General features: G+C 31.6%; 7 protein-coding genes and 2 pseudogenes across 10 annotated transcripts in view; 7 read left to right on the top strand and 2 right to left on the bottom strand.

Moving 5' to 3' along the window:
* LOC125857120 (NADH dehydrogenase [ubiquinone] 1 beta subcomplex subunit 7) overlaps window positions 1-1,585 on the bottom strand; it is a 5,284-nt gene extending 3,699 nt beyond the window's left edge. Inside the window, exon 1 of the mRNA XM_049536791.1 lies at window positions 1,178-1,585. Coding sequence (XP_049392748.1) covers window positions 1,195-1,497 — 303 coding nt within the window. The 5' untranslated portion in view covers window positions 1,498-1,585 and the 3' untranslated portion in view covers window positions 1,178-1,194. The remainder of the gene's footprint in view (window positions 1-1,177) is intronic.
* Window positions 1,586-9,891: 8,306 nt separating this feature from the next.
* Window positions 9,892-17,821, top strand: LOC125857116 (protein indeterminate-domain 5, chloroplastic-like). Of its 4 annotated transcripts, none has more exons than XM_049536788.1 (7): window positions 9,892-10,045; window positions 10,136-10,209; window positions 10,291-10,423; window positions 11,043-11,442; window positions 15,001-15,749; window positions 16,579-16,934; window positions 17,548-17,821. In XM_049536788.1, the coding sequence occupies exons 3-6, from the start codon at window positions 10,291-10,293 to the stop codon at window positions 16,866-16,868; spliced, it is 1,572 nt and encodes a 523-aa protein (XP_049392745.1). In that variant the 5' UTR covers window positions 9,892-10,045; window positions 10,136-10,209; the 3' UTR covers window positions 16,869-16,934; window positions 17,548-17,821. The 4 variants fall into 4 exon arrangements, with proteins under 4 accessions (XP_049392745.1, XP_049392742.1, XP_049392743.1 ...); XM_049536785.1 differs by having other exon boundaries at window positions 9,893-10,045; window positions 10,291-10,427; XM_049536787.1 differs by having other exon boundaries at window positions 9,896-10,045; window positions 10,291-10,427; window positions 16,582-16,934.
* Window positions 17,822-24,134: 6,313 nt separating this feature from the next.
* On the top strand, window positions 24,135-33,168 carry LOC125857117 (plant UBX domain-containing protein 7). The gene is made up of 10 exons (XM_049536789.1): window positions 24,135-24,382; window positions 25,829-25,953; window positions 26,059-26,172; window positions 27,932-28,127; window positions 29,433-29,510; window positions 29,633-29,701; window positions 31,207-31,350; window positions 31,474-31,609; window positions 32,088-32,353; window positions 32,727-33,168. The coding sequence occupies exons 1-10, from the start codon at window positions 24,281-24,283 to the stop codon at window positions 32,889-32,891; spliced, it is 1,395 nt and encodes a 464-aa protein (XP_049392746.1). The 5' UTR covers window positions 24,135-24,280; the 3' UTR covers window positions 32,892-33,168.
* A 555-nt stretch (window positions 33,169-33,723) lies between these two features.
* Window positions 33,724-39,720, bottom strand: LOC125857118 (outer envelope pore protein 37, chloroplastic). Its single transcript, XM_049536790.1, has 6 exons — window positions 39,146-39,720; window positions 37,160-37,249; window positions 36,557-36,739; window positions 35,639-35,733; window positions 35,002-35,122; window positions 33,724-34,103 (listed from the first exon to the last, which is right to left on the bottom strand). The coding sequence occupies exons 1-6, from the start codon at window positions 39,545-39,547 to the stop codon at window positions 33,972-33,974; spliced, it is 1,023 nt and encodes a 340-aa protein (XP_049392747.1). The 5' UTR covers window positions 39,548-39,720; the 3' UTR covers window positions 33,724-33,971.
* An 8,626-nt stretch (window positions 39,721-48,346) lies between these two features.
* Window positions 48,347-49,618, top strand: LOC125856241 (ubiquitin C-terminal hydrolase 12-like; annotated as a pseudogene).
* A 610-nt stretch (window positions 49,619-50,228) lies between these two features.
* On the top strand, window positions 50,229-52,212 carry LOC125856409 (uncharacterized). Its single transcript, XM_049535939.1, has 5 exons — window positions 50,229-50,353; window positions 50,816-50,973; window positions 51,078-51,354; window positions 51,465-51,631; window positions 52,052-52,212. The coding sequence occupies exons 1-5, from the start codon at window positions 50,229-50,231 to the stop codon at window positions 52,210-52,212; spliced, it is 888 nt and encodes a 295-aa protein (XP_049391896.1).
* A 5,616-nt stretch (window positions 52,213-57,828) lies between these two features.
* Window positions 57,829-60,101, top strand: LOC125856410 (uncharacterized; annotated as a pseudogene).
* A 5,550-nt stretch (window positions 60,102-65,651) lies between these two features.
* On the top strand, window positions 65,652-67,793 carry LOC125856240 (uncharacterized). The gene is made up of 5 exons (XM_049535776.1): window positions 65,652-65,779; window positions 66,303-66,457; window positions 66,549-66,822; window positions 66,965-67,131; window positions 67,633-67,793. Exons 1-5 carry the CDS (start codon window positions 65,652-65,654, stop codon window positions 67,791-67,793), a joined length of 885 nt encoding a protein of 294 aa, XP_049391733.1.
* Window positions 67,794-71,631: 3,838 nt separating this feature from the next.
* LOC125856239 (ubiquitin C-terminal hydrolase 13-like) overlaps window positions 71,632-72,089 on the top strand; it is a 2,150-nt gene continuing 1,692 nt past the window's right edge. Inside the window, exon 1 of the mRNA XM_049535775.1 lies at window positions 71,632-71,756. Coding sequence (XP_049391732.1) covers window positions 71,632-71,756 — 125 coding nt within the window. The remainder of the gene's footprint in view (window positions 71,757-72,089) is intronic.

The following is a 72,089-nucleotide window of genomic DNA, read 5'->3' as shown; positions in this document are numbered from 1 at the left end:
TCTCAGATATCATCATTTCGAATCTTATCACTCTTAGTATGCTCACAATCCCAAAGCAGTGTAGGTGGGCTATATGAATAATATGTGTCCATTACACTCAATTCAACAGCCTGGTTCATTCCAATACAAATAAATCTGTCCTAATACATTTTGGAGCCCGAAAAGTAATCCTTAGTATCTACTCTACTCTATTCAAACTTGGTTCATTTCAATACTAAATAATCCGTCTTTTATTACAAAACCAGGAATTCTCTATATATTGAAGTTTATTGAACTCACATTTCTGCTTAAAAGGATATACTAATCTCCAAGATATCTCTTGAAGTAGAGAAACGTAAAAAAATAAAAAATAAAAGCAACTTCTCCTTCCCAAGTTATATAACACACTCCATATTTTGGAACTACCAAAATGTTAACACGATTCTTCAAAAAAACAATTACTATATACTACTTTTTTAGAGGGGATTCCTATATAGAACTTTCAAACTAGCTTGTTAACTACTAATCCAATATTTTCACGTTTCTTCTATAATGGGGTGTCTAGGCTACTTTACTGCTTGTCAATTAAACTGCTTGGTACATGCTACCTTCCACCAACAAACAAAAAAGTACAAGATATCATTCCACCAAAACTCATACTTTTGTCTAGATATGACCCCTTGTTTCCTAGTGTCCATTGCAACTTTAGTGATGGTTGCATTCCAATACTAAAAACACTACCAGAGTGGAAACTTGAATTCTCTATCTACTTAACAATAACTTTTACTTTTTTCATTTCAATACAACATTATTGTCTTTTAGTAAAAACTAGTGAAATTCTTTAGATCTTTTGGTTCTCTAAATCCTACATGTATCCTTCCAAGAAATCTAAGTCAGTAAAATGCCAAACAAAAAAATAAAAGCTAAGATCTCCGTTCCAATTTGTATAACACTGTCTAAGTTATAAAAATGTTTGATACAATTCCACAAATAACACAAGTTTTGCAATATTTAAACAAACTTGACAAACTACTATTTAATTCCTTCATCAAGTTAACATCTTAAACTATACATTCAGTCAAACACCATCATTAAAAATAAAACTCAAAGCAATTTGGAGTAAAATTGAAGCTATGAATAAGGAGATCAATTCAAACAATCACTATGACAATAAAGAAATCAAGTAGCGGTAACTGACCTAGATGATGGAAAAAACTAGACATTAGCAGTCTTAGGAATGAGAGGAATGGATTGATGTCCCTTTTGCTTCATTCGTGCTTCCTCTTCACGGATTTTCTGCATCTGAAGCATCCGTTCCATAACAAGCTCATACGCACACTTTTCATATGTATGGCGTTCATCCTCGCACTTCCATGGAAGATAAAATTCCGATTGCCGACACTTGTTCAAAGGGATCAAAAGGTGTGCGCACTGATCCCTATATGCTAATGGCACTTTGTTTTCCACCATTTCTTCTTGTGTTGCGATCATCTTCTTCGATGAACCGGGAACCTCCATTGCCAAATTGACTTTCGTTGTTCGATTTTGGGATTTTTCTCGGCGAATTTTCTCCTCTTTTCGATCGCTCTAGAGATTTGCTGTTGTGGTTTGTGAGGTATTGTTGGGCTTTTGGGCTAATTTGTGGAGGTATTTGGGCTTTGGATGTTTGGGGTTGTAATGATTGGGCTAATCTTTAGGCCCAATAAAATTGTGTTTTACTAATAGCTTTTGGAAATTTTTTTCGGAAGGAAAAATTACAAAAATATACTATGTAAGACCATTATTTACATAATATTATTTTAATCTTTTTATTTACAACATTAACATTTTAATTACAAATATATACATAACAATATAATAAAATGTACTTTTTTTTTTACGTGTGATACAGTTTTATTTACTACTTTTTGGGGGTAGTGTGCTTATTTTATGGAATTGATAATTTACTATTTTACCTTTTGAATTTCCAAGCACAGTTATGTTGTGATACGTTTCTTTTTTTAAAAACATCTTTTAACTTCTCTTTCTTTTCTCTCTCTCTTAATTTTTATCATGAAATCACACCATTTAATTTTTTATTCTCTCACATATTAGTTTTTGGATAAAATCTCCATCTTTTCTTATTAAGAATTTTGGTTCTTCTTCATACTTGTTTTTTTTCTTCAAAATTATCTATAGTTTGAGATAAAATTGTGTGTTTTCTTTGATTTATACGATCATGAATAGGAAAATTTCATGAATTCGATTTGTAGAAATAATCTGGGTATTGACAATCGAATTGCAATATTAACAATCTTGATGTGTGTTCGAGATTAAATTTCGAGTTGAATGCATTTACTTTGTCTCACTAATCATGTTATCGGTAGTGAAAGGTCTATCTATGATTCCTGATTTGACAAAAAAGAAAGGTAAGGAGAAAGAGGTTTCAACTGTTGATTCGAAGGTGTACTCGTATGATAGTAATTTTATATAGAAGTTCATCTTAGAACAATTTTTTCCATCACTTTATCTTATTTTGAGAAATTACTTTGTCATACAATTAAATAAAATTTTATTGTTTTTTGATGATTTTTTGGTATTTCATTGTGCCTATTTAGTCTTTCTTGAAATTCTGAAAAATAATATTTCTCAAAATGTGGTATTGTTCATTCTAGTGTTGGACCTAAAAGGTAATATTTGATAGAAATTATGTTGGTGTTCGTTGTGGTATAAAAGGACTAGCTGAAAAAATATTTATAAAATTATTAACAAACGTGCATTATATGATATAAATTATGGTATAAAAGTTGGTATTCAAGCTATCAATTTAGCAAGAATAATTGTTTTTTGATGATTTTTTGGTATTTCGTTGTGCCTAATTTTTAGTCTTTCTTGAAATTCTGAAAAATAATATTTCGCAAATGTGGTATTGTTCATTCTAGTGTTGGACCTGAAAGGTAATATTTGATAGAAATTATGTTGGTGTTCGTTGTGGTATAAAATTACTAGCTGAATTTTTTTTATAAAATTATTAACAAACGTGCATTATATGATATAAATTATGGTATAAAAGTTGGTATTCAAGCTATCAATTTAGCAAGAATATTATACCATATTTTTTTTATGACAAGGGAAACCCGCAGCTGCTACCCTTTGGGTGCGCACAGGGTAAAACCCCCGCTCCTATGCAATAGCTCCTATGCAATAGCTCGCGACGAGCTCGACCCAGAAGGCACACCCCTTGCTTTCGCTGGCAAGGGGTTTCGAACTTGAGACCTCCAACATGGAAGTCCCAAGCCCAAACCACTGGGCCACCCCAAACCATATTTTAATCCAATAATATACCTCAATATAAACGTACAAATTTCTTGCAGTGTACAATAGATATAAGATTGAATTGGGGTGTCCAAATGACATATGCGGACAACTTCAAGAGGCTCTCGATGACTTAAGCCTATAATATACTAACTTATACCATATTTCATACCAACATTATATCATATAAAATACTAACCTTCATGACATAAATACTACCATATTGCCATATAAAATAGTAACTTATACCATATATCACACCAATATGGTATCATATAATATACTCCAACTTTCCTTGAAATCTATGCTACCATATAGTCATTATATAATATACTAACTTATACCATATATCATATCAACAAGATTTCGTTTAATATACCAATTTTTATTGAAATAAATACTACCAATTAGATATCATATAATATACTAACTTATACCATATTTCACCCCAATGTGAAATCATATAATATATTAATATTTATTGAAATAAATATTTTCTAATATATTAACATTATGTTAATTGATTTACATCTTTTTTGTTCGAAATTATTCATTTTTTAACCATAACAAAACCAACACCGTTGGAATTAATAAAAATAAAATTAACAATTGAAAAAATAACACCATTCTGAAAAATGCTTAAACATTGAATAATTATGCAATCATTTATAGCATAAAATACTATTCTGAAAAAAAAAATATTTATTCAAAATAATGAAAAACAACAATCAATTCTTAAATATTTTTCAGAATTAACTATGGAAAAAGGAATTATATTGAGGTTATGAAAGAGAAATATTAAATAACAATTGAGATATTTGTGAAAAGTAAATAACAACATGGAGTAAATTAAGGGATTAGAATTTTATTTACTATAGAATTGTGCGTGGGTTATTTTTCATTTAATATTTTTTTTATTTTGTTTTATTTTGTAATGATTCTATTGCTATTTTGGTGTAAAGTAAAAGTATTGTTATATACGTGTTATTTATGTTCTTAAATTGTATATTTAAGTTTTTTTTCCTTTTCGGAAACTTACATAAAACTCATTAGTTTAGGAGCTAATTACTGGGCCCGTTTGGCCATGCGATATGATATCATAATATAAAATCATGAGATGAAGTTAAAGTTGTGTTTGGACATGCGATATGAAATTCTTGTGTTGTATATTTTCTCATAAACATAAAAATCTCATAAGTTGTAAAACTATTAATTAAATAGACCAAGTTGTTTATTCAATCTTACCAAATAATCAAAAATTTTAAAAATCGTATAATAAATTATTATAAAGCTATTTGTTCTCAACTGAAGTAACTGTTTCATCTAACTTTAATTGATCAAAATTTAATTCAATAAAAAAAATTGAACATAAATTGTAGTGTACTAGTCTTTAATATAATTCTTCCACATAGTACGGACAATCTCCTCACGTTGAACTTGCATTTCAACCAACATTGTTACTTTGAGCCATTTCTTGGTCAATATCATTTGCAACTATATTTTCATGCTCATAGACCATAAATATTTCATCACTTTTTTGGTATTCTCGCAAATAATTATGTAACATTGTACGAGCTATGACAATTTTCACTTGTGTGTCAATATCATAATGGTTCATGCCTTGTTTCACTTGTGTGCAATTACACATTTTTAGTGCATTAATTTCGTGCTAAAATCAAATATATTGGAAGTAGTGATTAACAAACATATATCACCAACTTTGTCTTTTTACATATTAAATTGTTTTAAACATTTTCATATGTAGCCGTAAGAGAAGTTTTTTAATTATGAAAAACTAAAAATGTATTATTCTCTCCGTTCTATTTATATTCACCAAATCAATTCCCACTTTAACATTTATATTCACTAAATTTAAAGTAATAATAAATTTTATGTTGGTGAGAATAATAAATTTTAAAAAGTAATGATGTGATTATAAATTTTATTTACATATGAAATAAATGGTTAGTAGATATAAATGTGGAGTTGTTTTAACAAAATATAAACTTGTGGGTCAATTTTTATATTTAAAAAATCACAAATCATAATATGGAATCCCCAAATCACGATTTTTGGAGAATATGGAATTCCATCTCATGATATGGAATCATGAGATGTAATCAGCATGAAATCGCATGTTCAAACGATATCTCATGATTCCATATCGTAATATGGTATCATATGGCCAAATGCCTACTTAGATTCACTCTACTTTGCAATATTATGAATCTTACCAAATTTTTATGCATCGAGATACGTTTGGATACATCCAGATATATTATCTCGAGATATATGATGTCAAAATTAGGTGTAATTTGTTCGAAATACACTGTATCCAAGTGGATTTGCATGTATATGATATACATAACAAATCTCCCTCGCCTCCCTCCCATCTCGCTCGCCACTCTATATATACGGTATCTCATTTATATGTGAATCACACCAGATACATACATATACATGTATCTAGTGTGTATCTAGTATTATTCGCATGTATCTCAAATACATAATGAATCTTGCTTGCCTCTCTCACTATTTTAGTGTATCTAGTAACAAAAATACATGTATCTGGTTGTATCTTCCTCAATATATGACAAATAGTTCTTAATTAGTGGTAAGATAAGTAATATTTTGAAAGTATAGATAATAATAATAGTATATATAATAATGGAGTACATCCAATTATGTGGTTTCTCCAAAAAATATTATATCAAATAGCGATTTGTAGGATCGATAATTGGAATTCGAAAATGGCTATACCTCGAAATTAAAAGGCATAAATTAGTTTTAAAAATAGAAACAAATTCTAGGACGATTTTAAATCTATGCTGGTGAAATTCAAAGATCATGTCTTAAAGTACAACATTATGCAAAGTAAAACTCAAGAATCATATGTAGGAATTCATAACAATGCAAGTGAAACTCAAGGATGGCGTCCTAGAGTTTGAAGTATTGCAAGCGGGCATGATATGATCACAAGAATTAATTATGTACTCCATCTATATTGAATTAAACCACTTGCTTCACCGTTTGTGCGGATCCCCATCAATTTCTTTGACTTTCATTCTTATGAATTTACTTTCTATACATTATACTTAACGTGTTAGCTATAGCATTGCACGAATTGATATGCGTGCACACAACGCCTACGTCTAGTATCCATCATTTATGACTAGAATTACTGGGGTATTTAATCCGATTCGATCCCCTAACTTTCGTCCCTCAGTATCAGTGTCGACCCAACAAAATATTTCTGTATGTTATCAACGTTGGATAACTTAATTCTATGGTATAAATAACTTGTTTTTACTTATACATCATATACATTTATACACACACAAAATTAAAAACCTACTCATTTTCTTAAAATATTATTATAAAAAATATTTTTCATCGTATCAACCAGTACACCTTGTTGTTGTCATGTACTAATAGTCTCTCTTGTCTCAACTCAATAACTCATCATTCTCACACCTATATTGTACTTCTTGACAGTCGTCATCATCCCTTCCCAACAAGAGCCACCGCCAAAAAACCAAAAACAAAACTATGTTATTTTTTTCTTTCTAAGTCTTGACAAATTACTAGTCATAAGTTATATATTGTTCATCACCAAATTAAAGAATATTGTGATAGGATGTAAAATATTATCTTATTTATAATCTACAAATTCAAACTAGAGCTATTTATCAGTTGGTTCAATTTGATTTTGTTAAATCGGTAATTGAATCATTAAGTTATCAAAATATCTATAAATCTAGATAAGGAAAAAGGATAAATATATCTCCGAACTATCGTAAATGACATGCAGATACCCTTCGTCATACTTTTGGACATTGGTGCCTCTGCCATAAAAAAACTAGAGCATATATGCCCTTCACTCTAACGGAAGACTAAATAGGGACACGTAGCGTATTTTATCCGTCGATCCGATATTTAATAAATATGTCGGGTCGGTAAATAAAATTATGACACATGTATGTCCGTTAGTATAAAGGGTATATATGCTCTAGTTTTTGGACGGCATGGGCACCAATGTCACAAAAGTATGATGCAGAGTATCTGCATACCATTTACGATATAGTTTGGTGGTATATTTGTCCTTTACCCCATCTAGATATGAGGAAGATGGGAAAAGGATACTAAAGTTAACAAGTTGAATTACTAATTAAACTGTTAAAGAAATTCGATCATATCTGTATTGAAACTTGAATACACTCGCATGGATAATAATTGCATTCACATATGTTCCCAAATCAAAAGAAGTGTAATTAACGGCACTAAAAAGCAAATTAAATTATTTTCAAAGTCTAACTATAGACTAATTTAATAAACAAAGTTGAAAATAAAATTTAATAGATAAAATAATAATAATAACTAAAACTGACATTATGCTTGATCTTTAGCAAACAGGCTCCACAAGAACATACCTAATAAACGCAATGACACAAAATGGCAAATCAAAACTGGACAAAAACTTCAATAATTTTATATACATTTGGAATATTTATTTTGACTACTACCTAAGTTATAATCTATAATATTTAATATTATATATACTAAATGCAAGAGGCCTAATAAAGCATACTAAAAATGATCTTATATACTCTCTCCGTCCCATTTTATGTAGCATTTTTTGGATTTCGAGATTCAAACAAGTATATCTTTGACTGTAAGTTTTTCATAGATCTTTTAAACAATTTGAATTGTCAATTATTGCGACTTATAGTATTTTGGACGTAGTTTACAAATATATAAATTTCATTCCAAAAAAATTGAAGATTTCATGCGTAAATTTCTGATCAAACTTAAATGCTTTGACTCTTGAAAAACAAAAAGTTTCACATAAATTAGGACAAAGGCGAATTATGTCTCAATGTATATTGCACATTTCTCTTTTTAATTAGTCACAAGAAAAAGACACATTTCATCATTCACAAATGTTGTGATAATGCATAAGTATCTCCTAAACTATTACCGAAATTTCAGCGACACACCTTAACTTAACTAGGGTCTTATTATCCTCCCTAAACTATTTTAAATGGAATAAATACACCATAAATACTGACGTGGTATAGTTTAAAGGGGATAATAAGACTCTAGTTAATGACATGAAATCGCAAACTTTCAGCGAAAAAACATTAGTAAAGCACATTCAAAGGCCAAAACATTGACATTAAATTCTAAAAATACCCCCGACATGAAACATATACGTCGATAAAGAAATTTAAAATTTTAAAAATATCCTCGACATGAAGCAAACACGTCGATAAAGAGATTTTGAAATTTTAAAAATACCCTTGATATGAAGCAGACACGTGAATGAAGAGGTGTTTGCTTCTTCTTCTATATATATATAATTGCTGTTATTATTATTATTATTATTATCTTTTTGTAATATTAAAGTTGACAGCCAAGAAGAAGGTGATGAATGAGCAATTTGTCTGAGAGTGAGTAGAAGATATGAAATGAGAGAAAGGGAGGCAACGTTTGCTGGTCGGTGGACCCAAATGTTACACTACACTGTATTATCATCACATCATCCTAGGCTAATTATTTCAAAAATATTTATTCGCGCTTGATATTTATATATTATTTTAGATTATGATACTTTTCGTTATTAGTTAATGAATTGATGAAGTTAAAATATATATTAGTTAATCATATGATTAAACGGGAGAGATGTAAATTGGTTGTGAAAATTTTGTCCTTCAAAAAAATTGAAGTTCTAAAAACTAATTTCACTTATAATTTTTTTAAAAAAATTTAAGTAAAATGTCCAAACATAACATTAAAAGTTCAAGTTTTCAAATTTTAACTTTAAAATATGGTCAAATATGAGTGAAAAAATAGAAATTCTTACCTAAACTTTTTTGTATAGAGTACTAACTAAACTGCAAAACTCGTCATTAATGTTATTTAGCTATAATTTCACAATGGATTATTATAAAATTATGTAAAGTAAGAATTACTTAGTGACAGATTTACGAGGAATTTCATAACTAATTATATCCAATCTTTTGTTTGCCTTTTTTCCAATCATTTTTTGCATTTTAAGTAGTGATAAGAAAGTTTAAAATAGAGAAAAATGAATAGGATAATTTGGTGCACTAATTAAGCTTTCGTTATGAGTATAATATGAAGAAAGATCAGATCAAAATGATTTATTGTATATAATTTTATTTTATATTTTTATAAGAGGATGTTTTCATAATTCGAACTTGTAATTACCTCTTAAAAATCTCTATGTTTTTAGTGTAATTGCTATTTTTATAGATATTTTGATTGAAAGACGAGAAAAAAAATAGTAGTAATGTTTTTATATGAAAAAAATTAAGAAGTTACACATTATTTCAATGAGAATCTGCTTCTCATCATGCATTTTCTTAGCAAATCGATTCAGTAATCATATTTTATAACATACATTTCTCACTAATTCACGGAGAGAAAAAAAACCCTTATTTCTAATAATACATAAATAAAATTGAAAAAAAATGATAGAGATGAGAAATAGGATAGGGGTGGGGGGGTGGGGGGGGGTGGAGGGTATTATGGATATGTGTTTGTCTATGCATGACACCTAAAACACATATAGAGGAACCTCACATAGCATCTTTTCTTCAAAAAAATTCATTTTATAGCAAAGAGTTAAAGGAGAGAAAGAGAGAGAAAAAAACACACAAAATAGTTCATAGATATCATGGGATGAATATTCTCTTTAATTCCTCTTACTCAAGTCTCACTCACTTAATTATTTTAAGTTCTTGATAAGGTTTGTAAACTTCTTATTTTGGTTAATTAATTTTCCTTCATCTTTGTTATTAATTGAGTTAATTTTCTTTCTTTAATTTCTAACAAACAGCTCAAGGATTAAGAACACCAAAAAAGTAGATCAAGATCAAGAGGAAATTAATTCTATATCAAACAAAACAAAAGGTTTGTAAATGAAGCTTTATTGAATTAAGTTCTTTTTTCCTTAATTTTTTTGGTTAATTTTTATTTATTTATTTTTAATAGATGGCTGGAGGTTCATCAACATCATCTATGTTTTTTGGAATGAGAGAAGAAGAATTAAGTCAAAATCAACAAGAAAATCTCCTTCAAGCTCAAGCACCATCAAAGAAGAGAAGAAATCAACCAGGCACACCAAGCAAGTATCTAATTAAATAATTAATTAGACTAATTTTATGAAAAAGATTTTTTCAATTATTTTAAAAAAAACATAAGAACAAGAGAGAACACTAATTTATTTCTTCTTTAATTTATTATATTAATCTATCTATAGTATGAATAAAAGTTGAAAATAATAGTTTATAACTCAAGTTCAAGTTTTACCTTAAAGAAATTTGAGGAAAACCCTAATTTGTTAGGTTCTTCAATTTTTTGTGAATAAAATCACTCTTCCCAGTAATGGACTATGAAAAATCAGGGAAGACGAAAAAGAAACCGATTAAAAATTTGAACCGCTTGACTAACCCCTTCATATATAATTCATTCATTAATGTTGGAATATATAGTTGAAACCAATTAAAAGTGCAAATCGCGATAACAAAAAATGATGAATTTTCTTTCACATATATATGATGAACTATGAGGGTATAGTCAAACAAAAATTGAAAAAAATCCATTTATTTAACTGACCCTTTCATAGTTCATTCATTCTAGAATTTCGTATGTTTAATTTTCACCATATATAAATCATAAATATAACTTTGTTACTAATAATTCGTTTTTTTTTTTGTTTTGTTTTATTGTGATGGGATGAATAGGTCCAGACGCAAAAGTGATAGCGTTATCACCAAAGACTCTAATGGCAACAAATAGATTCTTATGTGAGGTATGCAACAAAGGTTTTCAAAGAGAACAAAACTTACAACTCCATAGAAGAGGACACAATTTGCCATGGAAATTAAAGCAAAAAAATACAAAAGAAGTTGCAAAAAGAAAGGTGTATCTTTGTCCAGAACCAACATGTGTTCATCATGAACCAAGTAGAGCACTTGGTGATCTTACTGGGATTAAAAAACATTATTTTAGAAAACATGGTGAGAAAAAATTCAAATGTGAAAAATGTTCAAAGAAATATGCTGTTAAGTCTGATTGGAAAGCACATACCAAAACTTGTGGCACTAGGGAGTATAGATGTGATTGTGGCACTCTTTTCTCCAGGTACGAAATTTTGTTTGTCGCTAATCTGTCACTAAATTGCTCGTAACTATAACATGATAATGTGACTATAGTGATAGAAGTTGTTTTATTTGTTTATTGCTAATTCCTGAATTTCATTGCTAAATTATTCGTGGCTGTATAACATGATTATGTGACTATATATAGTGATAGAAGTTGTTAATCTGTCGTTAAATTATTCATAGCTATGACAGGATTATGTGATTGTATAGTGATAGAAGTTGTTTTATTTGTCTGTTGCTAATTCCTGTTTTTTTTTTCTAGTGAACTCGTCTATTTACCTTTCTTTTCCTTTTCTTTTTGTCTTGGTCACCTTAAGAAAAAAAAACGAATTTGTTATGGAATTCGTCACTTAATAGATTGTAGCTAATAATTTTTTTTTGATGATTTAATGTTAATTTGTCATTAAATAGAATTAGCTATTATTTTTTTTATTGTATTGTCGCGTCTATGTTTTATTTTTTTAAAGTAGGGAACTCGTCTATCTATCTTTTATAACGACTAAATTCTCTGAGTGTTATCGACTTTTAGACACAAAAATTAGAATTTAGAAACCGTTTTTTTCTTAAATGTTGTAATCAGTCAAACTACGTCATATAAATAACGTAAGAAGGAACACTTTTCGTGAAGTGCTCAATATTGTTTTTTTCTTGGATTTTCGATCGTGTCTTAATTAGTTTGGTAGTGTGACTGATCATCCTTTCGAACCAACTATTTATTATTTGAAATTTGAATTTTGGATTTTATTATTTTTATTTTATTTTATTCATGATGATGAGTCTTTTGAATTAAGTTTGGCATCTTTTTTAGTAGTATTTGTTTTTTTCCCAGGTGATGAAAAAGGGGAGAAATGAAAGGAAAAAGTTTTTTCCATTTTTTCTTGCAGTTACAAGATTCTTTTTTTTTTTTTAAAATAAAATAAAAGAATAATAATATTTTTTTCTCTCTTTATCTTCTTTCTTTTTGTTTTTTTCTCTCTGGTAGTTTTTTGTTTTTGTCTTTGGATCTTTTACTATTAGACAATGTGTACACGTGAAATTATTATTACATTGGTTGTATTTTATTTTGTCTTTTTTCTTTACCACGGGTAGTATATAAGTTTTTTCAAAAAAAAAAAATTGATTTATTTTATCCATTTATATTATTTTTTCTTTCAAGGCCCTCATCGCTTGATAAATAAGGTATTTCAAGATTATAATAATAAGATATAGATAGTGGTATCAAGATTAAATATGAATATATTTTTATTGTAATGTTTGATTTATTAGATTAAAAATGGATTATAAGATGAATAAATTTTTATTATTTTTATTTTAAGTTTGTTCTTATTTTTTTAAAAAAATAACTTTAACGACGAGCAAAGCAATATGTTATTTTGTTGTTTTACATAGAAATAGAGTATTATTCTTTCTGTAATTCTTTACTTGTTGCATTTTGTTTTATAACAAAGTCGATTTGAGTAAGATAGTTGATATCTAAAATTATATATGAAAAGTATATCGAACTATAAATTGTACTGTAATTTTTTTATATTAATATAAAGAAAAAATCATTTTAAAATATTTATAAAAAAATATTTGACTATTAAAAAACGCTTAAATAATTTCGAAATTACTAATCTTTATATTTTAAAATTATAATTTCTTATCCCACGAATCAAACCAACGTAACATCGAGAGATACTCTCTCCTAGGGAGTATCGTCCTTTTTTCCGTTACATTTACCTTTTCAAGTTATTCACGTGTTGCTATGTCCATGCATAAATAGTGGTAATACTTTGTCAGATTTTGTTCTTTTCTTAATTGGTTGCTATATTATTCCTTTTTCATGATAATTTTTTTTTCTACTTTATCGTAATATGTAATATATTAATCGAGAAACGAATTCAGAATTATATACTGACTAATTTTGTATAAAATTAAATTTTCTCGCGTTTTTATGATAGTAATTGTTTTTAAATATTTGGTCTAGTTAGTTTTGAGTTTCGAAATGTAATATGTAAATAAAGATAACTGAATAGTTAGAATGTAAGATTTAAAATTAATGAGGGTATGAGTTTAGTTATGTTGAGTTGTTTATGTGTTTTAAATTAATAATTTATAGATATAATTTTATTTTTTTAACTGGGAGTTTCATTATTGAAAATCATATCCCAGGCGTTTCATTTATTTGATTTTGACCATTAATTTCCCAATTTCTTTTGTTGCATTTATTTGTTTATTTATTGTGGAAAAGTTCACATCATTCATTTTACAATTTTGGCAAATTATTCTTTGACAATTCTTGATTATGTTTCTGTCAATTTTGACCACATTATATTTTCATTAATATAAGAAATTTTTATAACAACTTATCTTTACTTTTTATAATATGTAATTTATTTTATTTTTATAATTACAAATCATATATTTTAATGTTACTTAAAGTATCTTCCTTATATATAGAAATTTATTGTATATTTTGTTATTTTCCCTACAACATTAATTTGATAATGACATGGCCGCAAAAAAACTAATTTTAATTTATTGAATATTGTAAATGCATTTTAACTTTTTATATCCAAGTTTTCTCTTCTAGAATGGGACCATTTGAGTCATTTTCAAGTCAATTTCTTTTTCTTATTTAAGTAAATTTAATTTTCGAATAATTATATAGTATGTAACAGGTTTTTACTTAGACTAGCTAAAGACAATATTCTTGTATAATTGTTGTTACAACAGTCTATAATTTGTTAATTTTAGTCCTAAATATATACTATTGTCATTGTCATAGTAGTGTAAGACAATTTTGAATTGGATGTAACTTAGTACTATATTTTAACTTATCTTATTTTTCAAGTTATTAATCTCACTTATTATGAACCATTTTGTGTAATTATCTTTATTTGGATTGAACATGAGGGTCTTAATTGGATTCTTATTTATTTATTGATCAATGCAATTTCAACTACTTACTTCATCTAAATTATGTCTATTATTTTTTTTCTTATTTCTTTTTACCCTTTTTAAAAATCATTCATTGGGAAGAGGAAGGGTGAATGGGAGGGGAAAGTCAGAAGCGGAACTAGAATTTCTAAAATATGGGTGCATTACAAAAAAATGTATTTAGTGGGAATAGATCGTTACATTTTTGGATAAATAACTTAGTGTTCTATCATGTGCATCATTCAATCCTTCTGAAGTACGAGTGTCAGTTGATAATATTAACTCAATTTTACAAACTATGTACACGTTTAGTAGATATACAGATCATAGGTTCACGTGCACCATAATTTCTATACTAAATTCACCTGTGGAGAAAGAGGATTACTAGGTAGGAATCAAACCCCCACCCAGAGAATGTTCAAGAGTAACCAACTAACCGAACAACTAAAATTCTCCTTTCTTTTTTTTTAGCTTGAGTTTGTGTATTATTTTTGGAATTTAATTTATACACATAAACACCTTACACTTTCCTTCTTTTCTTACATCATATGTACACATATTTCTTATATTGTCAGTGCACATAACCGTATATATTCTTTTTGTCGTGTTTACACAGGCGCGACAGCTTCATCACACATAGAGCCTTTTGTGATGCCTTGGTTCAAGAAAATGCAAGAAATATCCTTTCACCAAACTCCTTGATGAACACCCTTGGCATGAACAACAACCAATATTTATATGGAAGTAGTAGCAACATAAACTTAGGCACCTTCTCCAAATTGGGCAATAACAACAACAACATCACAAAGACTACTACTACTACTACTACTACTACTAGTGGTGTTCAATTTGATCATCATCATGACAACAACCTCATTGGATCAAGTACTACTACTACTACTAACAATCCTTTTTTCCTTCAAGAAACAAATCAAGATTACAATCCTAACAACAATATCAAACCATTAATGGTCCATGGCCTAATGCAACTTCCTAATCTTGATCAAAACAATGATAACAACAATAGTAGTAGTACTATGTTTAACCTCAACTTTTTTCAAAACAATTTGTCTACCAATAGTGGAATTTTGGGTGATCATCATCATGATAACAATAATATAAGTTGTTCAATTCCATCACTTTATGGGGTACAAGTACTTGAGAGTAGTAATACAACTTGTTCATCTGGACCAATAATGTCAGCCACAGCATTACTACAAAAGGCAGCACAAATGGGATCTTCTAGTACAAGTAATATTAGTGCAACTGCCTCATTGTTCAAAGCCTTTGGAAGTACTAGTGGTTCATCATCTAGTGGCACAAAATCTGATCATCAAGCTTTCAACTTTGGTAGTGACATTACAGGTATGGTTTAATTAATTCTTAGACTTTGATATTTTAAAAAGAATCGATTTCATTCAACGTTTGATTCAAAGAACTACGCTTACCCCCCCCCCCCCTCTTCCAACTCTCCTAGCTCATAAAACGGCTTTGTTGCAATGGGTGGTAGAGAGTTCATAGTACTGAAGCACTGAAGTGATCCAGTAGTCGGTAAAGGGGCCTAGAAGTGCCTACTAATACACCACACTACACTCGGATTTTCACACTTACAGAGCTAGGCGATCAATATCCTTGCTCTTCATCTCCATCTCTTTAATTATTTAGTCTTTGTCTCATTTTATATGACAAAATCCTTTTTAGTATTGTCCAAGAGAAGAGTAGTACATTTCTTTATTTGTTTAGAAAAAAGTTTACTTCGAACTTCTTGTTCTAAACTTAGTGACATGATTTTACGATTAAAAAAATGTATATGACATATTTTGTTAAAAAAATTATCTTCACCCTCTATTTAACAAATGATAAATAGTTGCATGACATGTGTTTGCGCATAAACTTCTACCAACACTTCACCATGGCTAATTAATATATGCATTCTCAACTCATTGTTGTACTTAGCATTACATATATAGTATATGTTAAGAGGGTTTTATATTATAAACACAAGGTGCGGGTAAGTAATTATTTATCTTATAGATCATGGATTTCAAAAGTCAATCTTTATTTTTTAAACTTCTTCACACCCCTTTATAAATTATTGTCACATAAATTAAAACGAAAGAAATGTCATGTTTGTCTCTATCTATTATAATTTCTAGCTCCGCCACTGACTAAGAAAACCACTTTGCATGTCTAGTAGATGGTGGTATCATCAATGCTTATGGAGGTGGATCACATGAAGGCATGTACAATACATCAACAAAGTTGAACTTTGAGCAACATCAAGGTCCACCTCAAAAGAAACAATTAACTAGAGACTTTCTTGGAGTTGGGGAAATAGTAAGAAGTATGAATGGGAGATTTAGTACCCAAAGAGAACAACAACAACAACAGAATAATGGATTGAACAATATGATGAGCTCATTATTGGATCCAGAGAGAAACCAAACCCAACAGAGTTTTGGAAGTGCTACCAATTTTCAATGACTAGCTTGTTCAAGAAAAAAAAATGTGAAAGTTAAATGAAGAAAAGGAGAGCACAAAAAAAAACAGGTATAAGTTTAAATTTAGCTCATTAATTGCACAATTGATTCTGAGTAGCTTTATCGAAATTAGAAGCAGATTATGCAAAGACTTCCAATAGTCTGTTTGACCAAGATTTCGAAAAGTCAGAAGTGTTTATTTTTAAAAAGTGAGTCAAAATCTTATTAGTGTTTGTCGAGACTTTTTAAAAGTGCTTCTTAGTGTATTTTATCATAAAATTCTTTTAGAAAAAAAAAAGAATACTTCTTTTTAGCTTCGAAAAACAACTTCTACTATATAAGTTCAGCCAATCAACTCACTTTTTAAAAATAAACACTTTTGTATCTCCGATTATTCAATAAATTCCACAAACAAAAATTCTTTATATTGTTATAATAATGGTATATATATGTATTGAGATTATTATTTTTCAACTTGAATTTCCAACTCAACAAAAATTCTATTTTGTGTTAATACATTTTTTATGAGGAGTTTGTTAGTATATTTGATCCACTTGGTTACCGTTTACCGTATTTTTATGCCACAAAAGGTATATTTGCTCTATTTTCAATAGTTCAGAATCGTAAAGATTTCTTAAAAGCACATACACCCTTATTGATTATTTTATGATTATATTTTGCAGGGTATGTATCTATGTTTGGAAGGAGGACAACTTCTAAGGATGAAAAAACTTTGTTTGTTGTTTAATTTTCCTTTAAATTATTAAGACTTTTTTTTTACCCCTTTTTGTAGTTATAAGTTCTATAGTCTTGACTCTATTTCTTTAGTCCTTTCTTTTTAGTTTTTTTATTTGAAGTACTGTTCAGAAAAATAGGTCAAGACACAAACAATATATAGTTTGATGAAAAAACTCTTAGATCTAAATGTAAATATATAATATGTTTGAATTTTCTTAATTTCTAGTGTACTTATTATAACAAAAAAATAATTTGCACCAAGAAAAAACAATCAAAACTTAAAATTTTTGTGATTATCATAGTTTTTTTAAAAAATAAAAATTTCACTGCGATAAGTGTTATAGTCTCTATGAATTCTTTGATAGTTTGATTATTATTATTTTAAAAAAATGATCTTGAATTAGACGGATTTGATCTTGAATGTGAATTTAACTATTCGTAATAGGCGGCACGAGTAAATATCTCACGAACAAATAAGTTTGATCTTGAATGTTTTGATATTTGATATGCCTTCATTAAATTTGATATTGAACACCTTGTATATTTAATTTGCCTTTCTCTAGTTGAAGCTTGTAGAGAAAATTGTAGCTTATGATCCACAAATTTTCTCGACATCTTGTTAGAATTTAGTGTTAAGATATTTATTTATGATTGTAGGATATAAGGGTTGTGATGAGGATAAACTCTTTTCAACGTTAAAATAAAATGACATGTCAACATTTGATTAGTCGGAAACATGACATTTATATACATGACACATATTTTTGTTTTTTTATTTGACTAGATATGCCATGTCATTAATTTTAACATGTAATATGATTCTATTAATTTTATTTTATTTTGTTTTGTTTTACCTGTCATATTACATCATTTGACTTATAACACTAGACGGAGCCTCTATAATAGGGTGACTTTGTAGCACAATTAAATGAATCAATCCAACAAAATCAAATCATTAACTAAATTCATGTACATTTGTTGGACTTTAAGAAGTTAAATCAATTATATTAGCCCATAGTATTTTATTTAAAATAATATATTGTAAATTTAAAAATATAGTCTGAATAATTTAATCGGCGTATTAGTTAAAATATATCTCTAGAACAATCTAAGGGTATTCAAATCAAATGAAAAACAATGAGAATGGTAGGATCATAGGTATAAAATACTAGTATATTATGTATAAAAGCATATATTATTTGTCATTTGATCAGGATATCAATTACTAAATATTCTTGAGAAATTTATTTATAAATACCTAATTATATATAACTTAATTGTGTAAATACACTTTTTGTTAGTTAGATGTATCATTTTGGATTTGGACTAAAAAATTAATTTGGTGTATGATATGATGTATAACTAAATATTGCACAAATTAAATATTAATTTATGGGAAATTTTTTAAAATGTCAATATTTTAGCATTTAATATGATCTCTTAGCTACATTTTCAATATTTATTAAAAGTGTCAATATTTTTGTTTGTTATATATTTGATTTATGTATTTTTTAAATTTATTTATTTTGAAAGAATACAACTATTTAATAACAGAAAGGAGAAAATCAAGGGATAAAATATTTCAGAAAAAGGTAAGTATCACTTAATTTTCTCATCAGTTATATTTTCAAAGAAAAATCAAACGTGTGCCTTTCTCACAATGTATTTTTATTTTTTTTTTCCAGAATTTTGCAACATTTTTAAAATTGTATCATTTCAATATGTATACTATTTGTATTCATTCTAGTTTTCATGTTGTATTTTGTATAATGAAATTTGTACTTTTTTTTATTAGTTTGTATTCATTTCAATAGGTATACCAAATGAATCTGTAGTTATTTAAAAAACATATTTGTATTCATGTATTTTTTTCACTGTGTATTTATTTTTTTTCTTCAGAATCTTGTATCCTTTCTTAAGTTGTATTCATTCCAATATGTATTTTATTTGTATTTGTATTCATTCTAGTTTTTATGTAGTATTTTGTATAATAATAGATAAAATACAAAAAACAATATAATGAAAAAGTGAGAATGAAAAATAAAACTGAAAAGGAATAAGTGAATATTTGTTGCAATCATTCTTAAATAAAGTAGGGAAAATTGTATGACATAGCAAATTATTAATTCAAATTAAATGCTATAGCTATAGTTTCTTTTATTTGTAATTCACAGCAAACATTTCATGTTTTTTGTCATTCCATAAATAGACCAAAATATACAAATGCAGGATCCATTTGTATACCGAAATATACAAATAAATCCAAATACATATTTTTTATGTCTATGTATACTGAAATATACATATTAATAGTCATAGCAAACATAAAGTTTGTTATGGAGCGCAATTATACAAACTATAGCTATAGCATACAAATATGATTTTTATGTTTGCTAAACCTAAAATTTACTTAATAAAATACATAACAAGTTGACATACCTTTAGAATGAATACAAATTAGGAACAAATACCATATTCATAAGCAATGCAACATGACTTTTGAATGAATAGAAATATTAATAGCATACATACGATTTTAAATATAAATTGAGAAAGGATACAAAATTCTGAATTTTTTTATAAAAAAACAAAACAAACTAATAGGAAGTTGTTCTTCCTATAATTAAAATACATATCTAGTTCACATACCTTTTGGATGAATTCAAACTAGGAACAAATACAAGATTCATAAACTACGCAACGTAAGATTTTGAATGAATACAAAAATTAATAGCATACATACTGATTTGAATATTAATTGAGAAAGGATACAAAAACTATAAATTCAAAACAAACTAATAGGAAATTGTTCTTCCTCAACTTGGTCTTCAACAAGTTTTTCGAAATCTTCCGCATCCAATTAATAGTGTATTTACATAATAGAGGGAAATCTCAAAAGATACTTGATGACAATGTGTATTTACCTTTATCAGTGGCTGAAAAAATATTTTGAAGAAATGGTGAGATTTTTTTAACAAAGTGGAGGAAAATAGAAAATGTGATTTTCTTGGGCAAAGAAAGGAGAGAACAATGGTGAAAAACTCGAGAGAGGTAAGAGGAATTTTTAATAAAAACCTAGAAAGAGGGGAAAGTAGATAATGAGAGTTTTTCTTCTTCTTTTTCACAGATAGGGGAGTAAAATTAGGGGTCATGGTTTGAGAAATAAAAGGAAAAAAGATTAATTATATTAGGATACATTTTATTTTTTTTAAATATTGACATATTGACATTTTCAATAATTATTTTAAAGTATAGATGTTTTTAACAATTATGTTAGGGAGTTTGACTAGTTTACTAATTTTCCCTTAATTTATCGAGTGATTAACGATAAGAAGACATTATTCAACTAATGCATGATAAAATATTCTTGAACTTTGTCCCTTCCCAAAAGAAGTTCTTGAACATGTAAGATCCAATTAAATAAATAAAAAATGTAAGTGATCACCTCGAGGCTTTCAAATGTGTAGGATGATCAATTTGTATCAAATTAAAAGTGTTGTTGCCATGCAAAAAGTAATTAAATATGATCAATTATGAAATCCATCATAAGTTTGTACTTGATTATTTGAATATATATATATATATATATATATATATATATATATATATATATAGTTAATTAGATAAAACTTATCTATACCAAATGAATGAAGAAATTCGGGATAACGTTGGACTGATCTCCGTGATGAACAAGATGAAAAAAAATACTTTGATAAGATTTTTTACAAATCAACTTAAACTATATTATCCTTATTTAGAAGGGACTGTTGGAGAGGACCAACATAACATTAAATTGTGGTACAAAAAGAAAGGTAAATTGTACTACAAATAGGACTTCATCTTATAACAATAGGATAACGTGTACAGCTTTCGGTAAAACAAGTGTAGCACATCTCTTCATGTCAAAAATTTGGAACATTCGAATTCATATGGACTCTCTTAATTGACTTTACACATGCATATTTTTTTTTACCAATATTTTACAGTATCAAGATCTTAAATGCTTAAACATTAGTACTATTTTCTTAGCAATATGATAAAATTTTCTCAAAGCTTTTGTTTCATGTATTCATTTTGGTTGAATAGATACAATTGATGTGTTAAAATCTTTTTCATCTGAACAATAGGAAAAAATTGAAGATAAAAAACTATCAAACTAATAGGAATAAATAAAAATGTTGATGCTAGGGGAAGTTTGGAAAATGGGAGTGAGTAGAACAAATGTTGTCATGTTAATTGGGGGTAATGGGAGCATTGTATAATTAAGGCTATTTGTTAGGAACTTTTTTCTTAACCTTGAATTTGTTGCTCAAGATTAGCTACTAACTCCTAATTTTTTTTATATCATATGTGAAATAGGAGTAATCTCATTATGTAATATAATAATATTGCATTAAACTGTTGTCATATGCTTCTTATAGAGTTATATATTCGATATGTTATCTTCTTTTATTTGTAGCATGATATTTTGTCATTAGAGTTTTGTGGCATGATCATTGATACATTTTAGACTAAGCGATACACTTTCTAAAGAAAATAAATCAATTGTATCTTTTAGAATTTCAACTAATTGATGTGATTCTCTATGTTTTGCTTATTGCCTTTGTTAGTTTGGCAAATAAAATAGTAGATGAAAAACTGAAGCTTTCGCTTAATTCTAAGTATGATCTCTAAAATGCTTGTGACTATCTTGCACAAATACTTAGAGCTAATTTAATCTCACATCAATTCTCTGAATATTTTTATTCCTTCCACGTCCTTCATTAGAAGTGAAACAAATATTTATTTTGTAATTCACAAGCCTTTTATTTTGGTTTTCATAGTACTACCTTATTTCTTTTGACTCATGAGTCTGATTGTGAATGTATGAAATGTGAGATGTAGATGAGACGAAGAGAAGCAAATATTTTTAATATGTGCTCTTTCTATGACCCCCTGATTAAGAAGCACAAGGATAGACAGAACAAGAGATTTTGAAGACTAATTAAGTTGTTCTATTATATGCTAATGCAATAAATAAATTCTCTCAATGGTTTGGACAACACAAATTGGTGAAATGTGATGTTATTCAGACTCATGGTCTGGTTTGATTGTGATATGTACAAAGAGTCGAACTGCTCGATATTGACAAGTGCAACCTTTGATGGTAAGCAACTAATATTATATATATATATAAATATTTTTAGCTATGCAAGAAGGAATAAGCAATGGACTTGATTTTTTTACTCCTTTAAGCACCCCAATGCACTTCCTTTCTTGAACTCGTGCTATCCCACATAGTTGAGACATATAAACAAGAAGCAAGCGGAAACATGTGTTGCAAATGAAGCTCTGAAATTGTTGATGGAAGTTTGCAATTTTAGCATTATTTTTGCATATATTGTAAAGAAAAAGTTGTGTTATACCGATGTTGTACAAAGAATTCTTGGTTAACTTTATTTATTTCAATAACATGTTGGGCCCGTGCATCGCATGGCCATCCCATTCTAATATCAACCTAATTGATAGACCGAAATAAGTTGAATAAATAAAAAAAAATTATTAATAACCCGCTCAATCTTTGACAAATTGAACAAGTTATGTTTTATAGACAAATTTTACCACTTCTAATAATATATAATATATTCATTTTTCATGCAAATATACAACCTTATCTTCTTTTTTCTTACAAGTAACCTAAAAAAAAGGAAGAGAAGAGAAAAAATAATAATTTCTTAACATATAGCAAAACGTGTAAGATACAATATATTTTATGTGTGACACTCCAAATAAAAATAAAAGCGGGACTAGTTATCAATATAATTAAGTTATGTAAATAACTTATTCGAATAAGTTAGAAGACATTTTTTGTAATTTTCCATATACAAATTTAGAGAAAATAATAAACATGACCCTTTATATTTGAGGGTAAATTTTAAATAGTTTCATTTAATATGTATTAAGTAATTCTAGTTCTTTTTAAGTATATCAAATAGTTCATTTAATATGTATGTATTTAACAAACTCCATTTCTATAGATGAACTAAGATATCACCTTGTTACTAGATTTTCAATTTTTTTAAATTTATATTTAATACATTTCTCAATATAAAATACAAAGTTTATGCGAAAGTTACTGAATTTCGAGAATCCATTCCTACCACTCTAAATCCACCCTTATTCTCTTGTCAACGCTTTTGCCGATCTCATCACACTAGACTAATTTAGTACAATTTATATATTTTTTTTACGTAATTTTATAAGTTATTAGTTTATTACACAAAAATATTCATAACCAAATACGAAAATAAACCGAGTAACCTCTTTCTCTAGCCAAAAATAAGAGGCCATTTTTATTATTTTCTCTATATTTTTTACAATAGTGTTGGGATTTTTATTTTTTTTAAAACTACAATGAAGCTTTTTATAATTAGAGCAAAATTAAGTATAAGTATATGTATATATAAAATATAAAATATTAACCAAAAAAATTTAAAAATATGTATATATATGAAAAACTATATAATATAATATAAATTACTATTATGATAGAAATTCCCTTTTCTGAGCCGGAGAACGAAACGAACAGATCGGTGTGTTACAGAAGAAATCTACAAAAGGGTAAAAATTCTTCAGAATTAGGGTTTCCGATTTCTCTTTCTAAGTAGTTGCCGCCGGAAAATTGAACAGAGAGAAGCCATGGACGGCGTAATGTCGGCGTCGGACCAGCAGATGCTAGTTTCTTCTTTCCTCGAAATCGCCGTTGGACAAACCGCCGATACTGCCCGGCAGTTCCTCCAGGTTTCAAAATTTCTGTTTCTAGACTTGCTTAGTATGAATGCATGTGTTTTGCTTTATGTGGTTACTGATGTTAGCAGATCCGGTATTGCACTCTCCGGCTATGGCTGTGGACTAGTGTGCGATTTGAACTTTATTTTACTATATTCGAAGTGCGGGTTGTAGATGTTGGGTCCTAATTGCTTTAGGAGAGTTAAAGTTGTATGTTTTCAGCATTTTCATGTTGAGATATAGAATTAATCAATTTGAGCTTTAGTTTTTGTTCTTTGTTTTTTTTTTTTGTTGTTTAAAGATCCGAGCTTTATAAAGAAGAATTTATTTGTAAAAAGAAGATTCGAGCTCTGTAAAGGCGAATTTTGGCTGTTAATGGCTTCGGAGTGATGCCATTATAGCTCTATGGCACAAAAAAAATAGCTTTAAATGGTAGAAGTTGGATCAGATGTTCTTTTATTTCGTTCTTGACTTGCAAGTCTATGAAATATTTTTATTTTGAATTAGATTATGGCTTTTGGCTCATAGAAAGAACTGTGTTAACAGTTTGAGTGCATACAGATTTGGAATTTGGAACAATAATTCAATGATCCTACCATTTATAATGACAATGGTTGGATAAATTTCGCACCTCTGGGGCACTAGTCAAGGATGAATATGTAGTTGAGGTGCACGCGACCTTCCGGACATAACCATTATGAAAGAAAAATTAGCATCTTTGGGGCCTAGTATATTATGATGTATGCCCAATTTTACGTTCTATCTTTATATTGTTCCTAAAACATGAGATGGTATGAAGAGTTTAAGTAGTAGCATTTTATACATCAAGGGAGTTTTAAACAAAGTGGAGGTACATAAGTCTCAAAGCCATCTCATACAGCATATGGAAAGTGATTGGAACGTAACCCAAACATCACATACAAATTCTGAAAAATGTTATTAGTTTAAAAAGAAATAAAAAATGAGATGGTGTGAAAATTATGGAGGTTTTATGAATTTAGGGATTTCTTTTTGTTTGGCACATGTTCAGCATTTAGGAAAGGAGGTGGGTGAGAGTTGTACATTGGATTTTATACTTTTTTGAGCCGTTGTCAATTGTGCTCTTCCCTTTTGTTGGACCTTCTGATTCTACATCACACATAAGTTAATTTTGTCTAGCTTTGCCGGCAACTTATTTTGTGATCGTTTTAGTTGTTGGGTATGAGGATATATTTATCTTGTTTATTGGTTATAACACGAGTCAATGGGTGGAAAATAAGCAGATAATTAAATGCCGAGTAGGTACTGATGGCATTGACCTTTCCTTTATTTTGGCTCTTGTAGCATCTTGTTTTCATCAGGGGCCTATGCAGAATATTGAGTTATGGTGCAATTGGAATTGACAATTTTTCTTCATTTTGGTAATTTTTAGAGCCTAGTTTCTAAATGGTGGAGATTGTAAATATTGTGTGCGTGCAGGCAACAAGCTGGAAGCTTGATGAAGCAATTCAGCTTTTCTACATAGGAAATGAGAGTGGGGCAGCAGCATTTTTTAACTCTCCACAGTTGGGGAATGATGCACTTCTTGGTGATCCAAGCTTGAGGTATTTTAAATATAGATACCCTGTGATCTTTCTATTTTAGTTATTGTTTTGTCCTTTTTATTTACTATTTGTAGTTTTGCAATTTTTTTCTTGCTTATGATCCAGTGGAGTTGTAAACGACTCAGTAGACACCAATTTGGTACAAGGCGATGGAGATGATGTGCGTCCACCTTTACCTGTAAAAAGGGAAGTTCTTTATGACAATGCGGTACTTTATGGGTATGCTGTTCAACTTCTCATGCTTCTAAACTACTTTCGTTGTCTATATGTGAGAGCGTTTAGTTTTTTTCTCATTCTCCTGTTTTACTGGATGTTAACATGGTCATTTATGTCATAGATACTATCACTTTAAATTCCATGTGCTAGAAAATATGAAGAATGAGAGGTTTTAGGAACCTGTAAACACATCCAGGTGGGTTGTGGGCAATGTACACAAAAGTGTCTTACCTTCTTGACCTTTGGTTAGGAAGGGGTTTACCCTTTCGGATCCCTATGGAAAGGAGAGAAGCGGTGTTTGGTCAAGTTGTGATTTTTCCTAAATCCAATTTAAATCTAATGTTTAAAAATGCTAATAATAGTTGTAAAAATTCTTGTCTCTTATGTGAGGCATCATAAGGTCTCTCATATTGATATTTATCTATATTACTTTAAAAGTACGGAGGTCCTTAAAAATGTTGATTGAAATATTTTTCCCTTCATTAAAAGATTTTACAATAGAAAAAATTGTCATTTACTATTTTTTCTCAAATTATTATTAATATATACAAATAAATCTAAATTATAAGATGTCTATAATTAAGATTTGCCTTATATTAATTATATATTAAAATCTAGAATTTTAGGCTTGTAACCACATTATTTATGTAAATTAGCTAGAGATGACATTACCATAAAAATTTGATACCATAATTCATTTTTACTTTGCAAAGGAAAAATATTTTTTCCCATACTTAGGTAACCCCTTTCTTGGAGGAAAATGTTTTGGACATCTATGAATTAAGGATCCTTCCTCTCTACAACATCATAACATACTCAACGTAGTCCTCAAATGAAGTCTTGTTTAGGAGGAGATCATTCTCCCAATAGTTTTGTACTTTTTTTTATATTAGTCATATGTAGGTCAGTTGACCAAACCACTTTAATATATGATGAGATTTTTATAATTTCTCTTTGTTATAATTTCAAGGTTTCTTTGTTGACTTCCACACGATGCCCTCTTATTTCAATCCCAACAATATGCTCATAATTTGAATGCAATCGTATTCTAAGGGTATATCAATAGCTTGGACTAACTGATGACACAATTTGCATGACAAATCATCCAAAGTTTGAGAAATATGCTACTAACGGCTTTTAGAAAAGAAGAATACACAAAATTGTACTCGCAATCTTGATGATAATATCTTTTTTAAATATTTGTTTTGTGATTGCAATTTTTTTTTTGATATATATGTATATATATATATGTAAATTTGTGTCAAACTTCTCATTTAAATGAATATGCTAAATATACGTGCATGCACATATGCTAAACTAGTCTAGGAAAAAGTGTGTTCCCTCATTATTATAGATATCTATCACTCAGAATAATTGATGCTGCTCATAAATTAAACCTTCTATTGGTCTCTTCTTCCTCTTCATGTCTCTCTTTTCATTATTATGGTTATGATGCAATCAAGTTATACCATGAACTGTACTCATTATTCTGTCAGTGCAAACCACTCGACTATCATACCTCTTTCATAAGTGGTATGGCTCTTTCTTTCCATCTCTTGCAATATCTGGAGTGTGAGTCTGTGCAGTACATGCATTTAGATTGCTAATTGACTGTCTTGACAAAGAATACTAGTGGTTGTATGCATTGCTATTCTGTACTATTTTGCTGTTTCATTTTCTAATATTCTTTCTGAAGGATGTTTCCTCCCTTTCATTTGTACTCTTTTTTTTTTGTTTAATTGATTTTCTTTGTGTGCTTTAGTTCTTCGGGAATGGGAGGTTCATCACGTGAACCTCGTCTAGTAGTTCCCTTTCGCAACTTTGAGGAGGAAATGAAGCATCCGGGAGTCTGGGAGGCAGAGAAACGTTCTACTTCTACAGCAGATGCTGCTCAAGACAATCTTGCTTCTTTGTATCGTCCTCCTTTTGCCTTGATGTACCATGGGTCTTTTGAGAAGGTAAGTGGACCTTATCAATGGAAGATTTGCCATTCCTGCTTTAGTAAATAGTTCATTTGTTTCTGTGGTGATTTTCCTTGCTATTGTTGCTCTTGCGAGGAGTTTTCTGGATTTATACATTTGAGATTTATGCCGGGTGGGTTCTGTCAACTATTGAGTAGACAGGTGGAAGATTTATATGTTACCCAAAGAATCTTATAATGCTGTGGCATTTCAAAAGTCAAAATTAGTAATAGAAGTTATTCCCTTTACAACTAGTGATGATGATGGTTACTTGTGTTCCCTTATTCAAGTAGAGGGGTAACAAAGTAAATTGCAATGTTGTTGGTTTTGGCTTTTCAGAGATGTTAGATGTCAAATTTTCTTATTATTATGCTTCTAGCATTGCTTCTTTACTTTTTATTTTATCCTAGTTATCATATTCTTTTACTAGTAACTTGTTAAGTTTACAAGCTTTGCACGTGTGTATCACTTTAATCAATAAATGTATTTAAAAAGAACAAATTTGTTGTGTGTATATTATATTATTAAGTACAGAACTTTAAAAAATAACATTACATGGTCTACGCATCCCTCTCTTTTGTTCTTTTTTTGGTTGGTTTAAAAGTGTTTGCATTAATATAGTACGTATCAAAAAAAGAAGAGCGTTTGCATTAATATACTTATCAAAACAAAAGAGGAAGAGTGTTTGCATTAATAACTAAAAGCACCACCATGTACAATAAATATACTGAAGTAGGAAGTCTTACTAAAACAAGTGACTTTCCATAAACATCAGCCTACTATCTGAACGAAAGGGGATATTTTGAAGCGCCAAAATTCGAGAAAGTAGGATACTCTTAGGGAAGTAGGGAGTCTTACAAAAACAAGTGACTTCCCCATGAACATCAGCCTACTATCTGTACGAAATGGGATATTTTGAAGCGCCAAAATTTGAGAAAGTAGGATACTGTTAGGATCTATGAACTGGGGTCATTTGTTCTTTCTAAAAAGGAAAGACTATGTTGAATAGCAATCTTTATTAATGTTCTGGAGGGCTGTATTTGTTTTACTGCATTGAATTGATTTTTAATCCATTTGTCTTATGCCTATCAAACTGGGTGTTCTAAACTGTGGAAAAGAACAATTTTTTTTTCTTGAAATTGGTAACATGGAAAAGAACAAAATCTTGCGTCAGTGGTTGCTGTCTCTTGTTTTAACTTTTTGGGTTGTACTTCATTATGATGTTTTTTCTATGGGAGTACATTACTACTTCGCCTAGTTCCTTTGTTGGATGTTGTTACACTGAATTATATGTAATTACAGGCAAAAGATGCTGCTAGAGCGCAAAACAAATGGCTCTTGGTGAATATGCAGTCCACGCGAGAATTCAGCTCACATATGGTATATCTCTTGACATCTCCTCCTCTAAACAAAGATATTGGGAACATAGTAGCTGAGCCAATATAATCTTTTCCTAGTTATGTCTGTGACTCACTTTTGGTTTGTGTAACCTGCTTTTGAAGCTTAACCGAGACACTTGGGCTAATGAGGCTGTTGCCCAGACTATCAAAAGTAACTTCATCTTCTGGCAGGTTGGCGCTCTTCCTTTCTTTATTTCTTTCTTTTAAACTACTCCCTTTGTTTCAATTTGTTTGTCTGGTTATAACTTGGCACGGAGTTAAAGAAAGTAAAGAAAACTTCTTAATTTTATGTCTAAACCTAAAGATATGGAGAATGTACCAAAATGTCCTTCCATCTTGTGGTCTTAAGTGATATGTGGGTTGCCAAAAATGGAAAGCGTCGTTCTTTTTGAAACGGATAAAAAACGAAAGTAAGACAAACAAATTGAAATGGAGAAAATAGTTTGGTAGTCAGAATTGCATGCTGTTTTACCAGTGTGCCTCATCTTTTATGTGTAACTTAGTAGATTTGCTAGATATATCTCCAAAGGTCACTAGAGCTGTTAGAACTTCTTGTGCCGAAGTCTGTTAGAAATTTGGCTCTGTATGTTGTCATGTTAGACGACATCAATAGAATCTTTTGGTCTTGAAAGAAAGCAAAAGAACGAGAAACTATGGGTGTGTTCGGTACGAAGAAAATGTTTTCCATGGAAAATTTTGACCAACCGAACACACCCTATGTGCATACTTTTTCCACATGTAATGTTAATGTGCCTGACTAAAATGCCAGGTTTTGCTGTATCACTATCCCCTCTAGTTTGTGTTAAAGAATGACAAAAGTCCCACATCGGAGGTTAATGAGATGGGTGGACTCCTTATAAAGCTTGGGCAATCCTCCTCCCTTTGAGCTAGCTTTTGGGGTGTGAGTTAGGCCTAAGACCTAATCTAACAGTTTGAAATACATGAGCTTCTTTAGCCTTGAGCTTGGACAGGGGAAGGAAGTAGGAAAAAATATGGTTCCACACTCGCTCAAAGGAGCACATGGCATGCAGTCCTTACACTCCTGAAGGTGCCTGGGTAAATGTTTGGAATAGATTGTGGACACAATCCCAAATACATTTCTGATAACTTTGACGCCATAGCTAGCAGCTAGAGATAAGACCGCCAATGGGTATATAAGTTTGATGTTAGTCTAGCTTCCTAGTGAACCCGTAATGGACTAGCCTACATGGTAAGATGTAAAGAGTTAAAAGTTCTTGAGAGAACTTGGAAACAGTTATTAGTGTGAGCAACTTTTAACTACCAGACTAAATGGGGACCCATAAACTGTTCCATTGAGAGAGCAAAGTTTCAATTCATATATCCATGCTGAACATCTGGCCTGTAGAATCTGTGTCACAATCTTGGGTTTGTACTTGCAAGAGCTGATGGAAAAGACACAATGGATAAAGCTGGCAGTCTCCTTTGTTCTATTTGGGGTGATTTTCTGAAGGAGATACTAAATTACTGTCATTTTACTGGAAGTCCCGAAGGGCTACATTATTCTTGTCATCATATTGGCTGCATGGTTCTGAAAGTAGTAGCTTTAGTTACTTCTGTGTTTTTCCCTTCTTTTTTTTTGGTTGGAGTCGGAGTAGTTAAAAGTCTGAAAAATGTCTCTGTTTCACCCAATGTTCAGTTTGCTTGTTTGCATGCAGGTGTATGATGATACTGAGGAGGGCAGCAAAGTTTGCACGTACTACAAGTTAGATTCTATGCCTGTCGTATTGGTAATTGATCCTATAACAGGTCAGAAGATGCGTTCTTGGCGTGGAATGGTTCAGCCAGAAACTTTGCTAGAGGTTCGTTGTTGTTGTTTACCTTGTTCTACTTGCTTACATAAGTTGTAGGAGTTGAGTAACTTTGTGTGTTTATAACAATCTAATACAACTGAGGGGAACCGATATTATTATTTTCTGATGCAGGATCTCCTATCCTTCATGGATGCTAGCCCCTCAGAATATCATGTTAATCTATCTCATAAACGACCCAGAGAAACTCCTCAGGCACCTCGTCATCCTCAACCTCAACCTCAACCTCAACCTCAGCCTCAGCCTCAGAGTAAGTTTAATGTTTTTCTAATGCTGTACAAAGTAACAGGTTTCAGTTTTTGAGAAGAGCTATATATTGCAAAGGCAAAGTGAAACTTTTTAGTGAGGTGACACTCAACAACAACATACCCTGTGTAGTCCCACACAGTGGGGTCTACAAGTTCATAATATGGCCTCGAAACTCATGTAAAGAGATCATGACAGTTTTCGAAGTCTCTATGTCATTCATCTTGATTTAAACCTTATTATGCAGAGAGAGTTACATCTGCAGTCCATGTCAGCCAAGCGCATGAATGTAAAGTGCATGTATGTAGCTTACCTTCATATAGACAAAGGAGTTACTTGTCTTGACCAGCAACCACATTGGACATGTCTCAAGTTGATAACCGCCACCTCCACCCAATAAAAAATAGAAATGTATAGAAAAATATAAATAGGCCGTGCTCAATCCAGATTGAATCTCATTTATAACACTTTGTTTTGTGCAGATGAAATTGGAGAAGAGGATGAAGAACTACAACGAGCATTGGCAGCCTCTATGGAAGGTATAGAAGATTCTGGTTCAGTTGCCTCTAAAGAGACTAATGAAGCTGCCAGTGATGTTGTAAAAGAGGAGAACTTGATAAAGAAGCCTTCTTATCCACCTCTACCTGAAGAACCCAAGGGTGACAGGAACCTTCTCTGCAGAGTTGCAATTCGCTTTCCTGATGGACGCAGGCTTCAAAGGAATTTCTTACGAACCGACTCAATTAAGGTTAACCTTTATTTTAATTTCCCTGTTTACTAGAGTTGATGCCTCTCAAGTTTGGCTTGTGGTTTATTCTGATTTGACCTCCTAGATTCCAGTCTTGTAGGCTAACATGTCAGCTTTGTGCTTATAGATTTACAAATTCTTTTCAAAGAGTTCAGCATATGATAGTTACATTTACAGAAGTTGAATCTCCTGAGCCCACGAGGATACAGAGTGTTAGTTAGATTTCGTATTTATCCATATAATACAAGAAAACTAAACTGCATCTGATAAAGGCACGATATTCTTTAGTAATGTAGTGATTTCCTTGATCTTTTGACACGTTAATATGATTATTTGAAGTGCAGCCGTCTTATGATGTCTTTTCTCTTTTCAGCTGCTATGGTCCTTCTGTTCTACTCAGTTTGAGGAAGCTGAGTCGAGGCCATTCAAATTCACGCAAGCAATTCCAGGTGTATCAAAGTTTTTGGAGTTCGATAACAACATGACCTTTGAGGAATCCGGTCTTGCCAATTCTATTATTTCATTCACTTGGGAGTGAGCAATGGATTTTATTTATAGTTGCTCAGTAAGGATGTCGATGTAAGAGGGCATGTTCCTTCTGCTCGGGTGCTTTCTGCGTTATCTACTTATTTAAGATAAGAAAAGAAAAAAAAAAACAGAAAAAAGTTGCTTTCTACCTTTACTTCTTTTGCTGTATTTTGCTTTCAAATATAGTATCTTGGCTTTGAATTTGTATAAGATGGTATGAAGTTTGTACATTTTGCTAAACATGTACATAATTATGATTAGTTCTTGGTGGCTTTTAGTCTTGTCAATTTTATATCTTTACCATATATTATGATGCTATTTTTTGTTTATATCAATAGAAGAGCACATTAAATCCCCATTTCGAACAACCCTAAAGATTGTGATCCAAACCTTTAGTATCATACAAGAAATGGCTAGCTAAATACCTTAATTTTGTATAACTATGATATCAAATATTCACTGATCAAAATATGCATATGGTGGAGAAATTTCATCCATCTAAGTTACTAAATGTTATTTTCTTGTTCCTTTTTAGAGGACAGTGTTGTGCACTTGGGAAACTATAACAAAAGATAAGAATATTATGAAATAATTAGTGTGAATATTCATTACCCTATAAATAAGCCTCCCATTTTCACCTTCATAACCTACCCCATGATCTCAAATAGGTTAGGTTCCATATACATTGCAATCCCTTATATCCCTCAATATAATCCTATAAAAAATAGTGATATCACATACTCCATCACATAATACAGACTTGGAAAATACTTTAAAGGCAAAAGAAAAACTCATGTGCCTTTTCTATCAGAACAAGTTAAAAGAAAGCTTGAAACACATGGTAGAAAATTTACCAAAATCTCACTCAACTGAAAGAACAGGGTTTATTGAGTGCAAACATGATTGATTTAAAAGTTGTTGCTAAGCTTTAACTAGCATATATGAAAGTAACAACATAAATGAATATGGTAGGAAGGTTCAGAACTGGCGACGAATAATTTTACTTTAGGAGTGAAACATCCATTTTCCACTGTAAACAACTATCTCGATACAGCAGGGTAAGAGAGTGGGGGTCTTATGTCATCATAGTTCATATATCCCACCTCTTCTTCGCGCGGAACATCAAAGATGAAGATGTAATGTCATCTTGAGGCACTTGAAGCATAAACTGTACTTTCATCTTCATGGGAGCTGTCTTTGCTTTTCCGCTTTCCTCGCCAACCTAAACAAACAGAAGAACATGATATGAAAATCCATGCTGAAGACTACGATTTCAAAGAAAATGATGCATCATTCAATCATATGTACTCCTTATAGAGTGAGCAATTAGGGCAATGCACAGTTTCGTATTCTTTCCATTTTGTTATGCATCCAATCATTAGATAAATAAGCATCTGTATACTATAAGATTATCACACAACATTGTTAGTGCCTCTTTTTCTTTATTTCCTGTCATCAGGATCAATATGTCAAATGGATGAAACCATATCAGGATCTTGATCATAAGCTAAAATATTCAGTATCGTGACAAATGTGCAGCGGCCAGAGTACGTGGAAAAGACGAAAGAAATAATGGGGTTATCAGGTTCCATACAATAAGATGAAACCAAAAAGAATCACATGAGACAATCATAAAGTAAAAGAATCTTTTAACATATGAGTGTGAGATCTGCATATCATTGACAAACCACTGCAATAAACATACTTGGGGGGCGGGGCTGTTCCAATAAACATTCTTCAGAACTGATTAAATACAAAGGTGTATACCTCATCTTAAGACGTTAGATTTTTTTTGACTGTGGGGTTTATTTACATAGAGAGAAAGAGACTTTCCTTTTTGATTGTTTCTACCTTTAATTATTGTCATAGTGTTCACGCTAGTTTCCCTCTAGACATTAAGAACAAAAACTTACAAAAAAGGGCAAGTAAAACTTCAATTGTTAAAAAAATAACTAATTTGAAGAAATGAAAGGAACATGTCAAAGCTATCAATGTACTTTTTTGATAAGGGCTGTCAATGAACTTGAAGATAACTACCAAGGCAAATTAAAGCAGCATAGCAATTAAAGCTCAAAAAGCAGTTTGTCCCCATTTGTGAAAGGGTTGCCAACAAAACTTACCCAAAGAGATGCCCACCCAAGTCGCACTTCCGAATCATAACCAGCTTTAAACTTGAAGTCTTTTCCAATATTGTGTTTATAGACAGTGCTCCAGTAGTTTGTGTCCAAATTATACCAGTAGCTGACCCCAGAAAAAAATTATATCAATAGAAGAACATCCATTAAATCTCAATTTTTTTCTAAAAATGTGTTAGCAGTTAAAAGAATCAAGTTCATGGATACAAAACTTATGGAAATCGATGGTAAATGTTGTATATCCATGAATTTCACAAAGGAGCTGATATATTCAACAATCTGCAGTTGTAATCATGAGAGGAACTTTTAAACTTGGAGCTATATTTCCATATTAAGAAAAAATGTATTATTATGTCTATACGACGCTGCGTGAATCAGGCAGTGTAATAGCAGTTCCCACCCTTATGGTATATTCAGGAAAATAAAGTTTCATTATCCGAACTCCAGAATAATCTCACTATAACAGTTTCTAATCAATCAGTGACATCTGATATATAGTACATTTTCTTTTGTAAGTAAACAAAAGGTACTAATGTTAGATATGATATGCATATGCATAGGAAAATCATAATCTACCAAACAAACATTGAGGTTAAATGGAGATAGAGAGTGGGGACATCACCTCAACTTGTCTGAAGGACCGAATTGACGCTTGAAGGTAAATGACATTGCATTTGAAGGCAAGGAAATGCTAGGAATAAATGTCATTTGCTCATCCTGAAACATAGGAATGGTCAACTCCAAATATAGATTCAAATGTAGAGAGAAACTTCCAAACCATATAAATTACGGAATCAGATGCTGCAAGTCTTTAAGATAATCAATTTTGGTGTGCATTCTAGATACACAGAGACAGAAGAACTGAGGTGATCAATTGAATCAAAAAGAACATGCAGACCTATTCAAAGAGAATGCAAAGGAAAAAGTTTCAGAAAAATACAAAACTAAAAAAAAAATATTTAATCTGATTTACAGCATAAGTTTCAGCAACAAATATTGTTATTTCAGACACCATCAATTTCTACCACAGGTTGTCGATTTAAAGAGAGGGGAAAAACAGATAAACAGCTATGAGAATCCAAAAGATGATTTTGCCACTCTAGATATATGATATAATTCTCTTTTCACCTATTATCTATTTCTGTTTTTTGTTTATTTTTCTTTTAAGTTACTAAACACTAAAAAGGGCAATTACATTAAAGTGAAACATGAAACAAATCCTTCATAAAACAATAAAACATAATGCAAATTTAGTATTGTCACATGTTGGTTTACTAAATTTGCTTCACTTCACATGTTCAGCCTAAGAAATATGCTTCATGTGCTCTCCTTTCAAGAGTAATAGACCACCTTGTGTGTATCTAAGAGAGAGAGATAGAGCATTTCATCTGGTGTACAACTAAATACCAAATGATATAAAACAGTGACCAACAGCTTAACAGCCAAGAAAGAACTCAAGAAAAGCATAAAGGACTGGACATCTGCAATCCAATAAAAGTTGGGTCAAAACAAAATGAACAAGTAGCGAAAAAGAAACTACCTTAAAGCAGTATCTCAGATCCAAAGCTTCATCCTTGTATTTTGCAGTACAAACTCCATTCATGATTTGGCCTTTGAGGATTCCATTCACTGATAGTATTCTCTTAGCTTGTTCCTCCTCCTCCTCCTCCTCTTTCTCCTCTAGTGAAACTTCACCTAAAGGAAATCTGATGGTTGCTCTTGGCTGCAGCAGGATGATTATAGAATGAATGAGACAAAAATGGTAGATAAAGCACAGATAGAGCCAAACTCAGGTGCCAGTCTTCGTCAAACATAAGATACTAATAGCATTCTGAAAATGTAAGCTTTCTCATCACTGTCCAAACAGAAAGGTAAGATTTTATTGTATAGCACAACTGCACAACAATATACGATGCTATATCTATCAGTAATGAAGTGCCAATCAATATGTTTAGACACGAGCTTAAGAAGCCGTAAGTACTGTAAGCTCAGTTTACATTCCCTGTAGTCTTCTCAAAGGTAAATCAGGAACCATAGTCAATATTATAAACCTACAGAATGTCGATAATATCTTCAACAGTTATTTTTCTCAAAGATAACATTGAATCCGAATCGAAAACTGTACATAGAGATACGGTCATACCTTGCCAATTGCTGGAACAGCAGAAGACAACTCAAACTTGTAAGCTGGACCTGCCAGATCAGCTACCATTGCCAGTTCTCCTTGTTGCGACTAGTATGACCAAAAGAAGTGTGAGTGAGAAGTGGTATAGTACACATAAAGCATGAAAACAGAAGCAATCATATCACATACTAGATAGTAATACGGAGACTGAAGCAACACATAAACGAGTCAAAGTGTCACATGTATTTCTAGAAAACTAGAGTTTAATAATGATCATGCAACATCAATTGGCAATAAACTTGCCAATAACTTCAGCACAATTTAGGTTCACAACAGGATGGCACATAAAAGATAGGAAAGAAAGCATGTGTATCTTTATATGTGCCAAGTTCATCAAACTCTGTATTGTCTACTTCCTCCACCCCATTTTGTATGATGGTGTTTGACTGGATTAGGAGTTCAGGTTATAACAACAACAACATACCCAATGTAATCTCACATAGTGGGATCTGAGAGGGTAGAGTGTACGCAGACCTTACCCCTACCTCAGAGGTGAGGTAGAGAGGTTGATACCGATAGACTCTCAGCTCAAGACAAAACAATTTTAGAAAAAGATGTATGGAAGTACAAAAGACGATAGAAAATAACAAAAAACAACAAATAGTAGCAGAACAGTACTACAACAATAATTCTAAAATCAAACTACACAAAACAACAGATAGTAAGGGCAACAAGACAATACACCCCTACTTACTTGTATAGATGCACTCCTACCTACTCACCTTCCACCCTAGTTCATGTCATCCACACCTTCCTAAATTACAATGTGGAGTTGCACAAGAAAATAAGATAATCAAGATACAGAGTTTCTATACTGATTAAAGCTTGCACCAGATGGGAAATGGGAAAAGCATGAGACAGTGCAAGTGGGGGATTTGGGCTAGTCTCCCACCTCACATTCATACACAAATCAATAAGCCAAAACAAATGTACTCCGTTTATCCCCTTTTTTTTTTAATAATCGAGAAATCCGTCTGGAACCAACCTTTACGGCCAACTGTAGCATTCTAAACTAGGGGATGATGGGACCTCCCCTCTACCCTTCTCAACTATATACTCGACTTAGTTTGCTTGACACAAGGCTTGAACGCATAAACTTGAACTTGTGACCTAAGACACAAGTCTCTCAACCTTTGTCAAGTGAGCTAACCCTTGGGGACCCATTTATATGACACTAATACAGTTTAAGGAGTCATGTTTTCTTTTACTTCGACTTTTTTGAAACATTTCCTAAATATAATCATAATAAATCATGACTTACATTACTTCATAGATAATTTTCAACTATGTATCTTAAATTTCAAAAATATTGACACATAAATCTGCCGATATCGGATGGAACAGTGACAGTATAAAATTAGACAAATAAAAGGTCAAACTGTACTGCATACAAAATCACATAAATATAAACACCCCTACAGAACAAGTGTTACACAAAGCAGTAAAGCTCAGACCTTCACAACACATGCAGTATTGAAATGCAAACCAGAAGTCAATTAAGGAGCATCAATATATTTAAGATTTGGTGAGGCAAGCAATGTACTCTTTGATTAGGATTTATAAAGCAAAAGGGCAGCCCAATGCACTAAACATCCCCCGTTCACGCAGGGTCCGGCAAAGCATTTTCTAACAATGTTCAGCTATAAAAATCATAACTTAGATTGCCTTTTTAGTTTCCAAGTAAACATTTCAAAAATAATTAGAACCCATACTCTATTTTCAGAGACTACTCCACAGGATAGTGGTAATGTCTGTGTACACACTACCCTCCCAAACCCCACTTGTTGGATTATACTGAGTATGTTGTTGTATTCTATTTTCACAGAAAATTAGAAACCAAATAAAGGTCAAGCTACACAGAATTCAAAACTCCATAATCAAAATACAAACACCAATACTCAGTACCCACAAAAAAGTATTACATAAAGCAGTATAACTTCACACCTTTACTTCATGAACAGCCTTAAACTGCAAACCAGGAGCCACATCAAACGAGGCATTGACAAGAGCATTCTTCTCTTCAATATCATAATGAAGTGACAAATACTTCGAAGTTAACGCCAATTGAGGATCCGATAGCTCACCCTTACCATTATTCTGAAACGAAAACTTTAACTTCGCTAAACTATCCAGCACTTTGCATGAAATTCTGTGGAAGAATACAGAGCTATCGCTGTCAAACTCCGTCGTCACTCTTATCTTCGGCCGTTGCCGGAACCATACCGCTGGAACAAATCCACCACCGGTAGTCACCGGCGGTGATTCCGGTGGAGATGAAGGTGGTGCTGAGACAATTAAGGAGTTAGGGTTTGGTGGGGATTTCAATTCCAATTTGGATTCCGCCATTAGAAAATGAAAATTTTGTAGAAATTTTGTGCTTTTTGTATGAGAGAGAGTAGAGAGGGGAGAGTGGACTTAATTTTAGGCGGAAATGTATATGAAGATTTATTTCTATTTATTACCTTCTTCTACGAGCTATTTAACATTCTATTTCGACGGTCGGTATCTATTGTTTTATACTCCCGAATGTGACAACATTTGATCGGATACGGTGTTAAAAAATAAATGAAGACTTTGAAATGTTTACCAAATTATCCCTTCAAAAATAGTCATATTAAAAAGTAGACTGACTTTTCTCATAAGTGTATTTGGGTACTATCTTTAAGATTATGTAGGACCAACAAGGGTAAAAGAGGAATTGCACCTTTAAATACTTATCATATAAGTAAATGTGATATTCTTTCTGGGACTGACCAAAAAGAAAATGGTGCCACATAAAATGGAACGAAGGAAGTAATGTATAGTTATAGTAGTTAAATAGTATCTCATTCGATAACAATATTCTAATATTGTATAGTGCCCAACACTCTCTTATATGCTTTCTCTTTGATAACAATGTTCTACTCTTATGTAATAGTCATACAACGAATCTTGAGAAGCAAAAGTTCTTTGTGGAAAGAAGTAAGATATTGTATTGTGTTGTGTTGTATTAGTATTATATTTTTTTTTATTCACTATATTATTTGAATAGATGGTATTGTTCTTCGTAATTACATAATGTCATGTATCAATAATTTAAAGAATAAACTTACAAGAAAAATAGGATATGAGATAAAGTTATTGTTGAAAGGAAGGGTAAAAGATAAAATGATGGAAATAAAAAAATTAAGGTAACACAATAACATTAAATTTGTTATATAAATTGACTTTTCATTGTTAACTAGTGATGAATTTAACGATACAATACAATAAATAAATTTTAGTATTCTATTTTATGTTTTGATACCCTAGATAGGTTGTTATTATATTTGAAATTTATGGACTAAATTGTTTACTAAAAATTGTTCAACCAAACATGATAAAATTGAAAGACTTAATACATAATCAACCACTTAAACTTATTAGAATATTTCATACACTCAAACTAAGTCATATTCCAATTGAATATCTCAACTCCTAATTAAGTGTTATAATTATTTAATCAATAGAAAAAAGTGTTACAATTAGACACTTTGGGTTCAAATTTTGAATGAACCTTTTTGTATGTGTCCTCATTTGTCTGTTTGGTAATTAAGTTAACCACATAAAATATGTTGTCTCATTTAATTATATGTATCTGTCTCAATAAGCCACATAACCTCAGACATTTTCTACCTAAGGTTGATGCGTACAATTAAATGAGATGTCATATTTCATGTGGTTAATTTAACCACTTTATAGACGAATGAAAATACACAAATATTTTTTATACAAAAATGTCTAATTGAAACACTTTATTAAAAATTGAAGTGTTTAATTGAAACATAACTTAATTTGAGTGTCTAAATAAAATATTCTAACAAAATTATGGAGTTGGCCATGTATTAAGCAAAAAATGGAGTATATTTTCCTCCATGCCAATTACACACCCGACATTATTTGGGTAATTGAATAAAAAAACACTACACAATTATTGAGTTCCCACATTATTATTATTATCATAATTACACACAATCTAATCTCACAAATGAAATTTGAAAAGAATAATGTATGCTCACATGAGTCACACCTTATTTGTATCTTGTACACTACATCAAAATTGATTTATAGTGGTAATTAATTGACGACAATAATTTAATAGTCGCAGTTCACAATATATGTTTTTAGAGGCAACTACTGGTGACAATTACATTTTCACACTCTTTGTAAATGCCAAAACCTATACCAATAACGGATTCAATAACAATTAACTAATGCCGGTAAATACTTTACCACTCTTTATTAATATGTTGGATTCGAAAGAATCAGGGATTCATGCAAAAGTTTACAATTATAAATCATATTGATAAATCAGATGACACAAAAAGTTATACTAAAAGACAAAATATTATTTTATGATTTGACCAATTGACCTACATGTGAAAAAAACTAAGAAATTACTGAAACTATTGAGAGAAAATATCTCCATATACAAAACTTTTGAAATGATTATAGATGCTATTATGTTCTTCTGATATAACAAAAAGGTCTATAACTTTTCCTTTCACGAAAAGTTAAAACACTTGGTAAAAATAAAAATTATGGCAAAACTCTAACACATATTTATTGCTTCTAAATATAAGGATATAATTGTATCTATGTTGTGAGAAAACGTATGAATAGATATGTATTGAGATAAAAACAGTTGAAGACTATTTCATTTTTATATATATAGTCATAAGGTTCAAGTAATTATCAACAGTTTATTGACACAAAAAAAGTTAATCAGCAGCAAAGATATGTATCACATATTTTGCGATGGATTGTGTTGTTTAGGGTAGAAGTTCTCTTAGGGGTCTTTGGTTAGGAATAAGTTATCTCAATGACTATTTAATATTTACATGAGATAAAATAATTCTATATTTTATACTGAAATTATTATACCTTATACCTCACGCCAAACAATTTCTTAGCTCCTTGTTCTTGCATTATTGCTACTACATGTTGATTGTTGTTTCTTATGCTTTGTTTATCACATTATTCTTCTATGTATGGTCTGTGTTACATACGCTTTTTCGATTATTTGCTATGCTTTGTTCAACCTCTTTTTCAAATTGCCTTGTTATATGTTACTTGAGCAGTTGTGCCAATGGTATTTCGAAAAGGGAAAAAATTTATAAAATAACAAACTATTAATTCAAATTAAATGCTATAACCACAACTTGATTAATTGTAACCCGTAGCAAATCGTTGTCATTCGCCTCTCTCCCTAGGTTTCTCGCTCGCCACTCTCGCCAATCTCTCCCTCACCTCTCTCACTTTTATACAAACACAAATGTATAAAATGCGTTTGTGTTTGTATAAAGCGAGATAAAACTGTATATACAAATACGAATACATACATTTTTGTTCTATACACTTATAATTATACAAATACATATCTTCCCCTGTCCAATTCTCTTTTGCCTTTCTCTCTTTCTTGCTTTATATAAACACAAATTATACAAATTACAATGTATAATTTGTGTTGTATAAAGCGAGAGAGAGAGATATTTGATATACAAATGTTTTATTTCAATTAAATTGTATACAAATTTCAAATTTTATGCAGATATATAAACACATAAAATTGAATTGAGAGGCTGTCAGCGATTTATACAAACGAAAGGCTGCCAACGATTTATACAAATGGCCTGCCAACAAATTTATACAAATCTGAAGCTCCTGCCAACGAGTTATACAATTTGAAATTTGCTATGGAGCGCAATTATACAAACTATAACTATAACATACAAATATTATTTTTATGTTTGCTATATGTGAAAGTTGTTCATAAGAAAAACAACCTCTGGATTATTGCAAGGTTGGGTACACTCTACCCTTTATATTCCCCACTCGTGGGAATTAATATACTTGGTGTTGGCAACCAATTTTGATCGACCTATAATCATTTTCTTGATTTTTATTTGATTAAATATGTATTTTAATACTTGTTTCTTGTAAAGTTTTATATTTAGTTTTACCCAATTAACTATATACTTTAGTATGTATAATTTACAAATCCCCTCCTTATATATGTGCATTTATTTTTTTAATTTAGTTATAAATACTTGAATGAATATTTCAATGTTATTATTCATTTCTATGGTAAACTAGAAGCGCATGGCCCGTGCCAACATTTTCTTTTTTTTATGGTGAATCTTTCAATCATCGTTTGGAGACACAAGATGGGAGTTGAATTAAAAGAAAAACATAGAGTTAATATCACGAAAGCTTGTTTGATGCAATTACAGCAGAACTATAAGCATTTATAGATATATTGACGTAGAAGTATCTCAACTAAGTACATAAAAGTTTACCCTTAAGAATACCTTCATTGGAACATAATTAACCTAACAATGACTAATAAAATTGTCCATCCGATAGTTAAGGGTCTTAGATACAACTTGTAAAGTTATCCTCCCTTGCAATTTACAGCCCAGTGATAAAGTTGAAATCAATCATTGTATATCAAATTTCTTGGAGTTTTAGAGATCAAACTCTCAACGTATTGAAGCATAACTCCCTAGAAAATGAAAAAATTAAGAAGATTGAAAGGATGACTCCATTAACACACAAATAATCCTCAAGCACCATTGTTTTTCATCAAAGGGCAATGATCCCCTGTGGGAAGTCACCTAGAATAAAAGCCGAGGGCGTAAGAAGATTAGATACCATCCAAACAAAAAAATTGAATACGAAAAAGTAAACATGCCCATGTAAAACTACAATCTCGTTTAGAGGGACAACCCAATTCAGGCTCAGAAGTTGAAACTACTGTATTAACAACCCAAATGAGAAGTTAAGCCATTTAACAACACAACATAGTACAAACAATCAATTGTTTACTCAAATTTCAGCAGTTAGAAAGGCATATATAGTAAATTTATGAAGTATTTTGATGGTATCCAAGAGGAAATAAAGGAAAAACCATATTTATTTGTTGAATAAGATTCAATTTATTACATTGTAATTAACAAAGAGCAAAATCGGAAATAAGCTAAAGGGGCAAGGGGTAACATGGGGAAGCAAGCCCTAAAAAAACAATTTTAATGAGGCTGGTCTCCAATGTTAGGCACAATCTGCTCTCTCATCTCTGGAGTGATATCATAGTCATAGTTGAGGAGATTGTGTGCCATCTTCTCTCCCTTTCATCACCAAAACCAGGAAGACCCTCTTCGCTGAAATCTCTATGTTCCGCATCATCCAAGATCCACACATAATACTCGAGCGTATCGAAAGGTCGTTGCTCTCAAACATTAATATTTACCACATTTTTTCACCTTCGCAGTATAGTGTCTACTTATGAGATGCTTTGCCAAAAATTATACTCGTAACTGCCCATACTCTTGCGATCTCATATAAGCCATTACGAGTATAATTTTGGGCAAAACAGCTCATAAGTGGATACTATATTGCGAAGGTGGAAAAATGTGGTAAATATAGATGTTCGAGAGCAACGACCTTTCTGTACACTCGAGTATTATGTGTGGATCTTAGAGGATGCAGAACATAGAGATTTGAGCAAAAAGGGTCTTCTTGGTTTTAGTGATGAAAGGGAAAGAATATGGGCACACGATCATCTTAAACTATGACTATGATATCACTCCAGAGATGAGAGAGAAGATTGTGCCCAACATTGGTGACCAACCTCATTGAAATTGTTTTTTTAGGGTTTGCTTCCCCATGTACCCTTGCCCCTTTAGCTTATTTCTGATTTTGTTGTTTCTTAATTACGATGTAATAAATTGAATCTTATTCAATAAATAAAGACGGGGTTTCCTTTATTTCTTCTAAATCTACACTTCAAATTCATAAATAAGGCTTTAATTAATCATTGTGCATCACTTATGTATCGTCTTAGGCCTACCTCTGGCTCAACGAGGTCCTTTGCATTTAGGGCGTTTTCTTCAAACACCATGTTATTATTATAATATTGTTCTAATCTCCTAACATCTTTTTTCTAGTTGATTTTATTGTTTTCCCATTTCCTAAGGTTGATATGTTTTTTCATTTTTGCCTATACAAGTTAAAAAAGGACCCCTCATCCTCCTCAAAGAGGAAGTTACAAAGAAAAAAGAAAAATAGTTGATAACAATAGTACCAACGAAAGGGTTGAAACTTCCGAGGGATCGGAGGACAACTTTCTATTGATATGGTTCTCTCTCGGCACCCCTTTTGGGGAGCACATGGACAACCTACCCCTCACTAATCAAACAACCCTACCATATAATCCTCCACCTAATATAATTCGACCTAACTCCACTCATCCAACCAATTTCCCACCACCTCACACCCAAATGCAACCAAATTCCACCCATATGCCTCCTAAAAATACCCAAATTCCACCTCATTATTATCACCAGCAAAGCAAGCCAAACATTCTTGAACCAATTCTAAACCATAATGTACCCACTATGAACCTTTTATATACCCATACTCTTGGAAATCACACTTTAACCCAATATATGTTGAAGTTGCTCCATTAACCCATGATTACCATTAGTCAAAATCCTCTTAAAAGGATATTCTGATAAAATCCATGTCTGAGAGGTTGGATAAGTTGGCTAGTAAAGTGTAACATGTCGAGGGAAGCAAGGGGGTTTGAGCTATGAAGATATACGCATGTATCCAGATGTGAAATTACCTAAAGAGTACAACCCCCCAAATTTGAGATCTTCAACTGTATTAGAGACCCCAAAGCCTATTTGCGTATGTATTGTGACAAGTTTGTAGGAGTGGGAAAGGAAAAAGTAGGAATGAAGTTGTTCATGAGGAGTCTCACTGGGAAGCCTTATCATGGTGCATCGAACAAGACCCTTGCAAATGGGTCGAATGGGTGGATTACGAATTTCATGAATAGGTTTGGATTCAACATGGAAAATGCATCTGACTGGTTTTATATCTGAAATTTGAAGAAAAAGCCTAGTGAATCCTTTCGGGATTATGCCATTAGATGGAGGTCTGAGGCGGCTAGAGCTAGACCTCCTATAGAGAAGTCTTAAATGAAGGATTACTTCATTCATGCCCAAGAATCACAGTACTATAATAGAATGATGCTCGTGGCAAAAAAAGCTTTACAGATATCATCAAATTGGGTGAGAGAATTGAAGAAGGCATTAAGAATGTAACCATCATCAACTTGAAGGCTTTGCAAGCCACCAATAAAGCCTTGCAATCTGGTGGAATGGTGCAGAACCGAAAGAAGAAGGAGACTGATTCTGTGATGATGGCTCAGGGAATCAAAACCCCCTCTAAATACCAAATGACAACCCACATCCATCTCTATATCCTCCATCTTCATATCCTACATCTCCCCATCCTATGCCTTCCTATTAGCAAAATCCTCCTCCACAATAACAACCCAACTATCCTATCTACAATGCCCAACCTACATACTTTCAATCCCGCACCACCCAGACAACCACCAAGCTACAAAAATAGACCTCCATTTGAAAAAAGACCTATAAAAACCTATACCCCTTTAGTCGAACCCATAGCTTAACTTTACGAAAGGTTGAAAGAAGCTGGTTATGTTACCTCAATCCCATATTTGCCCGTAGCTGTCAATGCCAAGTGGTACGACCCTAACAAGGTTTGTGCTTATCATTCAAGAATGAAGGGCCATACCACTGAAGCTTGCAGATCTTTGAAAGACAAGATTCAAAATCTTATTGATACAAAGGCTATCCAGCTTAAAGATCATGTGCCAAATGTGGCAAACAATCCTCTTCCTAACCACCAATTTAATATGACTGGTGATATGATGGATTTGGAGGGATCTACTTGGCCCTTCGAACCAAAAGAGATGATAACTGCTGCCACCTAGACGGCTGTTGTAGTGCAAAGGCGTGCTCCTTTTGAGATCGAGGTCGCTATGCCTAGGCCTCCATTTATTGTTCTTAGAGCTCATCCAATATGATACCCATGTTGTTCCATGGGATTATGGGAAAGGAAAATCAAAGGTGAAAGAAACAAATGTTGCGGCAGGAGTGACGAGCTCTGGGAGAATATATACACTCCTGAGAACTTGGTTCAGGGTTGCCCTAGCAAATCTAAGTCGCTGATTGTAGAGTTTGAAGAACAATGTGTCTGGAAGAAAGTGCAAACCAAGGAATATTTTGTTGTTGATCAATTGAGTAAAATCCCACCCTAAATATCCATTATGTCTTTGCTGCAATCTTCAGAAACCCATCGGAATGCTCTTATAAAGGTTCTAGGTGAAGCCTATGTCCCTGTTGGCATCACTCATGTGGTGGTAGCCCAAATGGTTGGGCAAGTATTCAAAGCATACATGATATCCTTTCATGAAAATGAGCTACCGCTTGAAGGAACATCCACAACGAAGCTTTGTATATTTCTACCCAATAACAGAATAAGGTAGTCACCAAAGCTTTGGTTGATCCAGATTCTGGTTTGAACATTTGTCCTCTGAGCACGCTAACAAGACTGGATGTGGATAGTTCGAAGATCCAAACTTAAAAGAGTTGTTAGGTCATGCACAAAACCCGTTTTGCGAAAATATGGGGAGTGACACTTGGTATGTTGTTGCTTTGTAAGATTAGTTTAAGAAAAAGCTAAGCTTAAAGATGCACTACATGATAAGCAAATAATGGTCAAGATTCATATATTGTTTCAGATATATATTTTGAGACAACATGTAGTATTCGGGTCGAGGCTCGGTTGTCAGGTCCTTGGGTCGGGGATCAGGTTCTGAGTTGGGATTGAATCCCATGTTAGGGGAGGGGTAGGGGAACACGGATCGTTCAAAAATAAAATAGTTCAATTGAGCAGGTCATGATTGAGATTTTTAGCTCATTTCAGCCCAAGTAGTTTTTGCTTTGATTTAGTCCAACTCATTTAAACTTGCTCAATTTAAGTCCAAACCACCCATTTGACACCACTAACATGTAAGATAGATTGGTAAAGGAATGCAACAAAGGGAAAGTTATGAGCTATGAAGCTATACTTTAATTACTTTCCTCTCATCTTGTGGTTTTTTTTCCTCTTATTTTGGTTTTCGGTGAGAGGTATGGAAAGTTGGATGCGTTGCTCGTCATTGAGTAGAATTTTTAAGTATAGAATCATTCCCTTGGCTATAGACTTGTTTCAATATTGTTTAAAATTTCATAAACATGTGAAAGGAAAATGACCATTCATCCTGACGGAGATGGAGATAGAGCAGGCCATATATCTGTATACTTGGCCATTTTGGGACAAGTTCCCTACATGCTGCTTGGGAGGTGAATGCCTCATTTAGCTTCTTGATATTCGATCAAATTCACAACAACTATAATGTAATGAAAGGTATAGTCTTTTCTTTCACTCTATGACATTATTTTCCTCTTGACAGACGGTTACTTTTACATCTTTCGTGGCCAGATTCTAGAACTAAATTTGTTTTGATGCAGGAATGGAGATGCGTTTTCGCAATATCAAGACTGAATGGGGTTCCTCAAAATGTATCTCTCATAAAACATTCAAAGATCCCTCTAATGGTTACCTTGTTAACGGAAAATGTATCTTTGGAGTTAACGTATATGTCATCAAGAACCAGGGAATAGGTGAATGTATGTCCTTACTGAATGGCACACCCAATCTTTCTAAGCACGAATGGACGATGACTGAATTCTCGAAATTGAAGAATGAAGTGTACTATTTTGAAGAGTTTACTGTTGATGGTTATAAATGGTATATTATTCATGCCTTGTTTTTATATATCTTTATGTCCATCATAATTTCTTTAAGATTATACATTAAGTTCCCCTTGAACTTATCAGTTGTAAAGTTACAGTGCTAAAATAAGTTCAGTGGACAAAATCAAGAGGGATTTTATGTTCTTTCAGTACTTTTTCTTCGATGCTTCTCTTTGCGTTGTAACTACAATTTGATTGATGTGTTTGGGATATGCAGGAAACGTTCGTTATATCCTACAGATGATAGCAAACAAAATGGTCAGAATATCTCCGTCTTTCTTGAATCAGTTGATGCTAAAAAATTTGATCGCCAAAAAAGTGTCAGGGCAAAATTTTCCATTTCTGTCAAAAACCGGAATAGTGGCTGTAAACATAACAAGATGATGGGTACTTTCTCTTGCTTTTTTTTTTCTCAATGAATAGTATATATGATCTGAAGACATGTTTGATACGGAACAAAATGTTAAAAATTCTGATTCAACGTGGGAGTTTATATCTATGGGAAAACGACTTGTCACGATAGGAGTAGACCCCCGGTTCAATTTTGTCATGTTATGTTTTTGAATAATTTGATATAGTTCAAATTGGTATTCAGCTGCTACAAAGAGTTGGGGGCTGGTTATCATTTATGCCATGTTGTGAATTCACTAATCCTAAAAAGGGGTTTCTTGTTGAAGACTGTTGCATTGTGGAAGCTGAGGTTTCTATAGTTTGCTGTTGTTAATTCGAGTGTCTAAATAAAATATTCTGACATATTTAAAGGATTGACCATGCATAGTTTCCTCCATACCAATAACACACCCTCAAACAGTATATCCAGATAATTGGATAAAATAAAACTTCACACTTAGAGAGTTTCCACTTTATTACAATAATAACATACACAGTATAGTCTCACAAATAAAATGAAAAGAATAGTGTATACACTTAAATATTCAAAAGGTACACAAAATATACAGTCTTATCTATGTTGAGTCTTGAGATGATGGAAAAATTAATTAAAGGTGCTAGTGAAGAGACCTCTAATCCTTGGGAATAAAAGCAAATAAATACCTCTTAATTGCCTTGGGATGCTGAGAAAAGAAGAGTCCATTTGATTATTTGAAGCATTTCATTTATATATATATAGTCATAACTCATAAGTAATTATCCAAGTGTATAAAACAGTTTATTGAGACAAGAAGTGATCATAAAAGTTAATCAGCAACAGAGACATGGGAGGTAGTATTAGCTACGAAATTTGTCCGTTGCTAAATTCTGTTTTTTTTTAAAAAGTAGTTTATACACCATATGCAAATGTTGACTTTTTTAAAATTTCCATTTCAGAAGTAAGCATGGAAAATATTACAAATTCATTACCAACACGTTACTTGTTGAAGATTGAATCATTTTCGTTGCTCCCAGAAAATGGTATTTCCAAGTATGAATCAAATGAGTTCGAATCCGGTGGCTTCAATTGGTACTACACATCATTTTTTTGTCTTTATTTTTGCTAGTTGCTTTTAAAGAGGGGTAAAGATAGGGCAAAGAAGTACTAAGGAGAGATGATTTAGACGGAACATGACACAATTTTCTCTGAGGACATGACCTTAGATAAGAATTTAGAAGTCACGAATTAGGATACAAGAGGTATTTGAGGGTTGTCTTACTCTCCTTGGTGGGTAGGTAGTATTAGCATTATTCTCGTAGTTCCTTGTTCTTAGATTATGGTCTGTTACTTGCACTTTCTCCATTATTTGCTGTGCTTCATTCTACCTTTGTATTGTTTTTCTTAACTTCCTTGTTATATATTGCTTGAGCCAAAGGTCTTTCAGAAACCTCTTTATCCACACGAGGTAGGGGCAAGGTCTTGGTATGCGTGGTCTACACTTTCTAGACTCTACTTGTGGAAAGATTGTTTAAAATTTCCTGAACTGTTCAGGAAAATGATCATTCATCCTAACGGTGACGGTGACAGCCATATATCTGTTTACTTGACCATTATTGGGAAAAGTTCCCTACATGCTGTTTGGGAGGTGAATGCCTCATTTAGCTTCTTGATATTCGATCAAGTTCACGACAACTATAATGTCATGAAAGGTATAGTCTTTTCCTTCACTCTATGACATTATTTTCCTCTTGACACACTGTTACTTTTACATCTTTCGCGGCCAAATTCTAGGACTAAATTTGTTTTGATGCAGGAATGGAGAGGCGTTTCCGCAATATCAAGACTGAATGGGGTTTCTCAAAATGTATCTCACATGAAACATTCAAAGATCCCTCTAACGGTTACCTTGTTAATGACAAATGTATCTTTGGAGTTGATGTATATGTCATCAAGAACCAGGGAATAGGTGAATGTATGTCCTTATTGAAAGGCACCGAGCTTTATAAGCACGAATGGAAGATTACTGAGGTCACAAAATTGAAGAAAAAAGTGTACTATTCTGAGGAGTTTACTGTTGAAGATTATAAATGGTATATTGTTCATGTTTTGTTTTTATATTGCCATGTCTATCATATATATATGTTCTTATTTCTTTGAGAAAAAGCATTAAATCCCCTTTACGGGTACTTGGAATATGCAGGAAACTTTCGTTATATCCTACAGGTGACATCGGACAAAATGGTAAGAACATCTCCATCTTTCTTGAATCAGTTGATGCTAAAGGATTTGATCGCCAAAAAAGAGTCAAGGCAAAATTTAGCATTTCTCTCAAAAACTGGATTGGTGATGAACATCACAAGAAGAGTGGTACTTTCTCTTGTTCCTTAATTTCCTGCACGATCTGTTAAATGTTAGAAACGAAAGAAAATGTTAGAAATTCTGATTGTCTTCATTTATCGCAATTCTATAGCATGAAAAATGATGATCATATAAAATAGTTGTTGTTTGCATCAAACATTGAACTTAGTTCTTTAATAAACCACTTTCAATCAGTACAAAATCAAACTCTCTAAAGTTGATTTGTTTGTTCTGATTTCTAAGGGGATGAAAGCATGAAAAAAGACGCAAGATTATATACATACAACGGATAAAATGATGATATGTAGCTCCTTCCGTATTAGAAATCAAATGTGTTTCTATATATATATATCGAAAACAGCCTCTCTAGTCTATTTGTTGGTTTCTACATCTGGTTTTTTTAAATAATTTGACATTGTTCTCTTACAGGTGGTTTAAATTGGTATTCAGCTGCTACAGACAATTGGGGTTGGCCATCATTTATGCCATGTTGTGAATTCAATGATCCTAAAAAGGGCTTTCTTATTGAAGACTGTTGCATTTTGGAAGCTGAGGTTTCTATAGTTGGCGTCGTTAATTGTTTAACTTAATCTTTGGATTAAGACTTTAATGGGCTAGAATTCTTGAACTATGTTCTTTAATTTTGCTTGAAACCTCTTTCTGTTTCCTTTTGCCGCACATAATTGACATTTTGCCATTCACTTTGATTATTTTATTGGTGCCATACTGTCATTAGTTGATTTTGTCATGCCATGTTAACTTGTTCAAGCTGTGTGTGTAGTTAAATATACTACAAGTAAGGCTACTCTGAGTTCATCTAATGTTATGATTGGCATTTTACTAGTTGAGTTTTCAGAATTGAGAAATTGTGGCAGGGGATGGGATGGCCTGGATTGGCTCGGTTATCGGTTATCATGGTCCCGGTGATAACCGGGTTGGGGGGTGTGGAGGACAAGTGGAAAATCCCTGCTGGCCTGGCCTGGTTGGACTTGGTCTCGGTTCGATCCAGACTCGTCAGCCCTTCCAAATGACTAGTGGGCCCCAAAATGTCTCTTTTAGCCTCTCCCTGCTCTTCTAAATTTTTACCTGACGAACACACACAATCCATGGAAGGCTTACGGATGTAGTACTAGACTGCTTTACCTACGACATTTTCTACTCCTACAGAGAATGGGAAGCCTGGAAAACTTAGAATGATTAAGAAATGCTTACTACCTTCAATTCGGTTTATTCTATTTGGTCCATTGGGTAAGCAGCGGAGGGAAGAGATCTATACCCATTGTCGTAGCTAAAAGGGTTCCCTTTCTTACTTGTTTCAATCCCAAACTTTAATAAAATACACATTAGTCCTACATCTACATCAATAAGTCGTAAAACCTAATACATTTTCTATTTTAGATTGATATAACTAAAGGAGATGCCTTATGTGATTAATTTAACCACCTAGTAGATGAATAAAAACACACACAAATTAAATATTATTATTTCTTACCAAAGTGTTTAATTGGAACATTTTATTAAGAATTGAGGTTTAATTAGAACCTGACTTAGTTCGAGTGTCAAAATACTGACATATTTAAAGAATTGGCGATGCATTAAGCCAAAATGGAAAATAGTTTCCTCCAATACAAATTACACACCATCAAACAGTATATCTGGGTAGTTGGATAAAATAAAACTTCACTCTTAGAGAGTTTCCACTTACCATTATAATAGCATACACATCTTTCTTTATTCACTACTTTCTATAAAATCTGATTTTTTTAAAAAATATCAACAAACAAATTAAAAATAAAAGATGAAAAAAAATTCAAAAATAATCTTGAAACTTGAAGCTTCAACAAATTTTATCAAGGAAGATGACATTTCAAAAAGTTCAAAGGAGGTAAAAATAGAAGACTCAACCAAAACATGTGAAGGCCAAATTGAGAAAAATCAAGATCCAAATAAAGGAGTTATGCACCATTTAAATCAAAAAACAAATGATTTGTTGAACTAGAATTAAAATTCATTTGTCGTCTAATTTCATTATCAATAACATCAGATTCAGCAGGAAAATTTAGATCAATTTGAAGTAATGGAATTTAAATATTTTGTGATGTTGTCATGTTTTCTTTAAGAAAAATATAAAAAAAAACATTTTACACAAAATATATAGGAAAATTGAGGTGGGAAAAACTTGATTTTTAAAAAAATTTGGATCAATTGGTGAAAAAATTTGGCTCCAAAAAGTAAAATTTCAATAGTCATCCATATGCATTTATATTTTTGAAATCTAACATTTCATCATTTATTACAAAGTTGTCATANTAAGCAGCGGAGGGAAGAGATCTATACCCATTGTCGTAGCTAAAAGGGTTCCCTTTCTTACTTGTTTCAATCCCAAACTTTAATAAAATACACATTAGTCCTACATCTACATCAATAAGTCGTAAAACCTAATACATTTTCTATTTTAGATTGATATATCTAAAGGAGATGCCTTATGTGATTAATTTAATCACCTAGTAGATGAATAAAATCACACACAAATTAAATATTATTATTTCTTACCAAAGTGTTTAATTGGAACATTTTATTAAGAATTGAGGTTTAATTAGAACTTGACTTAGTTCGAGTGTCGAAATACTGACATATTTAAAGAATTGGCCATGCATTAAGCCAAAATGGAAAATAGTTTCCTCCAATACAAATTACACACCATCAAACAGTATATCTGGGTAGTTGGATAAAATAAAACTTCACTCTTAGAGAGTTTCCACTTACCATTATAATAGCATACACATATAGTCTCACAAGTAAAATCTGAAAAAGAATAGTGTATACACAGTATTGAGATGCTGGAAAAATTAATTAAAGGAGCAACTGAAAAGACCAACTAATTCTTGGGAATAAAAGCAAATAAATGAAGGCCTCTTAATTGCCTTGTGATGTTGAGAAAAGAAGAGTCCATTTGATTATTTCATTTATGTATATAACATAAATCCATTGATTTACGACGGATTGCATACACGCTCTATGCTTTCTAGACTCCACTTGTGGAAATTAATACACATGGTATGTTATTGTTGCTTTTGAGAATTTGATATTTGTTATGAACAACCTTTTGGTTGATCGTGAGCTCTCAAAATACTCGCCCATCACGTGCCTTGAAATAATGTAATTAATATACTAGTGCTAAATTACTTAATACAAATCCTTCAAATTAAGTGAAAGCTAATACATCACAGTTGGATCCTGTGTAATACTCCCTCCGTCCCATATTAGTACTTCATTCATTAATTAACTACTTTCTTTATTCACTACTTATTCTATAAAATCTGATTTTTTTTTTTTAAATATCAACAAACAAATTAAAAATAAAAGATGAAAAAAAAATCAAAAATAATCTTGAAAGTTGAAGCTTCAACAAATTTTATCAAGGAAGATGACATTTCAAAAAGTTCAAAGGATGTAAAAATAGAAGACTCAACCAAAACATGTGAAGGCCAAATTGAGATAAATCAAGATCCAAATAAAGGAGTTATGAACCATTTAAATCAAAAAACAAATGATTTGTCGAACTTGAATTAAAATTCATTTGTCGTCTAATTTCATTATCAATAACATCAAATTCAACATGAAAATTTAGATCAATTTGAAGTAATAGAATTTGAATATTTTGTGATGTTGTCATGTTTGCTTTAAGAATTTATATATAAAAATATAAAAAAAACATTTTACACAAAATATATAGGAAAATTGAGGTGGGAAAAACTTGATTTTTAAAAAAATTTGGATCAATTGGTAAAAAAAATTTGGCTCGAAAAAGTAAAATTTAAATAGTCATCCAAATGCATTTATATTTTTGAAATCTAACATTTCATCATTTATTACAAAGTTGTCATAAGCAAACTTTAAATAAGGGCATAAGGATAAAATTACCTTATTTCTTAATGCAAGTGCAAATGGAAAAGGTGACTTATAATATGGGACGGAGGGAGTATATTACTAGTTGTAGGAAAAATGTCTAATTGATTTATTTTATTAGGAGTTGAAGTGTTTTATTGAAATATAATTTGAGTATTTAAATAAACTATTATGACAAGTTTAAGGATTTGACCATGTTAAATGGAAAAATATTTTCCTCCGTATCAATTACACACCCTAGACATTATCTGGGTTATTGAATAAAAAAACACTTCACAATTATAGAGTTCCCACTTTATTATTATTATAATAATAACAATTACACACAGCGTAGTTTCACAAATGAAACTTGAAGAGAATAATGAATACTCAGATCGTATTCGTATCTTATACACTATATCAAAACTGATATATAGTGGTAATTAATTGACGACAATAATTTAATAGTCGCAGTTCGCAATAAATGTTTTTAGAGGCAATTACTAGTGACAATTACATTTTAACACTCTTTTTAAATGTCGCTAAAACGTATACCAATATCGGATTCAATAACAATTAACTAATACCGATAAATATTTTATCACTCTTTATTAATGTGTTGGGTTCGAAAGAATCAGAAACTCATGTAAAAGTTTACAATCACAAATCATATTGATAAATCATATGACAAAAAAAGCTATACCAAAAGACAAAATATTATTATATGATTCGGCCAATTGACCTACCTATGAAAACAACCAAGAAAATATTAAAACTATTGAGAGAAAATCTACCCATAAACAAAACTCTCTAAACGATTAAATTAAATTGTAAATGCTATTATGTTCCTCTAGTATAACAAGGGGGTCTATAACTTTTCCTTTCAGGAAAAGTTAAAACACTTACGGTAAAAATAAAACTCAAATAAGATGAAAAAAAATCATGATAAAACCCTAACGCATATTTATTAACCTCTATAAATTAGTATAGGTGGGACCATGAAATTTTATTATTTTATAGAGATATTATTTAATCGATAAATTAATATTTATTAATTTAAAGAATGGTTTGAGATTTGATGTAGGTTAATTTTGATTATATCAAATCATTGTATCTTACTAATTTATGTATCATATTTATTGATTTCATATAAAAAATATTATACATAAAGTACAACGAATACATCAAAATCATTGTATCTTACTAATTTCAACCTTGTGATGTGATAATAAGAGCTTTCAAGATGTATTATCGAACAGATTTTATCATATGATATTAGAAGGCTATGTAGTGGGACAAACTGATCCAGCAAAGATCAATATTTTGGATGTTATCCCTTTTGCAATCCCTGTTTGGACAACAAATGTGTAGCAAGAGACAATAGCAAATTGTTTACGACACTTTAAAATTCGTTCGGGGGATACAATCACAGAGAATTTGAATGAATTAACTTGTGAAAATGTCATTCATGAACTTGAGGTCATGATTAATGATCTCGGTTACCACAATAAAATGGATGTCAATAACCTGTTGGATTATTTGGGTGAAAGTGATTCATGTTCAGAGGCCCAAAGCTTAGAAGAAATTGTGGATACCATCGGAAAAAACAATTTTGATGATGAAGTTGAAGATGATACTATACCGTTGGAACCAGTTACGCGTAAGGAAACACTCATCGCATTTAGAACTCTTCACAATTTTATGGTGCAGTTCGAAAAGACAACACCGGAGCTCTTGGATGCAATAAGAAAAGTTAGAGATGAACTTCAACTAGATTTAAATTTTAGATATATTTGTACTTTTAAAGAATTATTAATTTATGATATTAATGAGACCATATATTTATATAGGGGTCTTCTGAAAATATATTATCATATTATCTTATCGAAATTGGTGATTTTTTCCATTGGCCAAAGTCGGGACCAGAGAAAAATATTATTTTAGAGAGATTATTAATTTACCGAGTATTAATTTATAGAGGTTTTACTGTAATCGTATCTATGTTGTGAAAAGACGTATGAATAGATATATATTGAGATAAAAACAATTGAAGACCTCTTAATTGACTAGGAAAGCTAAGAAAAGAAGGAGTCCATTTGATTATTATTTCATATAATAGTAATAAAATATTTCATTTTTATATATATTGCCATAAGGTTCAAGTAATTATCAACAGTTTGTTGACACAATAAAAGTTAATTATCAGCAACAAAGATTTGGGAGGTAGGTATGTATCACATATTTTGCGATGTATTGTGTTGTTTAGCTATAAAATTTGTCTCTCACTAAATCAAGTTTTTTTTTCTTCAGAAGTAAGCATGGAAAATATTACAAATTCATTACCAACACGTTACGTGTTGAAGATTGAATCATTCGTTACGTGTTGAAGATTGAATCATTTTCGTTGCTCTCAGAAAATGGTATTTCCAAATATGAATCAAATCAGTTCGAATCCGGTGGCTTCAATTGGTACTTATCTCATCATTAACTTAAAAAAAAATTGACTAGACTTTCAATTTCATTTTTTTGTCTATGTTTTTGCTAGTTGCTTTTAAAGTCGGGTTAGAGTTAGGCCAGATTAGACATGACATGACATAGTTTCACTGGGGACATTATCTTAGGATAAGAGGATATGGAGGTCACGAATTAGGGTAGAAGTTATTTGAGGGTTGTCTCGCTCTCCTACGGGGTATGCTTGGTGGTTAGATAGTACTAACATTATTATTCGTGTAATTTCTTGTTCTTTGATTAGTGCTACTACATGGTTTTTCTTATCACTACAAGAAAAAATGGAATGGAAATTTGTTGGCAATCTCTAGCGAATCGGTCGCTAAAACACTCCTAGCTAATTGAATTTTCTAGTAATCCGTCACCAATTTATAGCTAAATGAGATTAGCATGAAATTTTTACTGTTTAGTACGAAATTGTGTCTGTCGTTAATTCCTTGGTTTCTAGTAGTGAATGTTTTGTTTATCACATTGTTATGCTTTCTCCATTATTTGTAATGCCTTGTTCTAGCTCGATATTGTCGTTTTTGAACTGTCTTGTTACGAGGTAGGGATAAGGCTTGAGTGCACTCTACCATTCTCAAAACCCACTAGCGGAAATTAATACACTAGATATGTTGTTGGTTCAAATTGGGCAGGTCATGACCTAGTCCTACTTTAGCTCATTTCAGCCCAAGTAGCTTTTGGGTTGATTTTAGTCGAACCAATATGTCAACTCAGCGCCCTTTTAACTTGCTCTATTTCAGTTCAAGCCACTCATTTGACACCCCTAACGTGTACCATAGATTGGTAAACGAATACAATAAAGGGTAAGTTATAATGAGCTATGAAGCTATGGTTCAGACAAGTAACTAACTTTACTTTCCTCTCGTCTTGTGGTTTTTCTTCTCTTATTTGTTTTCCGGTGAGATGTCTGGAAAACTGGACGCGTTGCTCATTGAGTAGAATTGTTATTAGTCCTCTGGCTATAGACTTGTTTCCATATTGTTACTTTTTTTTTAATGAACTATTCATGAACATGTGATAGGAAAATGATCATTCATCCTAACGGAGATGGAGATGGAACAGGCCATATATCTATATACTTGGCTGTTATTGGTGCGAGCTTGTTGGATTCTGTTTGCGAGGTGAATGCCTCGTTTAGCTTCTTGATATTTGATCAAATTCATGACAACTTTACTGTAATGAAAGGTATTAAGACATTATTTTCCTCTTGACAGACATCTTTTGTGGCCCAAGTATAGGACTAAATTTGTTTTGATGCAGGAATGGAGAGGCGTTTTCGCAATATCAAGACTGAATAGGGTTTTTCGAAATGTATCAGTCATAAAACATTCAAATATCCATCTAATGGTTACCTTGTTGATGCAAATGTATCTTTGGAGCTGATGTATATGTCATCAAGAACCAGGGAATAGGTGAATGTATGTCGTTATTGAATGGAACCAAGCTTTATAAGCATGAATGGAAGATTACTGAGTTCACGAAATTGAAGAATGAAGTGTATTCTGAGGAGTTCACTGTTGAAGATTATAAATGGTATATAGTTCATACCTTGAGGGAAACTTTTGTTATATCCTACAGGTTGTAGCGGACAAAATGGTCAGAGCATCTCCGTCTTTCTTATGTCAGTTGATGCTAAAGGTGTTGATCGCCCAAAAAGTGTCGGGGCAAAGTTTAGCATATCCATCAAAAACCAGATTAGTCGTTATAAACATCACAAGAAGAGTGGTACTTTCTCTTGTTCCTTTGTCTCAATGCTATATAGATTGTGACAAAACGATGATCACACAAAATAGTTGTTGCTTGTATATATCGTAAACAACCTCTCTACCTTCTCAAGATAGGGGTAAACCCCTCCGTCAATTTTGTTGGTTTCTGCATCTGATATTTTTGAATAATTTAACATTGTTCTCTTACAGATACTGCAAATTGGTATTCAGCTGCTTCCAACAATTTGGGCAGGCGATCATTTATGCCATGTTGTGAATTGAACGATCCTAAAAAGGGCTTTCTTATTGAAGACTGTTGCATCGTGGAAACTGAGGTTTCTATAGTTGGTGTCGTTAATTGTTTAACTTAATCTTTGGATTAAGACTTTAATGGGCTAGAATTCTTGAACTATGTTCTTTAATTTCGCTTGAAACGTCTTTCTGTTTCCTTTGGCTGCACATAATTGAGATTTTGCCATTTAAACTTTGATCATTTTACTGGTGCCATGTTAACTCGTTTAAGCTGTGTGTGGTTAAATATAGTACAAGTAAGGTTACCTCTGAGTTCATCTAATGTTATGGTTGGCATTCTACTAGTTTAGTTTTCAGAATCGAGAAACTCTGGCAGGGGATGGGATGACCCGGATCGGCTCGGTTTCAGTTGGCCGGTTGTCCCAGCTCCGGTGATAACCGGGTTGGTGGATGGGACGGACAAGTGGAAAATCTCTGCTGGCCTGGCCTGGCCTGGTTGGACCTGGTCTCGGTTTGATCCAGACTCACCAACCCTGCCGAATGGCTAGTGGGCCTCAAAATGTCTCTTTTAGCCTCTCCCTACTCTTCTAAATTTTTTTACCCGACGAACGAATGCAATACATGGAAGGCTTTACCTATGGCATTTCCTACTCCTACTTTTCATACAAAGAGAATGAGCAGCATGGAAAACTTGGAATGTTTACAAAATGCGTACCGCTTTCAATTCAGTTTATTCTAAGTGGTCCATTAAGGAAATCAATTTCTTTATTTTTTAAGAACTTGATTTTTAATTTTTTTTGTCCAAACATGATAAAATTGGAAGGCTTAATACATAGCAAACCATTTAAACTTGTTAGAATATTTCATTTAGACATTCGAACTAAGCCATGTTCTAATTGAACACCTCAACTCCTAATCAAGGGCCAAACACATATGCAGATCCTTAAACTTGTCCTTAAATTTCATTTTGGCACTCCAACTCAACCTTGTTCCATTTTAACACTTCAACTCCAATTTTTATCTTTCATTGAGGCACTTCTTTCCAAAGAATCAACAAGGCCAAAGTCATTTGCGGCCCCTCAAAGTTGTCCTCATTATTCATTTAGACACCTCAACTACATTTAGTATCTATTGAACACCTCTACCACCTCGAATTTGAACCATCTGAACATTTTTTGCCTACATGGCACATTGTTTGTGATTCACCCAAAATAGGCGCGTGGGAGGTCTTTAGTTAGGCATTTTTTTGTGGAAAAAATGTTCTTTCTTCTTCCTCCCTCTTTGCCAATCACTTCCTCAATCACACTAGTTCACCACCGCCATTCATCAATCTTCTTCCTCGTTATTTCTCCGAATACTTAACCTCTTCCTTCATCATTGTTTCATACTAGGATTGGCGGTACATACCTTCATTGCCGCCATGGCAACCACCACCATTATCGCCATTGAATTTGTAGAGGCTTGAAGTTTGGAATTTTTTCTTTGTTGTTAAGATAGTGTTTTGGTGTTAAATTGATGTAGATTTGTGTGAATTTTGTTAATAGATTTTCCTATTTATTTTTTGCTTTAAATTGATATATATTTGTGCAAATGTAAGGGTGTTCTTCAATCGAAAAAAAGATCAACTATAGAACTCAAAATAAAATCCGACTTAACTCAATTTTTTCCGACAATGTCCATCGGAACTGATTAATTTTCCGGCGACTTTCCGTCAAAAATGGAACGAAGAAGACAGTTAATTTTTTTTATTACCTATGGCCAACTCTTCCACAACTCATCAAAAATAGCAATAATTTTTTATTTTTTTGCTTGAATTCGATGTTGCAGATGAACCAAGAAGGTTCGAAAATAGCATATTTACAGTGGGGGTTGTCGTGTTGGGGGTGGGGCACCGTAGAGTTTTGTGCTCTAATGGAATTGATACATGATTTATTTTTTAATTTTTAACTTAAAAATAATTTCTTTTTTCTTTTACTTTATAACTTATTTTTAAAATAATTTTTTGGACTAAAAAATACCAGATGTCGATATTTAATTCGTCAAATAGTCATGTCATCGCGAGTGTATTTCACACACTTTATACTTTTAGCTTATTGTCAAAAAAATGTTCAAATGGTTCAATTTTGAAGGGGTAGAGGTGTTCAATAGGTACAAGTCTTAGTTAAGGTGTCTAAATGAATTATGTGGACAACTTTAAGGGGCCGTTGATGACTTAAGCCAATCAACAAAGTGGGATGTGTGTACTTCACATGTCATGACATGGTACAAAAGCCAATTAAAAACACATACTCAACTCCTCTAACTTGCCTCCATTTTTCATTTTGACATGCTAACTTATTCTTGTTCCATTTTAACCCTTCAACTCTATTTTATATCGTACCATTTAAACACAAAATACTAAATTTATGATTTCTTCATTTTTATTTACGTTCTTCATTTTCACTTTTTTCATTTTAAAAATCAACGTCATATCTTCTTTTTAAAAAAATAATAATGGATGAACATCAATTTTTTTAAAAAATATTTTTTTAGAGTTTCTGTACATTATTGTGTGAAAAAATAATCGACGAAAGTGTGTTGGTTTTCTTTTTTAAACAATTAATCAAATTAAATAACACCACATATTTTTTTTCATATCTAATCTATTTGGACTAACTCAAATACCAACTTTCTAATTTTTCATTCAACTAAATATGAGTAAAAAAAAACTCATGTTCATTGCTAGTTAATAACACTACAAAATGTTGAAACTCGATAGACTTCGTTGGGTTGTCATTGATTTTCTTAAGAAAGAAAATCGACGCACTTTCGTTGGTTATTTTTTACACAAATATACAGGAAAACTCTAAAAAGAAATTGTGACTTTTTTAAAAAAAAAAAAAATCAATGATCATCCGTCAATTTTAATTTTTTACAATACCTAACGGATGAACGCCGATTTTTAAAATGCAAAATTGCAATTGAAGAGCATATATAGAAATAAAAAAATCATAAAAAAACAGTATTTTGTGTTTAAATGGTACATAAAAAAATAGAGTTGAGGGGTTAATCTTTTATTATTTTTTTAAAAAATACTTTTTTTTGTCTTTCACTCTCTTAGAGAAAGTGTGATGCATACACTTTGCCACATCACTTAGAAGTGCCTAAATGAAACATAAAAATTGGAGTTAAAGGGTTAAAATGGAACAATGTTCAGTTGGAGTGCCAAAATGAATTTTATGGACAAGTTTAAGGGTCTGCATATGCGTTTGGCCCCTAATTAAGTATTTCCATTAGACACTTCAGATTCATTTTTGTATGGGTTCTCATTCGTTTGTTAGGTAATTAAGTTAACCGCATAAAATATGCCATCTCCTTTAACTATACGCATCCGCCTCAAATAAGTCGTAAAACTCTAGACGTTTCTATTTGAGGTTGATGCGTATAATTAAAAGAGATGTCATATTTTATATGGTTAATTTAATCACATAATAGACTAATGAAAACATGCACAAATGTTTTTTACGAAAATGTCTAATTGAAACACTTCATTAAGAATTGAGGTGTTTAATTGTCTTAATTATGGTATATTTGGATAGTGTAGATATGAAAGTATTTAAATTTGGATAGGTTTGGTATCGCTTTTCTGGCTAGTTTGTCGAGTTTGTTTTAGTCGCAATTGCAAAGACTTGATCGCTTTAGCGATGGATCAACAATTGGCTAAATTCACAATTGCGATTCCCCTTGCGGTGAAGGGGATTTGATTTCTAGCGAAATTGTTTTCTAAAAATTTGTTCAACCAGACATGATAAAATTGAAAGACTTAATACATAATCAACCACTTAAACTTGTTACAATATTTCATACACTCAAACTAAACCATATTCCAATTGAACACCTCAACTCCTAATCAAGTGTTATAATTATTTAACCAACAAAAAAAAGTGTTATAATTAGACACTTTGGGTTCAAATTTTGAATAAACCTTTTTGTGTGTATCCTCGTTCGTCTGTTTGGTAATTAAGTTAACCACCACATCATCTCCTTTAATTATACGCATTTTCTTAATAAGCCACATAACCTCAGACATTTTCTACTTAAGGTTTATGCATACAATTAAATGAGATGTCATATTTTATGTGGTTAATTTAACCACCCTATAGTCGAATGAAAATACACATAAATATTTTTTATTCAAAAATATGTAGTTTAAATACTTAGTTTGATTAATGTCTAAGTGGAATAATATGACAAGTTTAAGGATTTGACTAGGCATAATACATATATTGGACCTTAAACTTGGCTTCAAATTTTAACTTTGACCTCCAACTTTCAAAGTGCACAAATAGACACTTTAACTATCCAACCTTTTAATAAATAAACATGCGTGTCTTACCTGACAAAACGCGTGATGTGCACACATTTTGCGCGAGTTATAATTAATTTTTGAGGCACACAACAGTAAAAAAAATGCTGAAATGACAACTCTACCCTTAATTAATTTTATTTTTTTTTTAGTTCTAAAATAGACGTGTAAAGTGTTTAATTAGTTGGCAGCCATTGAGTGGCTCACTAATACACGTGGAAGCGTTTGCATTTCACGCTCATTGCTCCAAAAATCGCGTGTTTATTTATTAAAAAGTTGGATAGTTAAAGTGTCTATTTGTGCACTTTGAAAGTTGGAGGTCAAAGTTAAAATTTGATGGCAAGTTTAAGATCCAATATATGTATTATGCCATTTGACTATGTAAAATGGAAAAATATTTTCCATCGTATCAATTACACACCCTAGACATTATCTGGGTCATTGAACAAAAAAACACTTCACAATTATAGAGTTCCCACTTTATTATTATAATAATTACACACAATGTAGTCTCACAAATGAAATTTGAAAAGAGTAATGTATACTCAAACCTTATTCGTATCTTATACACTACATCAAAACTGATTTATAGTGATAATTAATTGACAACAATAATTTAATAGTCGCAATTCACAATATATTTTTTTAGAGGTAACTACTAGTGATAATTACATTCAACACTCTTTGTAAATACCACTAAAACCTATACCATTATCGGATTCAATAACAATTAACTAATACCAATTAATATTTTACCACTCTTTATTAATGTGTAGGGTTCAAAAGAATCAGTACCGGATATTTAAACTATTGAGAGAAAATCTCCTATAAACAAAACTCTCTAAACGACTAAATTGTAGGTGTTGTTATGCTCTTCTAGTATAACAAGAGGGTCTATAACTTTTCCTTTTACGAAAAGTTAAAACACTTACGGTAAAAATAAAACTCAAATAAAATTAAAAAAAAATCATGGCAAAACTGTAACACATATTTATTACTATATATGCTGTGAAAAGACGTATGAATAGATATATATTGAGATAAAAACACTTGAAGACCTCTTAATTGACTAGGAAAATTAAGAAAAGAAGGAGTCTATTTGATTATTATTTCATATAATAGTAATGAAATATTTCATTTTTATATGTATAGCCATAAGAAATAATATGGGAGGTAGTATTATCACATATTCTCCCTACTTGTATTATCAGCGACAGATTGTGTTGTTTAGCTACAAAATTTATCTGTTACTAAAGTTCTGTTTTTTTTAGTAGTTTACAATATGCAAATGTAAATTTTTTAAATTTCTATTTCAGAAGTGAGCATGGAAAAGAGTAGAGATGCATCATCACCAACACGTTACTTGTTGAAGATTGAATCATTTTCGTTGCTCTCAGAAAATGGTATTTACAAGTATGAATCAAATGAGTTCGAATCCGGTGGCTTCAATTGGTACTACACATCATTTTTTTGTCTTTATTTTTGCTAGTTGCTTTTAAAGAGGGGTAAAGATAGGGCAAAGAAGTACTGAGGAGAGATGATTTAGACGGAACATGACACAATTTTCTCTGAGGACATGACCTTAGATAAGAGAATTTAGAAGTCACGAATTAGGATACAAGAGGTATTTGAGGGTTGTCTTACTCTCCTTGGTGGGTAGGTAGTATTAGCATTATTCTCGTAGTTCCTTGTTCTTAGATTATTGCTACTACCTGTTGTTTCTTATGCTTTGTTTATCACATTATTCTGCTATGCATGGTCTGTTACTTGCACTTTCTCCATTATTTGCTGTGCCTCGTTCTACCTTTGTATTTTATTTTATTTTTTAAGTTCCTTGTTATATGTTACTTGAGACAAAGGTCTTTCAGAAACCTCTTTATCTCCACAAGGTAGGGGCAAGGTCTTGGTCTGCGTGCTCTACACTTTCTAGACTCTACTTGTGGAAAGATTGTTTAAAATTTCCTGAACTGTTCAGGAAAATGATCATTCATCCTGACGGAGATGGAGATGGAGCAGGCCATATATCTGTTTACTTGGCTATTAGTGAGAAAAGTGCTGTTTGGGAGGTGAATGCCTCATTTAGCTTCTTGATATTTGATCAAATTCATGACAACTATACTGTAATGAAAGGTACAGTCTTTTCTTTCACTCTGACATTTTCCTCTTGACAGACGGTTACTTGTACATCGCCCAATTCTAGGACTAAACTTGTTAGATGCAGGAATGGAGAGTCATTTTCGCAATATCAAGACTGAATGGGATTTCTCGAAATGTATCTCACATGAAACATTCAAAGATCCATCTAATGGTTACCTTGTTGATGACAAATGTATCTTTGGAGTTGATGTATATGTCATCAAGAACCAGGGAATAGGTGAATGTATGTCCTTATTGAATGGAACCAAGCTTTATAAGCACGAATGGAAGATTACCGAGTTCACGAAATTGAAGAATGAAGTGTATTCTGAGGAGTTTACTGTTGAAGATTATAAATGGTATATTGCTCATGCTTTTTTTTTTTATATAGCCAATTTATTTGAGAAAATGCGTTAAATCCCTCTTGAACTTACTTGTCCACTGCTAAACTTTCTTTAACACTGTAACTTTACGGGGACATGATGTGTTTGGAATATGCAGGAAACTTTTGTTATATCCTAGAGGTGATAGCAGACAAAATGGTCAGAATATCTCCATCTATCTTGAATCAGTTGATGCTAAAGGATTTGATCGCCAAAAAAGTGTCAGAGCAAAATTTAGCATTTCCGTCAAAAACCAGATTTGTGGTTATAAACATCACAACAGTGGTAATTTCTCTTGTTCCTTTTTCTCAACGAATAGTAAGAATATCATCTGCAGAAGACAAAACGTTATCAATTCTGATTGCCTCCATTTAGCAATTCTAAATTTAATCATAAAGGAGAGGTTCGAGGTTCTCAGGGAATGGTGCATTGTCATATCCTGCACTAATCTAGCATGGCAAAGCGATGATCATAGAAAATCGGTGTTACTAATCAAATGTTGAACTTAGTTCTATCATAAACCACTTTTAATTAATCAGTACTAAATCGAACTTTTTAGAGTTGATTTGTTTGTTCTGATTTCTCGAAGGCATAAAAAAAACGCAAGAATATATATACATACATGGGATAAAATGATGCAATGTAGCTCTTTTCGTTATGTATGCATTTAGAATTTTTCTGTGTCCTTATTACACCCAAAGAAAAGCAGAAATCAAATGTGGGAGTTTATATATGTCGCAAACTTTGTTGGTTTTTTTTGAATAATTTGACATTGTTCTGTTACAGATAGTTCAAATTGGTACTCAGCTGCTACAAAGAGTTGGGGCTGGACATCATTTATGTCATGTTGTGAATTCAATGATCCTAAAAAGGGCTTTCTTATTGAAGACTGTTGCATTCTGGAAGCTGAGGTTTCTATAGTTGGCGTTGTTAATTGTTTAACTTAAAATCTTTGGGTTAAGACTTTAATGGGCTAGTGTTCTTTATTTTTTCTTGAAAGGTCTTTCTGTTAATTGAGATTTTGCCATTTAAACTTGATCATTTTAGTTGATTTTGTCATGCCATGTTAACTTGTTTAAGCTGTGTGTGTGGTTAAGTATACTACAAGTAAGGCTACCTCTGAGTTCATCTAATTTTATGGTTGACATTATACTAGTTGAGTTTTCAGAAATGAGAAATTGTGGCAGGGGATGGGATGGCCCGGCTCGGTTTAAGTAGGCCGGTTGTCCCAGCGCCGGTGATAACCGGGTTGGGTGATGGGGCGGACAAGTGGAAAATCTCTGCTGGCCTGGCCTGGCCCGGTTAGACCTGGTCTGGGTTCGATCCAGACTCATCAGCCCTGCCGAATGGCTAGTGGGCCCCAAAATGTCTCTTTTAGCCTCTCCCTACTCTTCTAAATTTTTTTACATGCAATACGTGGAAGGCTCTACCTACGGCATTTCTTACTCCTACTTTTCATACAAAGAGAATGGGCAACATGGAAAACTTGGAATGTTTGCAGAATGCTTACCGTTTTCAATTCAGTTTATTCTAAGTGGTCCATTGGGTAAGCAACGAAGGGAAGAGGTCTATACCCATTGTCGTAGCTAAAAGGGTTCTCTTTCTTACTTGTTTAATCCCAAACTTTAAATAAAGCTACGGGAAAGTTCTTCTCAGGGAAAGGAGTTTCAAATCACAATGTTGGTCGTTACATAAGCAACGAATGGGTGGGGAGGAGACAATAAATCATTTTCTTTATTTTTTAAGGAACATGTTTTCTAAAAAAATTGTCCAAACATGATAAAATTGGAAGGCTTAATACATAGCCAACCATTTAAACTTCTTAGAATATTTCATTTAGACGTTCGAACTAAGCCATGCTCCTATTGAACACCTCAACTCCTAATTAAGTATTCCAATTAGACACTTTAGATTCAATTTTGTATGTGTTCTCATTCGTTTGTTAGGTAATTAAGTTAACCACATAAAATATGTCATCTCCTTTATTTATATGCATCCGCCTCAAATAAGTCATAAAACTCCAGACGTTTTCTACTTTAGGTTGATGCATATAACTAAAAGAGATGTCATATTTTATATGGTTAATTTTTTCACATAATAAACTAATGAAAACACACACAACTATTTTTTACAAAAATGTCTAATTGAAACCCTTAATCAGGAATTGAGGTGTTTAATTGTGTTAATTATGGTATATTTAGATAGTGTAGATATGAAAGTATTTAAATATGGTATGATTAGATAGTCTAGATATGAGAATATTTCCTAATCCTTTTAATTAGGCAGTTAGAATATTATGCAATATTTTATTAGTTTCTTTCCTTATTTACTTTATATATATAACAAGAAGTGATCATAAAAGTTAATCAGCAAAAGAGACATGGGAGGTAGTATCAGCAACAGAGCCATGGGAGGTAGTATCAGCTACAAAATTTTGTCAGTCGCTAAATACTGTTTTTTTTAAAGTAGTTTATATACCATATGCAAATGTTAACTTTTTTAAATTTCCATTTTTTGTTTAGTCTATTGCATGTGGAAATGTTGGCTTTTATCACTATTATTCACTATAGTCCATGCATATCATTATCATATTCAAACAAAGAACCCAAAAGTGTGTAGGGATATATAGCTATTGGGAGAAAAATAAACTTAATATTCCTCTGGGTACGTACGTATTGATGACATGCATGCAAACAAAATATCATAATACTCCCACATGAGAAAGTGATTTGACTTGAGCCTATCATCTCCTCACGTTCTAAGTTCATATTGAAATTTCGACTATGCACTTAAACTCGTGGTAAATTTCTAAAATTTGTGGTTTAAATCAAGCTATATATATTTATTTGGCTAAAATTTTCATATTAAGAGTAAAATAGAAAGTATAGAATTACAGTAATTTCAAAAGAAAACAAAAGCATGCCATTCTAAAAATTTGTTCGACCAAACATGATAAAATTGAAAGACTTAGAGCCCGTTTGGATTGGCTTAAAAAAAGTAGTTTTTAAGTCAAAAATAAAAAGTAAAACTGACATGACTTTTAAGTCAAAAAATAAAAAGTAGGGGAGACCTACTTTTGGTTTCTGACTTATTTTAAGTCATTTTTGACTTATTTTAAGTTATTTTTTATATTTGTCAAACACTTCCAGAATTTAAAAACTGACTTAAAAGTAGGTTTGACCGACTTTTAAGCCAATCCAAACGGGCTCTTAATACATAATCAACCACTTAAACTTATTAGAATATTTCATACACTGAAACTAAGTCATATTCCAATTGAACACCTCAACTCCTAATTAAGTGTTAGAATTATTAAACCAACAAAAAAAAAGTGTTCAAATTTTGAATAAACCTTTTTGTATGTGTCCTCATTCGTCTGTTTGGTAATTAAGTTAACCACATAAAATATGTCATCTTCTTTAATTATATGTATTTGTCTCAATAAGCCGCATAAGCTCAGATGTTTTCTACTTAAAGTTGATGCGTACAATTAAATGAGATGTCATATTTCATGTGGTGAATTTGACCACCTTATAGACGAATGAAAATACACAAATATTTTTTTATATGAAAATGTCTAAATGAAACATTTTATTAGGAGTTAAAGTGTTAATTGAAACATTTTATTAGGAGCTGAAGTGTTTAATTGAAACATAACTTAATTTGAGTGTCTAAATGAAATATTCTAACAAGATTAAGGAGTTGACCATGTATTAAGCAAAAAAATGGAGAATATTTTCCTCCATACCAATTACACACTCTAGACATTATTTGGGTAATTGAATAAAAAAATCACTTCACAATTATAGAGTTTCCACTTTATTATTATAACAATTACACACAATATAGTCTCACAAATGAAATTTGAAAAGAATAATGTATACTCGGACTTTATTTGTATCTTATACACTATATCAAAATTGATTTATTTTAATAGTCACAATTCACAATATATGTTTTTAGAGGTAACTACTAGTGACAATTACATTTTAACACTCTTTGTAAATGTCATTAAAACCTATATCAATATCGGATTCAATAACAATTATCTAATACCGTTAGATACTTTACCACTCTTTATTAATGTGTTGCATTAGAAAGAATCAGAACCTAATGCAAAAGTTTACGATCACAAATCATATGACACAAAAAGTTATACCAAAAGACAAAATATTATTATATGATTCGGCAATTGACCTACCTAGAAAAAAAACTAAGAAAATATTGAAACTATTGAGAGAAAATCTACCCATAAACAAAACTCTCTAAACGGCTAAACTAAATTGTTGATGTTATTATGTTCCTCTAGTATAACAAGAGGGTCTATAACTTTTCCTTTCACGGAAAGCTAAAACACTTACATTAAAAATAAAACTCAAATAAGATTAAAAAAAATCATGGTAAAGCTCTAACACATAGTATTTATTACCGCTAAATATACCTATATAATCGTATATATATGCTGTGAAAAGACAAATGAATAGATATATATTGAGATAAAAACAATTGAAGACCTCTTCATTGACTAGGAAAGCTAAGAAAAGGAGGAGTCCATTTGATTATTATTTCATATAATAGTAATGAAATATTTCATTTTTATATATATATAGCCATAAGGTTCAAGTAATTATCAACAGTTCATTGACACAATTAAAGTTAATCAGCAGCAAAGATATGGGAGGTAGCCAGGTAGGTATGTATCACATATTTTGCTATGTATTGTGTTGTTTAGCTACAAAATTTGTCTATCGCTAAATCCTGTTTTTTTTTTCTTCAGAAGTAAGCATGGAAAATATTACAAATTCATTACCAACACGTTACGTGTTGAAGATTGAATCATTTTCGTTGCTCTCAGAAAATGGTATTTCCAAATATGAATCAAAGGAGTTCGAATCCGGTGGCTTCAATTGGTACTTATCTCATCATTAACTTCGAAAAAAATTGACTAGACTTTGAATTTCAATTTTTTGTCTATGTTTTTGCTAGTTGCTTTTAATGTCGGGGTAGAGTTAGACCACATTAGACATGACATGACATAGTTTCACTGATGACATTATCTTAAGATAAGAGTATATGGAGGTCACAAATTAGGATAGAAGGGAGAAGTTATTTGAGGGTTGTCTCGGTCTCCTACGGGGTAAGCTTGGTGGGTAGATAGTATTAACATTATTCGTGTAGTTTTTTGTTCTTTGATTAGTGCTACTACATGGTTTTTCTTATCACTACAAGAAAAAATGGAATGG

This window comes from Solanum stenotomum, chromosome 2, assembly GCF_019186545.1.
Source record: "Solanum stenotomum isolate F172 chromosome 2, ASM1918654v1, whole genome shotgun sequence".
In the NCBI taxonomy this organism is placed as follows: domain Eukaryota; kingdom Viridiplantae; phylum Streptophyta; class Magnoliopsida; order Solanales; family Solanaceae; genus Solanum; species Solanum stenotomum.
The sequence above is the reverse complement of the archived record's forward strand: the minus strand, read 5'-3'. Positions and strand labels throughout refer to the sequence as shown.

Coding starts and splice junctions, on each gene's coding strand:
- LOC125857116 (XM_049536788.1), top strand. CDS start 10,291: ATGGCTGGAGGTTCATCAACATCATCTATGTTTTTTGGAATGAGAGAA. Junction 11,443..15,000: donor TGTGGCACTCTTTTCTCCAG/GTACGAAATTTT, acceptor GTGTTTACACAG/GCGCGACAGCTTCATCACAC. Junction 15,750..16,578: donor CTTTGGTAGTGACATTACAG/GTATGGTTTAAT, acceptor TTGCATGTCTAG/TAGATGGTGGTATCATCAAT.
- LOC125857117 (XM_049536789.1), top strand. CDS start 24,281: ATGGACGGCGTAATGTCGGCGTCGGACCAGCAGATGCTAGTTTCTTCT. Junction 29,511..29,632: donor GAGAATTCAGCTCACATATG/GTATATCTCTTG, acceptor CTGCTTTTGAAG/CTTAACCGAGACACTTGGGC. Junction 31,610..32,087: donor ACCTCAGCCTCAGCCTCAGA/GTAAGTTTAATG, acceptor TGTTTTGTGCAG/ATGAAATTGGAGAAGAGGAT.
- LOC125857118 (XM_049536790.1), bottom strand. CDS start 39,547: ATGGCGGAATCCAAATTGGAATTGAAATCCCCACCAAACCCTAACTCC. Junction 36,740..37,159: donor CTGTTCCAGCAATTGGCAAG/GTATGACCGTAT, acceptor ATCCTGCTGCAG/CCAAGAGCAACCATCAGATT. Junction 34,104..35,001: donor TTGGGTGGGCATCTCTTTGG/GTAAGTTTTGTT, acceptor CTGTTTGTTTAG/GTTGGCGAGGAAAGCGGAAA.
- LOC125856409 (XM_049535939.1), top strand. CDS start 50,229: ATGGAAAATATTACAAATTCATTACCAACACGTTACTTGTTGAAGATT. Junction 50,354..50,815: donor GAATCCGGTGGCTTCAATTG/GTACTACACATC, acceptor TGAACTGTTCAG/GAAAATGATCATTCATCCTA. Junction 51,632..52,051: donor TGAACATCACAAGAAGAGTG/GTACTTTCTCTT, acceptor GTTCTCTTACAG/GTGGTTTAAATTGGTATTCA.
- LOC125856240 (XM_049535776.1), top strand. CDS start 65,652: ATGGAAAAGAGTAGAGATGCATCATCACCAACACGTTACTTGTTGAAG. Junction 66,823..66,964: donor ACTGTTGAAGATTATAAATG/GTATATTGCTCA, acceptor TGGAATATGCAG/GAAACTTTTGTTATATCCTA. Junction 67,132..67,632: donor TTATAAACATCACAACAGTG/GTAATTTCTCTT, acceptor GTTCTGTTACAG/ATAGTTCAAATTGGTACTCA.